Source organism: Salvia miltiorrhiza, unplaced genomic scaffold (assembly GCF_028751815.1).
Source record: "Salvia miltiorrhiza cultivar Shanhuang (shh) unplaced genomic scaffold, IMPLAD_Smil_shh original_scaffold_455, whole genome shotgun sequence".
Taxonomy (NCBI): Eukaryota; Viridiplantae; Streptophyta; class Magnoliopsida; order Lamiales; family Lamiaceae; genus Salvia; species Salvia miltiorrhiza.
In genome coordinates, this window is record NW_026651553.1 from 839,832 (window position 1) to 911,920 (window position 72,089).

Sequence of the window (72,089 nt, forward strand, 5' to 3'; positions counted from 1 at the left end):
AGGGTTCCCAGCTTTAGTTTTTCAGTTTCCAACTTTATTTTCTCAGTTTCATAGCTTTAGATTATTATTGCTTTCCAGTTTTTACAGCTTGGATTGGATTTCCACAAGATTGAAGATTCAAGCCGCTACAATTATTTTATTCAGAGTTTTATTTAATTCAGTTCTTTCAATTGCGTTCAATTTAATTATGTTTATGTTTGATTTTATTATGTCTGACTAGTCTTTTAATCTGAACCTAGGGTTTGTATATAGCTAATTAATTATGTGTTTTTGATTTATTGATATCAATTTGCCTTCCAACTTATGATTCATGATTCCTGGTGCTTAATCTCTTGTGAATTATCTGATCAATGATTTACATGTCTAGCTGTTCAGTTTGAGTCTTGAATGCGATAATTGTTCAGCCGATTCAGGAATGCATGATATAGTGTTAGCCTTGAGTCTTGAATGCGATAGGTGAAGCTATAGGAAGCTATTCTTTATGTGCTATTGGGAGTTAATTTATTCCTTGGAGTCTTGAATGTGAAAAGGGATTAATTAATCTACGTTCATAGGTGGTCGTTAGAGACGCTTGTGAATAATATAGTGATCTTTCATCAGGGTTGGATTAAAATTGGTAATTGAATCAATAGGTTGAATACATGTAGTTGATTAGTGAAAGTACATCCCTAGGGTCAGAGTTTTTCATATTTTTGAGTTAAGTAATTGTTATTTATATGCTCTTTAGTTTTAATTTGGTTAAATTTAGTTCGTAATTCACCTTCATAATTGTTTACTTGCATACTGTGAGAGTCTGTTTAGGTAATAGTTATAGCAATTTCGTTTTACAGTCCCTGTGGATACGATATCCGATTGCTGTTTATACTACGATTACACCGTGTTAGTTGCGGTATTTTTGTTGCTAATAAAATAGTGATCAGAGCCATCCTCAGATAAATCCGTAGGAAGAGCGTTCGATGAGGAGAAGAGCACCAGATTTGTGGAAGTAGCGCCACGTCGCCGTTTTCGATCGTCAGACCCCTCAATACCAGTAGTTGCATTGCTGTCAATCTGCATTAATTCCCTCACATGCACATTATTATTAATTTCCTTCAGGATCTGCCTTTGAGGAGTAATCTTAGTAGGATCCCGAATAATAAGGGAAGAATTATGAGATAACGTCAGTTCCCTATCTTCATGCAACTTTCCTTTCTCGGTTGAGGCAGAAACTTCTTGCGAAACCCTAGCCGCCTCCACCTCATTACTAGGGTTTCCTCTAGAATCTTCCGTCCGCAGCCACTTATCGCCGGCAAGGTTCATACCCCGACGATCTGCCGCCTTCAGAAACACAACCCACTCCCTTTTCATACTCTTCGATTCTGGATTAAACATAAGTTCACAAAAGAACTCAGAGTGGCCAATCCTGCCACACAAGAAGCAAAAAACATTAAGACGTTCGTACTTAAAGTTAACAGTACACGAACTTCCATCTTTTTGCTTAATCTTCTTAAAACGTTTAAGGGGCTCCGAGACGTGAATAGCAACACGAACACGCATGTATTGCCTCCAAACGCCAGTAGAGTTGGTGCTATCATATTCCAAAAACTTGCCGATAAAATTACCCAACACCCGACCGACTCCCTCGGTAAGATAGCCCGCTGGTAGATCATGGATCTGGATCCAAAACGGGAGCGTATCTAGAGGGACGCTGAGAGGAAATTCCCCACACTTCAATCTATGAGTGATAAGTGGGAAATTCCCGAAGGCCCAAGGTCCTCCTTCAATAACACGCAGCAAATCCACCTCATGGAAAAACTGAAATATATAGCGCCCTTGACCTATGTCTTTCATGAAAACTCCTTTGCCCGGCCTCCATACGCTAGCAAGACGACTCCGCATTAGATTGAAATTGATAGGTTGATCCGTTATGAAGCGACCAACAAAACAGAGATCCACTGCTACAGAAGCGTCTCCAGAAATGGCTTCGTCGAGAGAGATTTCATCCTCCTCCGTTGCAATATTTAGACCAGCCATTTGTTCTTCCATAGCCACACACTCAAAAAGGAAAAAGAAGTCTAGGGTTCTCAACAAGGAGAAAAAGCAAGGGTTCTCAACAAGGAGAAAAAAATGATTAAATGATTCTTCTGAAGACAATAATGTTTGCAAAAATAGTGATGGCAATATTTTATTAGGTGAATTAAATGAAAGCATTTAAATGAGAAAACATTAAACAAAAGTGCCGATTCAATAAATAAATGAACTGGAAATAAATAAATAAATAAGTAAATAAACTGGAAAATAAATAAACTGAAAATTCAAAAATAAATAAATAACTAAACTTGAAATTCAGAAAATAAATAAATAAAATGGAAATAAATAAATAAATAAATAAACTGGAAATAAATTAACTGAAAATTCAGAAAAAAAATAAATAAATAAACTGGAAAATAAATAAACTGGAAATTCGAAAATAAATAAATAAATAAATAAACTGAAAATTCAAAAATAAATAAACTTGAAATTCAGAAAATAAATAAATAAATAAACTGAAAATTCAGAAAATAAATAAATAAATAAACTGGAAAATAAATAAACTGGAAATAAATAAATAAATAAATACATAAATAAGTAAATAAACTGGAAAATAAATAAACTGAAAATTCAAAAATAAATAAATAAATAAACTTGAAATTCAGAAAATAAATAAATAAATAAACTGAAAATTCAGAAAATAAATATATAAATAAAATGGAAAATAAATAAACTGGAAATAAATAAATAAATAAATAAACTGAAAATTCAGAAAATAAATAAATTTATAAACTGGAAATAAATTAACTGAAAATTCAGAAAAAATAAATAAACTGATAAATAAATAAACTGGAAATTAAAAATAAATAAATAAACTGAAAATTCAGAAAATAAATAAATAAATAAACTGGAAAATAAATAAACTGGAAATAAATAAATAAATAAATAAGTAAATAAACTGGAAAATAAATAAACTGAAAATTCAAAAATAAATAAATAAATAAACTTGAAATTCAGAAAATAAATAAATAAATAAACTGAAAATTCAGAAAATAAATATATAAATAAAATGGAAAATAAATAAACTGGAAATAAATAAATAAACTGAAAATTCAGAAAATAAATAAATAAACTGGAAATAAATTAACTGAAAATTCAGAAAATAAATAAATAAATAAACTGATAAATAAATAAACTGGAAATAAATAAATAAATAAATAAGTAAATAAACTGGAAATAAATAAACTGGAAAATAAATAAACTGAAAATTCAAAAATAAATAAATAAATAAACTTGAAATTCAGAAAATAAATAAATAAATAAACTGAAAATTCAGAAAATGAATATATAAATAAAATGGAAAATAAATAAACTGGAAATAAATAAATAAATAAATAAATAAACTGAAAATTCAGAAAATAAATAAATAAACTGGAAATAAATAAACTAAAAATTCAAAAATAAATAAATAAATAAACTTGAAATTCAGAAAATAAATAAATATATAAACTGAAAATTAAGAAAATAAATAAATAAACTGAAAATTAAGAAAATAAATAAATAAATGGGATTGATTAGGCGTGGGGGAGTTGGTTTCGTAGTTTTAATTAGTGAGTTAATTGTGTGGGTTAATTGCATAGATTAAATAAAAGTGTGGATTTATTAATGACATAAGTTGTAAATAAATTGAAAAGTAAAGGGTATGAATGTACAAAAAGGTAAACAGGGCACTTTTTCGTGGACAAAAAAAAAGGGGTAAGTAGGGCACTTTTTCGTGGACAGAGGGAGTACAGTATTGAAAAAGTAAAAAAAAAATAGGTAGAATAGAATTACCCTGGCATGGATCATGTAGATGCCGGACGCAGTGTGCGCAGAAAGCAGCTCCAAATTGTTCTTCTCCACCATAAAGCAGACGGCGGCCAAGACCCCCGGCTTTCTTATGCTGCACACGCTCATGTGAGCATCTCTCCCGCACACGTTCAGGATTACGTTTCCAAAACTCCATGTCTTGAAAATCTCCCCTTCTCCCAATGCTCTTCGTCTCTCCACTTGATCTACACTCTGCTGCAGTTTGCTTATGTACTTCACTGCTTCATCAACTATCCTCCACTTCTCCGCCTGCTCTATTTTTTAACATTAATTTCATATTTTTCACGGATTTAAACTATGTAGGTGTCGCGTTTGCTTTCTTTTGTGATAGAGAGTATGTACCCATAATATAATGACCCAAGCAATTAAAAAGTAAGTTGTGTTAACACAAGAATCCAAGGGGGGGCCTTGCTTTTGATGGGAAATCCTTATCTCTCGCAAGATTCTTCTGATTTACGTCTTCAAGAATTTGTGTGTGTGTGTGTGGCGCCAAAAGAAAAAAGCTACTTTTCAAGAAACAAACTCTGTCTGCATGCCCTTTTAAATTTATAAATAAATAATTAATGGGTAAATTAAAACAGATGAAGAGAGACACGGATGAATTCTCTTCTAGTTCCAACAAGTACACAAGCAACGCAAAACCACAAAGATCTTTGTAAATTAATTAATGTTGATCCCTTTCTTTCAAAAAAAAAAAAAAAATACTTATTGTTTAATTTAGAAAATTAATTTTACCTTTGGAGGGATGTGAGGGAGCAAGGCATGAAGATTGGAGAACATGTCTCTCATCTTCTTCCTCCTCTCCCTCTCCGTCAAAATATGCAGCTCCGACTCTCCTCTTGCGGCGGCGCTCCTCTTCTTGCCCTTCTCTGGCGGTGGCGGCGCTTCCTTATCCTTGGCCGCCAAGTTGCTGATGTCCGCCGACTTTGCTAATTTTGGAAATTCCCATGATTGGTCATCGTCCCACAACAAACCCTCACCCCCAAGCTCTTCACCCATCGCTAACATCGCCAACTAAAAATATGTGTGTATGCAATTTATAGAGATTGAGAGATGGTATTGCCACAATAACAAAAATATTTCTAGTGTATATATATAATTGTTTCACACGTATAAATGGATTGCTATATGTGGGTGTATATGTGACAGGTAGCATAGGGCATCTGAATCGTGTTAGAATGATCCATGTATATTTGATTTTAATTAAAACTAGTATTGTACCTGTGCGATGCACAGTATAAATAATATAGAATTTTATATATACACGAAGTTAAGTTAATTATCAATACAAATAATAATATCAAAAGATAAAGTTTAATAAATTGTATCATAATTATTAGTACATTATAAGTTGATTAATCAATAATGATTTAATTAGTTAAGAGTATTGTAACTCAGTGATGTTCCTTCATTTGTAAGAGTAAGTAATTAGTTAATTATGAATCTAAATTAGTATGGATAATAATAAATAAGGTAGTATAAATTAATAAATAAGCTGCTTATATTACTTGAATAACGATATTCAGTTACATGAAAATCTTATGTTCCAGATTCATTCTTCATTCTTCATTGAACCTCTCTCTCTATATATATATATATGTGTGTGTGTGTGTGTAATACCATTTTCCATTAAAAAAAAAACTAATATATGTTGATATTATTAGGAGAATGCCCATTTTATTTGAAATAATGTTATTAATTGCCAAGAAAAATAATAAAATCCATATATATTTCATACACATATTATATCATAATATCATAATTTAACCCACAAAAAAATATCAATGAATTTTGCTTCTGAAAAAACAATAACAAAATAACTTGAAATATCCTATTCAAACATATAATCAAAAAATATATTATTAAAGTTTGACTGAAAAATTTACTTAATTATTTGGATCCGTAAATAACTTTTGAATAAATTATTTATTTAACTCAAGATTTTTTTATAAAAAAAATGTAATATGTCTTTCTAAATTAATAAACAGTTAAGTCTCTAAATTTTAAGAATCATATAATACTATTCATGCAGTTTCCTTATTTAATTATGATTTTTTTAGTTTTACTTTTATGAATTAGATGATATTTATTTTTAATTGTACAGATAAAATTTATGTATTTTGTTATTTATTAATTTACTATTATTATAAGTAAGTGAATACGAATCATTAGACTTGCATTATTATTTTCCCAAAAAAATAGGTACATGCATCTTCAATAATAAAATTGAAGTTGCACATTTTATTGTCATTCATAATCGATGGTTAAAAAAAAGTACTCTTTCTATATTCTTTATTATTAGTTTATTTAAAGTATGTAACTTATATATATTATTATTATGTTTATCATATTTTGACCCTAGCTATAATAATAAGAAATATGCAAATGTTGAAAATTTTGAACCCTTCAATTAAATATGAACATTTTGACACTTAATTGGATTTAATATACTTAAATTAAAAGTCCAAACTATTATTAAAGCAACATCCCATATTTAAAAAAAAATAATTAGATTTAACAAAATAGCCAACACTTAATTTAATAATTTTGATATTTATAAAATAAAAGTAATAACGCACATTTAATATTACAATTTTGAACTCTTAAAAGTACAAATTATAAAAGTCCATACTTAATTAGTCCAAAATCAAAAACCCAAATAGTAAAAAAATCATTAAATTTAACAATCAAAAACAAAAATGAATATAACTACTATAAAATGGAAAATAGTGCAATTGCAACCCTAATCCCTATTTGGTATCTTCTTCTAGTGCCGCTCTTCTTCATCATTTCTTTTCTGCGTTTTTTTTTTTGTTCTATCTTCTTCTTTTTTTCTTAATCAACATCGACAAATTACAGTAAAAAAAATAAAAATCAACATCGACAAATATTTTTGTGCCGCATTCACCATCTGTCTCGCGTTGCGCTCTTGTTTGTAGCCTCATTCTCTGTTTCCCGTCGGTCGAAGTTGCTCGTCTCCTCCGGTTGTCGGCGGCTTTCTCGTTTCACCTCGGAAATCTCCGCAACAGCAGCCTGCATCCCACCCCGACTTAGTGCACTGCTGCACGGCCCATCATTTCCTGTACCTCTTTCGGACTCGGCTTTTCCTTCCGATGATTCTGTAGCAGCCGTTGAGCCTCTCTGCCCATCGGCTAATAGCAAGTAAATCGAGTACAGATTTGAAATGTGGGAGTGAAGAGTTTATATTTATAGTGTGTGAAACTTGGAGGCTAAGCATCAAGTTAAGTTCTATTAACCATTAAAAAATTTGTTTACCCAGTATGTAGTTTAATGTCTACGATTAATTTTTTGTTTCCCAATAGATTGTTGGATGTCAAACTTGTGCTCCAAGGCTGAATTGATTTTTAAAATTCAGATTTTACTTTTTAGATTATACATTGGATACATCATGATATTGTAAATTTTCAGTAATACATAATCAATTACACATTGGTTAAATGGTAGGAGCTTTTTTGGCGGGAAATTGGGCCAACATGGATATGCTTGGCTTTTATATATATATAGATATAGATTGTTGGCACGTGTATTTTATAAATAATGAATCACTTATTGCTTGTTAACTTTAGTGTGTAATTACAAAATTTGTAATATAATGATTCTATTTATTTGGGAACATTCAATCGGTAAATAACATATAAATACTATGATGATCACCACCTTAAAAAAAATTTTGAAAATGATTTATATATATAGCTCAAGTTCAACAGAGAATTATCTTTTTCAAGAGAATGAACAAATCTATACATTTTACGAACATATCAACATAACTAATGATCAAACGTATTTAATAAAAATACAGAAAAATTCACCACCATCAGGATTCGAACTCAGGGCAAAATATTGTTCATGTGGTACATTGATTTGTTCATCAAAATTATATATAGATGTGTTCATTTTTATTTCAGGAATTCTCTATTCTCTAAATATTTAGTATTCTCTGTTGAACCTTTTTCTTTGTATATATATATACACGAAGGGGTGGGGGATGGAAGAAACCAAACTACAATCATAGGCTAAATGCCGTTATTGGCTTTAAAACAAAAATGCATGGTAGCTACAACACATTTCGGAATTTTTATCTCACTATTGGGTCCTACTTTGCCTTTTTTCCTCTATTATTTAAAATTAATAGCATGAAGTTCCAATATTCATATCGAATAAAACATGAGATATAACAATATATAGATAATATATACAAGTAATTATCTATAATTTTGTTGAACTGTATGGAATATTCATCTCCGGTTTATATACAATCACGCTTGCATATAAATGTCACGTAGCTTATTCTACGTACATATATTAATTGGAGTGCATGACCAAGATAAGTAGATTAAATTATTAATGATTAAGTCTCATTAAAAAATGCCAGTAAGGTCTATAGCTCAAATGGCAAAAATGAGGCACCCAAAGACTCTCCTTTATGATTTTAATTCAAAGTGTTGGTAGAGAGTGTTGGGTTGAACTTATGAGTTATTTTACCAAATACTTTGAAGGAGCTTATAAGTTTTAAACAACTTTTATAAGATGCAAAAATAAGCTTCAAAAGCTTATAAGCTAAGCTAGCTTCCCAAAAAATAAGTTGCCCAAACTTATTTTTTCATAATCTTATATGCAACAATAATTTTACAAATATTATTCAACTATGATTTATTATTTTCATCATATATACTCTTTTAAATTTATTGCTCCTTAATTCTCTTTCAAATATCTAATTAGTTGTTGGAGCTATTTTAATAAGCTTAAGAAACGTCTTCTTAGCTTTAATTAAGCAAGCAGACGACAGTTTCATGTTTAGTAGCTAACTTCATATAAAATGTGATCTCTAGTGTTTGATGCGGGAGAAACGCTTATGTTGCTGTTTAATCACAAGATTTAGAAGGTAGAAGTAGGGATAATTCAAATGTTAGAACATGTTTCTTGTATATATGCCATAAAATGCGTTACATGCAACGTGTCTACTCATACAAGTGTACTACTGCGTTACATGCAGCGTGTACTGAACCAATCATTTCACACAAGCTAATAAAATATATTTTATTAATAATAATATAATTAGTATTGTAAATTGATGACATAATTTTATAGACAGATCACAAGTTTAAGTGTTTTAAAAAAAGTCAATCGTAGTAAAATAATATTAATAAATAAATATTCATCTAGTTAATAAATTTACAGGAAATGAAAGCGCAAAGACCTTTTTCTATTTTATTTTTATTCATTTTAATTTTTGGATCTTTACAGATAGTTCTGATGAATTATATACCATAACTTTGAATTTATTAACCTATTTTTAAAAATGAAAATAAATAATTATAAACCCTAGTTACTAATTACAAATTTAAATTAAAGCATATAAAATTGAAATTGAAAATGAGATACAAAATGGGACATCAAATGTGGTACATCAATGAATCTCAGTCCATAAATAAGCAGGTATATCCAGAATACTATTCTAAATAGATTTTTTTTTTTTGGAAATACTATTCTAAATAGTTACAAGAGGAAATGTCTCTTTTTTGGGTAATAAATTGATAATAATAATAATCTTTAGTGAATTATAGAAGTTTACTTGTTTTCTTATAATTAAGCGATTAGAAGTTTACTTTTCTTTTTCAGATATAGAAGTTTGGATTGTGTAACACAGAGTTGCTACTTTATAAATTCACGCAAGTTCTGTACGATATTTGAACTTTGAATTTCTTTGGAGTACTAAATATTGGACGATACGTACTATCATTAGGTAAAAACTAAAAAGATGAATATGGAATCCTTCCAAAAAAAAGATGAATATGGAGTAATTTATAATTAAATGAATTGAACTAGTACCCAAGTATGTATTATTAAATTAATTTATTTAAATTGTTATACAAATGGGACGAGATATACACGGCTAAAAATTATCACTAAAAATGTTATATTTCGAATACTTATAATATGTGTCACATGCATGTGTAAGACTATTTCATATGTATTTCGAAATAAGACTATATTCTATGAAATAAATAAAAAAATCGATCTATCATCAATATTCAAGGCAAGCTTTGTTATATATTTTGAGAACTTGGGTTGGGTTTAGTGTTATTTGTGGTACGCATAAATTATTTATAGCAGATTTTAACTTCTATATATAGATACTATTTGACAAAGAACAATTTCTATAGAAATAAATATTTCGAACTATATATATGATGTATCAATGATACCTGAATATAATGTATTGATTATGTATAATTGTAATTTTTATATATTTAAGCTAATCTTGTTTACGTTTATGTATTATAGTATAAAATCGGCTATTTTTCGACCTTGGGACTAGAATGCGTAAAAGATGATTGGAAATATTGCGCAGAGAGAAGCGTACGTATACTCATAATAAAAATATTATCAATAGATTCTCAAAATAAAAAAGAAAATAATGATATTTCTGGAGAGAATATAATTTTGTGAGATTGAACTTAGGAATTAAGCCACATCGTTATTTCTGCTGCTGCCTGCTTGAAATTTTCTTCAATTGCGAATGCCTGCTGGAACTGGTCTGACCCTCCATATGCCGGCTGTATATATATGCCATTATTAAAATTTTCAAAGAGAAAAAATAATTCAATTGTGTGCTATATATCTAATCTCCCTACAAAGAGATACTGAAGAAAAATAAGAAATGAATTAACATAGTTAATTTAAGAACATAAGCATGCATATATAATATCCAGGATATGAAAAAAATTAAGCACATACGATATTATTTCATTGTTATAGTAAAAATAGCATGAATTAATTAATTAAACATGAGGGGCGAACAAATTAAGGCAATGATGCAATTAATTGAATAGAAATTACCCGGGCATGGATGATGTAGATGCATGATGAGACCTGAGCAGAAACCACCTCCAAGTTGTTCCTCTCCATCGTAAAGCAGAGGGCGGCGAGCAGGCCGGGCTTTCTTATGCTGCACACGCTGATGTGAGCATCTGCCCCACACACGTTGAGGACTACGTTTCCAGAATTCCATGTCTTCAAATCCTGGTTTTGTGTCATTAAGGATTGCTTTCGTTTCTCCAGTTCCAAAACACTCTGCTCCACTCTCTTTATGTACTTCACAGCTTCATCAACTATTGTCGACTTGTCCGCCTGTTTCAATTTTCTCTCATTAATGAATCCAACAATCTTTGCCATGTTGATTCAAAACCCCATATCTTGCAATCAGCACTTGCTTAATTCGATCATCCGAAGATTCACCATTACTCGATTTAATTAGATATTGAAATGAACTACATGAGAAGAAAGATTTGATTAATTTGAAACTGAAAATGCGCCCATCTCATCATGTTTAATTTAGGCTACACCTATAGTATTTAATTACAATTTTTTTTCGTCTTTTTTTGGCGTGTAAAGAAGATTGTTGTGTAGCATATAGTAGTATAATTATCACCTTTGGAGGGATGTGAGGGAGCAAGGCATGAAGATTGGAGAACATATCTCTCATCTTCTTCCTCCTCTCCCTCTCCGTCAAAATATGCAGCTCCGACTCTCCTCCTGCGGCGGCGCTCCTCTTCTTGCCCTTCTCTGGCGGTGTTGGCGGCGATCCATTATCCTTGACCGCCACCTGCCCGTCAGAGTCCGCCGACTTTATGCCGCAATCTTCTTCGACAGTTGCTAATTTTGGAAATTCCCATGATTGGTCGTCATCCCACAACCCCTCCCGCTCAACCTCTTCACCCATTGCTACCATCGCCAACTAATAATATGTATGCAATTTATAGAGATTGAGAGATGGCTTGGGGTTGAATCATTCACAAAAAAAAAAAGAAAAAAAAAAGAAGAATATGCGAAGATTATTGGGAGCCTGATGTATCTAACAAATTGCACTCGTCCTGATATAGCATGCTCGGTCAACAAGTTGAGCAGCTTTACAGCTAATCCTAGTAATGAACATTGGAAAGCTCTTGAAAGGGTTTTGAGATATTTGAAATATACTCAAAACAATGCGATTCATTATACTAGGGAGCCCTCTGTACTTGAAGGGTACTGTGATGCAAATTGGATATCTGATGCCAAAGACTCGTTTTCAACGAGCGGTTATGTATTCACTGTGGGGGGTGGTGCTGTGTCTTGGAAATCCAAGAAGCAAACATGTATTGCTAGATCGACCATGGAATCAGAATTCATAGCTTTGGATAAAGCTGGTGAAGAAGCCGAGTGGCTTAAAAATTTCCTCGAGGATATTCCATGTTGGTCGAAACCTGTGTCGTCCCTAATAATTCATTGTGATAGTCAAGCTGCTATCGGACGAGCACAAAACCATTTGTATAACGGTAAGTCGAGACATATTCGTCGACGTCATAATACCGTGAGACATCTGATCACTAGTGGAGTTATCACAATTGATTATATAAGATCAATTGATAACATAGCGGATCCTTTGACAAAAAGTATCCATCGAGATCAGATGTATAAACTGTTAGGGGGAATGGGTTTGAAGTCCACAAATTAAGGATAATCATAGTGGCAACCCAACCATGATGACTGGAGGATCCCAAGAACTTGGTTCAATGGGACAACTAAGCTATGAAAATCCGTGTGTTGAACACTCGAATTGCCTATTCCTTGTAGAACAGTGAGTGTTCGGAAACCTGCACGTGGTGAGGTTAAGTCTTTGACTTTTAATGACTCTAGAACTCCTCGAAGAGGACAAGTATAGCAGGATACTTGAGTTAAGAGTTACCTATGTAAGTGTGAAGTGGGGCCGCTTCGATTGAAACACTTATGAATCCAAAGAGGTGTTCCAAGGCCTGTAATGGACACAAACGTGAGAACGAATAAGGATTGAAGCAATATTGTGTCAATATTGTTGACTCAGTATACACCGAGGAGGACTAGTTCAAGGAACACAATCCACTAGGCCGCCGGTATACTCGATAATATTGACTATGGCAGGTTCAAAGCCACAAGCTACCTTTCCAAATGCAATGTTGTATCTTAAGAGGACTGAGCTAAGTGTTTGCATACTTTCGCATACTGATTTCTCACTCATGTGGGGGATTGTTGGAAATATGGTTTTAAGCCATATCTGAAAATTATTATTTAATTAAATATTTATTATTTAATTAAAATAATTATTGGATGTTAATCTACATCTCGAGTAGATCAACGTGATATACTTGAAGTCTCAAAACCGATTTCCGATGAGTGAGATATTGTATGTCAAAGTTTGGATGTTGAAGAGGGAAAATAAATGCTATCCCACATTGGAAAACATAGAGATGTTTTTCATGTATAAGAATAGCAAAGCACATGGAGTTGATAAATTGACTTGTGGGCTTGCTAGTGGGCTTGATCTAAGTACTAGCCTCGCGCACACACACACGCGCGCCGCCGCCGACGATCGATCGGACGGACGACGACGTCGCCGCCGGACGGTCGGGTACGGGCCGCGGCCAAGGACTTGGATCTTGGCAATTGGTGCTTTGGGGTGGTGTTTGGGGCCCAAACTATTTTTTGGACCAACTCCACTGGGCTTTTTATTTATTGGCCCAACAGAATTTATTATTGGCCCAACTGTTTGTTTAATTCCCACACCACAGCACCAGCCCACATCAGCAGCAGCAGAAGAAGCAGTAGCAGAAGCACGCCAGCTACGACTTCTGCATGGCAACTTCAATTTTGCAGCTGAGTTTCTTCAATGACTGCGCCCACCGGCCATCATCTTCAACATTTACGGCTTCCAGCCGTCGGAGTAGAATTCAAGGTCTTGAATTCATACTTACCACATGCCTATAAATAGGCCTCTGGAGAGCTTGCAGAAAAAGAAAAAGGAAATACTGCATTATACCATTTCTACACACACACTCTCTGCACAACACTTGTGCTCAGTTCTTAATCCTATTCAGTTCGCCGGAGCTCGCCGGATTGTGGTGCTACATCCAACGAGACGAAGTCGTTTTACCTTTGGGGAAGATACGCCAAACCGAAGAGCACTACCGGGGCGATAATCTTCTTGCGGGAAGAGATTCATCTCGACTCGACTTAGTTTATATGTATAATTTATTTATACAGTATATTTCAGTTGTATACAATTATTTGAGTTGTAATTTCTCAAATTATTTTCCTTGTAATATTTTCAATTATTTTGAGTTGTAATATCTCAAAATATTTATTTTGTAATATCTCGATCGTGTACCCGGTTCTAACAGTATAATTATCACCTTTGGAGGGATGTGAGGGAGCAAGGCATGAAGATTGGAGAACATATCTCTCATCTTCTTCCTCCTCTCCCTCTCCGTCAAAATATGCAGCTCCGACTCTCCTCCTGCGGCAGCGCTCCTCTTCTTGCCCTTCTCTGGCGGTGTTGGCGGCGATCCATTATCCTTGACCGCCACCTGCCCGTCAGAGTCCGCCGACTTTATGCCGCAATCTTCTTCGACAGTTGCTAATTTTGGAAATTCCCATGATTGGTCGTCATCCCACAACCCCTCCCGCTCAACCTCTTCACCCATTGCTACCATCGCCAACTAATAATATGTATGCAATTTATAGAGATTGAGAGATGGCTTGGGGTTGAATCATTCACAAAAAAAAAAAAGAAAAAAAAAAAGAGGAAAAACTAGTGTTTATCTAGATGGATGTATGGTGCATCCACCGTTACTAAATCCAATTACTTAGGTCCTCAATTCATAATTAAAGTGTCAACTTTTATTATTTTTGTGTTTTTGTGAATTTAATTTCAAAAGAAAATACACTGATAATTAAAAGTTAACGAATTTGTTAATTAAAATGTTGACCAGTAAAAATCAGTCATATCTAGCTTTCAACTGTTGGCCGAGCACTTGACGATGCTAGCACTGAAATCCATACTCTACTTGGATAAAACTCAATTGAATAAAGCTTCTGATATGCTAGGGCTAAAACGCATGCATATCTGAGTCAGTTCTGAAAGAATGACTAATCCATAGAATATGTGGTGAGATGTGTCGCAATAAGTAATAGAAGTATGTGTGCAGATGTGCCCTTCAAAAAAAAGTATGTGTGCAGATGTTGTATCATAGAATGTACTAAAACAGTACTGAATAATATGCCAAGAATGATTACCCAATTCGGTGTTAAAACACCCACGTCTGGGGAGCTAACCCAAGGAAAATGTTCCACTATCTGATCGATGTTAAGTTACAGAAGGGCAATAAGACTCGATCTTACTTAGCCTCTATGAATTCCCAAAACCTCACCAATGGTGGAATGTTGAAAGCCTTTATTTCACTATCATTAAATATAAATTCGCATTTTTTGGGAACAATAGACAAGTACGCAAAGATTAAAATATGTAAGATTGGGTGTTCATAAGCTTTCACGTATTTTTCTCTATCATACATACCACTTGAATATCATGGTCAATGGATCCTGCTTCTTGGAGAAATAAACAGAAGCAATTGCATGAGTATATTTTAATCTTTTGCTACTCGTCGATTAGATTAATGTTTTAAAAAACGCGAATTTATATTTAATGATAGTGAAATAAAGGCTTTCAACATTCCACCATTCCACCATTGGTGAGATTTTGAGAAGTCATAGAGGCTAAGTAAGATCGAGTCTTATTGCCTATGTGACAAAATTTTAAAGTTTCAAATTCTGTAGGAGAGAGAGCTGGGAGTCATTGTATTTTGGTACATATGAAAAGGTTGAAAAATTGTCTTAGCTTCAGTCACAGAAGAAAGAGCCGTAGAAGAGAGGGAGTCATAATTCACTTTTGACTAAAATTTAATGATTTAATGCATTGAATTTATAAAATAAAACACGGATAGATTTTCATGAAAAAAATAATAATTAATAGGATTACAAATGTAAATTTAATTATTCCCTTTATATACGTCAAAAACGATAGAGGACAATTAGAAAAGAACCGAGGGAGTAATGAGTATAAATTTTGAATCAGGGACGGAGCCAAGAATTAAGTTGGGGGAAGAACTTGTACAGGGTTCGGGGGCCGCCCCCGAGAATTTTTTTTAGGCATTCCGTATATTTAAGGCATTTTTTACTAAAATACGAACACGAACAACATTTTCATAGATTATATAGTTTCAATATATTACAAATTAATTTCAATACATTATATTTTTTTTTTGAACATTTCATATATTTTAGACATTTTTTATTAGAAGATAAGCATAATCTATATAATAAATAATTTTTTTTGGCATTTCATATATTCGATTAAAAGACAAGCATAATAATAATAATAATAATAATAATGAACAATATTTTAATAGCTTATATAGTTTTAAATAACATGATTATCCTTAAGTTAAGTATATATGAGTGAATATAACAAGCAAATCAACTTTTGTATAACAAAGTTATTTTATGAACATATATATATAAATTATTATTACTATTATATATATATATAGGGATATATATAAACTCAAAATTTGGGAGGGGGCTTCTCTCAAAAAAAAAGTATAATTTATTGATTCAATTATGATTAAATTAAACTCGTAATTGATTTATCTTGACACGGTAGTCGATCGGGTAGATGAAATTTATTTATTAGTCAATAAAAGTGGAGGTCCAAGAGGCTTAATTAAGCAAGCACGCGTCAGTTTGATGTCTACATATTATAGTAGTAGCTAACTTGATGTAAAATGTGATCTCTTTGAAGAAATGCTTATCTTGCTGTTTTATCACAACATTTAGAACGTAGAGATAGGGCTAATTCAATGTTTTTCGCCCTCTAAGAACATGTTTTTTGTATACCATAAAAATGTGAATACGTTACATGCAGCGTGTACCGTTTCACACCAGACTTCATCTTAATCAAAATTACTCCTACTATTTAAATCTATATATATATATATATATATATATATATATATATATATAATCAGAATTATAATTATATTATTATAATTTAACGACACAAGACAGACCAAAAGTTATGTAAAATAAACTTTCCTGTCGTAGAAAAAATGATACTAATAACTATTCATGTCATTAATTTACAGGAAACGAAAGTCCGAGAACATCTTGTTTTTAATAGATGACTAGTACGTCCATCCGTGCGATGCACGACGAAATCGAAATTAAATGATAGTATTATATATATATATATATATATATATATATATATATATATATATATATATATATATATTAAACATAATAAAAATAAAAATGAATACAAAATATGATTTAAAAATAAATACTATCAATTACTGAATAAAATTTTAAATTTAAAAATATAATTTTCAACATGTATGTAGTGAAATGATACTTATAGCTATTAAATAATTTAAAATTATTTGATAATGAAAATTAATATACACATTATTATTATAGAGTATTACACATAATAAATAAATAAATAAAATATTTTCATACATATACATAAGTAAAAAAGTAGTAAATTTTAACAAAGAAACAGATAATAAAATATTTTAAAATGTTAATAGCCGATCCATTTTCAATTTATTTTTAATGACTTTTATACTATATTTAAAATCTAGTTAAGAACTTAAATTTAAGATACATAAAAGTGGTGCAAAGTGAATGATATAATTTATAAGCAATGGAGTATATAACTGCTCAGACGTGAGTAGAAATAGAATACTTGTTATTTTGTTTATTTGACTATGTATTTTAATGTAATGGATGGATATAGATTGATGGACACGTGGTGAATTTTAAACTAATGCATATATTATGTGTGGGGGGGAGGGGGTTAGTGGGCGAATATCCATTTTTTTAAAATTTGAATAATAAGGTGGGTTAGTGGGTGAATGTAAGTTAAATGAATTATCTTGATATTGTCGTTAAATATCAATATATATTCTCAATAAACTGCCGTTAAATGTAGGGAATATTCTGTTAAATAAATGATGGTTAATAAATGCTGTCAAACTGATTCTTTATATAATATATAGAATAGATTCAGAGGCATTTGTAAAAATGCTCTTTTCTTATAAACACTTGTAAAAATGCCCTTTTTCATAAGTGAAAAAGGGCATTTTTACAAGTGTTTATAAGAAAAGGGCATTTTTGCCTATTAACACATAGATTCGCTCGTCACCAAATAAGTGGGTATCTGGAATTCTATTCTATAGATAATTAGCCCTTCTTTTTATTCCACAATTTCACTTAATTTTGCATTAGATCCATTAATGGCAAAGACAAATTTTACATAAATCAGAATAGTTGAGAGTGCCATATGATTGAATAGTTATGTATCGGTGATATCCATCACATACAATCCAGACAATAGGAAACCCCACTGCTGCTAACTTAAACAAGGTCCTGTAATAACAGAAATCTGAAAATTCCAAGTACATAACAATCTCCAGTAATGTCTGTCAGTAGATGGTATTATTTAGTTCATAGGCTCAAATTTTCCTTCTTTTTTTTGGTTATGGAAGAATACAAAATTGTTCATAGATAACCAACTTTAAACCTACAAGAGTATCATGGTACACACAGGCATTGTCTTCTCACAACTCACTCCCTGTGGATCTCTCCTTTCTCGAGTCCACCAAGATGTTGAGGTGAGGGCGCGAACCAGTGTCGACCACATCTGTAAAAAGGAAAAGGAAAAGGAAAAGGAAAAAAGACCCTGCAATGGGATAAGGGTGAAAGAGAGGGACGTTATTTTGGAAACGCCGTTTTGCCTTCAAGTTTCCAAGGCTGTTGTTTTACAGATGGGGCAAAGGTTCTTCAGCGTAAGCCACTGTTTAATGCAGCTGGTGTGAAACTCGTGCCCACACTTCAATATACCGATGTCTTCTCCACTAATGTAATCCTCCTGGTTAGGGGTTAATACGGGGAAAAATGAATGCCAGACGTACCAAACTTCAAATCACACGAAACCAGTACGTGTAGTGAAAAAAGGTACGGGATGTGCTTAAAGGTTCTAACCTGGCATATACAGCACGGCTCCATGTTTGGCAGCGAGCTTCCTGTTGCTTCATACTTGCACTGTTTCATGGAGCCACTGATTTGTTCTTCACTGAGTCCAGTGCTCACATTCCCGATTCGCTCCTCCAAAGCCAGTAATTCCTGTTGCACAAATTGAGTTTGATATATATATATATAAGTTAATCCACCCCATACTTTGATGGATTGAACAATTTTGAGCTGTTTGATCATGTAATCTTTCAAATACTCAATCCTATGTATTGTCAATATAATCCACCACAGTAAGTAAATGTCCCCTCGGAGGATAGGTGATTGGAATGCATTACCTCATAGGACATGTTATCGACATCAAGCCTCATATCTCTGTGTCTGTCGTGCAACTCAGCAAATCCATTTACGAAAGGATCAATAAGCATATAATCCTGAAATGAAATTTTTGAAGAGATCTCAGTACCATGGCAATTTTTTGGAATCAATTGCAAGCATGACCACCCACACTTTTGAGTGCAAAAGATGCTTCTGAGTGCTCGTAGATATGAAGGGCAATGGCTTCGGGCCAACCATCGACCAGGAGCCAAAAGGCCACGTTTAACTCAGCCAACCAACCATGGGTTCTAAGATCATGAACAGGTCTTAGAGGGCGAAAGGTCTTGAGCATTGGTATCTCAGACCCCAGCCAGACTCACAATATAGGTACATATTGATGCGACATGCAGGGATATACGCATGGAAAATGCATATATCATAAAATTACTCGGATTGTAAAGAGTTGGTGCAATGCAATAATCACAATGTTTGAAGTCAAAGTAGACAGAAGTTTAAACTTTGAAGTAAAGAAAAAGTATGTATGAAATCGTAATAATTCAAAAACTAGATCATGATGCTTAAATTTTATCTATTTATTTATTCTTTTTTTCGGAAAAAGGGTTCTCTGTAAGTAACAATATTTATTTCATATATGAAGTATAAAAAAGTGTAACCTACAAAAAATTATTCATGGAATGGGCAAGTTGGTTTTGGCAAACGACTCCCAGTATCTCTCAACCAAATATCAGATATATAACAGAAGTAGCATGTCAACCAGTTGCCGTCAACAGAACCTTATGACATATTGGCTTCAAGAAATGTTTAATAGCATCAAATGGATGCTAAATGATGAATGCTGAAATGTTCAACTATGACAACCGCCGAGTTTGTAAAAAGACCAACCACTCATTTTGAGAAAAATAAAAGAAGGCTGAACTAGATATGTACGGCAAGAAGATTGACGTGCAGTGCAATTTAAAAAGTTGCAAGTTTCATGTGAGCAATCTATTTACAAAATATTATTTGCGCCTAAGATACAAAGATAACAACACTAATAATGCAGAAAATTAAGCAAATGCAAAAGGTAAGCTAATGTCCTAGCATATTCTTAGGGCTGCATATATATTGAGAACTATGAAAATAGTTAATCTATATGTCGACAAAGATCCAAACAAACCTCAGCTTGTAAGTGGACACCCCTCCGCATGGCATTCAAGACTTGACGTATCTGTTCATCATTAGGGAAGCTACAGTCATATTCTTCATCAATCAGAGCTATAGTTTTCTAGTAGCAAGGAGATAATCTATAAGGTGGTTAAAACTTGAGATCTATAGAATGGTTAACACCGAGACTACGGAATACACAATACACTTAAAATAAATCATTTTTATTTATCAGTTAGTTCATCCATCGATTTTGGAGTGTTGCAACTTGCAAGAGTGCTTTGACGGATTACAAACATCCATGGAGATGATGTGAAGTTATTTTATACTACATTTGCAAGAAAAATGCAAAATGAAGGGAATTTTTTAATGGAAGTAACGTACCAGTCTATGTCTGCCCTCAACAGCAGCCAAAGAACGCCTACCATTAATATCATCACCTGGTATATCCATCAACAGTGCTGCTGACCTTTGATCTAAATGATGTCGACTACTATTAGCTGCCTCATCCGATGAAGAAGAGGCAGAAGGCAAAAGTGAAAAATGACTTCTGCTTGTCCCAGATTCAGACTCAACTCGATGGATAGGAATCCAAGGGAAAGATTCTGATAACCTTTGATGATTTTGTGATGACGGGCTTTGATGAGGCAACCATGAACCAGAATAGGACCTGCCTCCCGAACTGGGGCCAATACGTGAACCAGTAGGATTATTCCTAGAAGATGCAGAAGTTCCAGGAGCGAAACTCCAATCAATTTGATCTGGCAGGACATTTCTTGTCTCAGGTGCAGAAACGGTCATGGGGTACTCGAGGTTATTTCTACGAGAACTTCTAACATTAATTTCCTCAGGTGCTCCGTGATCTCTTTCTCCAGAGACTATAAAAGAACTTGATGAACTACCTCCTCGTGAACTCAAAGATCCATTCCAAGGGTATGAATGTGTTCCTCTTGCCTCATTTACAGGCATTAAATGAGGTTGGGTCAGGGAATTGTTTTGGTTCATAGGCAGTGTGATCGATGACCTCAATTCTGCAGAATCGGTGTTTGCCATAGGTCTTGAAAGATGGGAAGTGTAAACACCAGAGCTCCTCATGGATGAACTTCTAGGTATATCAAACGGGTTTGGCCCATGCCGTCCATGATTCAATCTTACTGCAAAATGTCTAGCCGAGCTTTCTGCCACTCCTGGAACACTTGAAGAGGGAAAAGGGCTAGGGGCCACTCTACTCATACCAACCCCAATACTTGGATTTACTTGTTCTACGAGATTAGTTGAAGACAAGTTCACTGGGCCAGAAGATATACTTAAATTTCCTGATGTATTGTAACTACCATGAGCTGGATGCTGCATTATGCTCTTGTCCATTGGCTGATTTGCGCTCGAACTTCCACCAGGGTAAAATTGCCCGGAAGTTCCTTCAAGAGCCTTTCTCTTGCAAGATGAACCCCAAGAACCAAAAGATGGACCTGCTAAATCATAATTTTCTGAAGACGTACTAGAGCGACCAGAAAAGATTCCTATGTTACTTGAAGAAGCATAAAAAGTTGGATTCTGGTCCATTGCCGATTGACCAGATTTATAGATATTATGAGGTAGAACTGCTCCAGAACCTCTGTGACAATCATGATTCCACGATTGCCCATCATTCAAATTTAAATTCATGGAAGCATCGTTTGAGCTTTGCATGGTCAGGGGTCTGCCAGTAACCGAATTGCTACTACTGGTGGCATTGGATGGTGGAAAGGACCAATCTTCCGATCTTGCATCAAGCCCAGAACAAGCATTAAAAGATGATGACCACCCGAGTTTTGTTTTTGAATCAGCACCACAAGCTCCATCTTGCATATTGTTTGCACTAGAGCTGGATTCGCCACGGTCCCAACCACTAAAACTCTGAGCAGCGCCATCAGTGGCATTAATGCAGCTAACATTCCCATCAGTAGTTCCAAGAATGTAATTAGACAGTCGGTTTTCAACTGGGTTCAGCATGTTATTCCAGGAAGTCGAGTGATCCATAGAGGTATTTTCAGGAAGTGAGCCTTGGTTCAAATCAAATGGTTCAGGAAAGGAATTGAGGGCACTTCTTCCCCGTTGCATATCTGTAATTATATGTCAGAGAAGCTATATTAACTACAGAAGTCTTGTGGGCGAACAGCTGCAAAGAGTTTCACTAGATCTGCAGAGGAGAAAAGGCCAATGAAAGAAATCACTTTAAGCTTAATATAAAGCTAAATGTGTAAGATACTAAAAGGAGTTGCACGAGCATAAACAATTAGAGCTATGATAATGAACTCACCCACACTGACAACTGACAAGGAATCATCTGAAATTCTGAATCGACATAAAAGCAACAACATATACTGGCACTGTAAAACAAGTTTTCTCTGAAATTTTTAGGAAAGTTAAGGTTACCTTAGAATTTAAATGACCAAAGAATGTAATTTTTCCAGTTATTGGTCCTCCACGCAAGTCAACAATGATACATACTAGTGCAACAGTTCCTAATCCAAATGTACTAAAAAAATGGAGTGATTTACCGCATCATTAACTCAAAAAATACACCCGGAATAAAAATTCCACGGTACAAGACTCGAGAACCAATCACTACATTAGAAAAGGTATACAGCTAATCTGATATAGCTTTCATACATGTAAAACTAGAATAAAACCAATCATCGGCCTCTTATAGATCAACAATTTTCAAACCATAACGAACTTCAAATCACACGAGAAACTCCAACCCAAAAGGTAAGACTATTTATAAGAATATGATATGATACCACGAAAATAAGAAAAAACTATTCAATATATCTGCACATTCTTAATACTTTGATAGGTAATGGAAGCAACAGATACTGATCAGCCAATGAATTTCCATATACCATTTGTATTCCCACACTGAATTAAACAAAGATTCAGAAAAACTGGACAGTTTTACCCAAAACAACAAAACATTGAGAAAAAGATTATAACTTTGTGAATATCACCACAAGTTACCACTATTGACCAATGAATTCATCCTATCCGACCCATTACAATAAACTAATGAATTGATTTCATCGAAGTTCATCTATTGAAGTCTGCAGCATCCAAAATAGATATAACTATTCTATAAAAAAAATACCGAATCCTATTCACCTTAAAAACAGATCCCTCCGTGAAGGTTCACGATCCTAATCTCGTCTAGTTCCGAACAAAAAATTCAATCTTGAACAAAAAAAATTCAATCACGAATAACAAATAAAATAAAATTTGAGAAAATAAATGAACAAACTCACTTCGTAAAATATTAAAACAACTGAGAAAAATTACTGCTAACTAGATGGGTTCGATAATAGAACCTCAGAAGAAAGAGAGATGATCCACCGATACGGCGATCAAGTAGATGGGGGTCTTCTTTTTGTGTGGGTTGAATTAATGCTGAAAAAAGCAGTAGGTAGAGAGTAAAGGGCAGTTTTTCAAGAAATCCGATGAACTTTACATTTGTTACAAGACAAAAAGAAGAGGAAAAAAAAATGCAAAGATTTAACCTTTTTTGCTGCTTGTATTAAAGATGGTTTCACATGTAAAGGAAATTGAACATCGGCCCACGAGAAGACAAAATAGGCTCGCTCAGGCTATTGCTGCATTGTTTTTATGGTTGAAAGAGAATGTGGATTGTTTAGAGAGAGAGAGAGAGATGCGGGTGTGTGCGTTTAGTGAGAGTGGGAAGGGCGACGATGTAAATGTTAGAGTTTCTGCAGATAATAATGTTGGATTTGAAGGGGTGTTTTCGGTAATTCATAGATTTCACCAGGGGGACAGTAATTGACTTTTGCGTCTACGAAGGTAATTTCAATCATACAGTAATTTCTGCTTTAATGGAATTTGATTGGTATTTTAATAAATAAACTAAATTTATGTTTGTGTAATGCACGACAATATTTTAGTTAAAATAGTATGTATAATTAAAGTAGAAAAAAAATTAAATATGACATAAATTTTAAAATTTTTGAAGCCAAATAATTCACTGAAACACAATTATAAGGTTAAATATAAATATATACTAATATAATAGTATTGAATTAAATTTAACTAAGACTTCCTACACGAATTTTTTTTTATAGTAAACACAATTATAAGGTTATATATTATATTTTTATATTTTTTTAATATTTATATTTTTAAATTTCAAATACCAAGTGTTAAATTTTTTTTATTCATTTTTAAATTCATAATTTTTGCCTTCTAATAACTTATTTATATAAAAGTATATAACATTTATGATTAATAATCATATTCTCTAAGGTGTTTGGTTTGGAGGATGAGATAGATAAAATTGATAGGATTGAAGGGATGATTAAATAATCTACCCAACTTTAGCGTGATAGACAATCACTCATTTGGATGATTAAATGCGGGCCGAGTTATCAATCACCAGTTTAATTATACAAATTAAACACTTAATTAAGATGGATTATTTTATTAGTCATGCCTTGTTATTGAAGCCAAATAAATTATAAGTGGATCAATAATATTTTGAGTTTGTTGTTTGAAATTCTATTTTCAATATCAGTGCTATTTCTCAAGTCAACACGCTAATATAAATCATATACATACAAAGTTATGGATAAATAATATTTTTATTTATCTTTTTTTAGGAGAAGAGGAAAATTTCATTAATCATGAACACCAGAGTTCACAAAAGAAGGGAGAACCCTCGAAGAAGACAAAGGACTGAAATTCTGTAAAGCAAAGCGAGCTAAGCCATCCGCAATCGAATTTCCTTCGCGTTCAGTCCAGCTGAAAGCAATATGGCGAAAGGAGACCACCTCTCTGTAAATCTTCTCCACCGTAACACCAAGGTAAGAGAGATCAGTTTCTCGTTTAACTAACAACCAGTATAGCTCTTGGCAATCTGTCTCAAAAATGATATCCTGGACCTCTATCTCGCGACATAAAACAATCCCCTCCAACGTAGCCATCGCCTCCCCTTCCACAGCAGTGAAGACTCCCGGTTGAAAACCAAATCTGCACCCAAGAACCGACCCCTGTGCATCCTTCAAAACCATCCCTAAACCCAGACCACGATCTGCATTAAGGGCTGCATCGCTGCAGAGCTTGACCTGATCGTTCCTGCACTCCTTCCGTAGGGATTTTTGGCTGGTTGGATTCGCGCAGATGAGCGGGGATTTTTATTTATCTTTCATTATAGAGTTTCCATCTTCTTTTTCAAAAAAAAAAAAATCAAATTCAAAAATGTTCATTTACATAAGACTTGATCAATTTGTTATTTTGAATTTTATTAAATATATGATTATTGAAACACATTTTTTATAGTTTACGTATATAACATTCGAAATTGTTATGTTATATATATATATATATATATATATATATATACACACACATATATATGTATGTATGTATGTATATAGATATATTTGTTTTATTTTATATTACTAAATCAATTATACCTAATTAACTTCAATCAAGATCCAATTATTATATATACATATATTTTTCATATACTATATCTATTTTCATCATTTTTGTATGTTTTAAAATTTATTTCAATGACATATTTAATTTCATAAAAAATCGTGCATATATTTCATGAATACAAAATAATGAAATTATAGAAAAGAGACAAAGATTTAAACAATGAGCAGACATATAGTCCTTTAATTTTATTTTATTTATAAATTACTCCTACAATCAATTTAATTTAAATCAAATTGAAATTAATTTTAAATTAAACATTAACTTTTTAATATTATATAAATGTATTGCCCCTAACAAAAGTTATGGGAAATACATATGTGGATATATACAGTGTACCTTGTAACATGACAAAATTAATAAATTGCATATAACTATATATGAGATTGAATTATCGTCATCGCAGCGTGGCACCTATCGGTGGAAATGTAATTATTTTTCGCCTGTGTGTTGGTAACTTTTTCAAATTTAAATTTCTTTTTTATTAGAAAAGTGAAAGGTTTACAGGATTATAGGCATACGTGTATGTATAATAGTGTGAATTTTGAAAATAGTTATTTTGGAATAGTAAAAATATAAATTAGTTATTAAGATTTTAAAAAAAATTATATTATCATTTTACTCTTCATATAAATTTTTAAAAAATTATTCACGAGGTCACAATCAAGTCAAATTCACAACTATCAATAGAGTTTTATTGTGAATTCTAGCTTTTAAACTCGAATGCACAACTGATACTAACGATTCAGCTGTGAATTCATCAAGCTAGTTATGAATTCATAGATCTGATTGTGACTTTAAAAACATTAAGTTGTGAATTCAAAAACATTAATCAATTTATTTTATTTTATCGAGAATTCGGTTCATGAAATGCCATATCTTATCACCCTTGAGCTTTGCGATGTCTATCTAAGCTTCATGAAATTGAGAAACATTGATCAATTGCGTAGCTTCAAATTTAACAAATTGTGATCTATCCAACGCACTAAGATGCACAACAATTCAACAAGCTCTAAAAATCAATGCGTGAAATGTGAACAAACAGACACAAATGATGGGATTTTAAAACGGGAATGAGGTTTTGTGCACTTTGAGCAACTCTTATGTGCTGAGTTAAGTCGATATTCGCGCAAATGATGGTGGAATTGACTTCATCTCCACACAGGATTGGGCTCTCCGTCATCCAAAACTTGATTGAAAGGTTTTGTGTGTGAGAGAGAGAGATTATTCTTTTTGAAGATGTGTAGCGTGTTTGTGAGGATGAATTTGTGATTAATATTTATATTTTAATGCTCGGGGCAAATTAGTATTTTTGCATAAAAATTGGTCACTTTTTAAATTTTTTATTTAATAAACTAATTTTTAAATTTACTATAGAAAAGTTGTCAATTTCATATATTAACTCTACATAATTTAGTATGATAGTATTTAATACAGATTTTCCTATACTTATCGATGGTAAGTTTTTTGTATTCATTCGACCAAAGACAAGTAGACAACTAAGAAAGTAATGGTTAATTATTTTAGTACATTATTTATGATTTATAAGTAGGGTTGTTTAAATAGATATTGGGTGTTGAATAATTCAATAATCGAACTGAACCATATGAATTTTCTAAGGTAATACTCTTTGTATCGACATTTATAATTTATTACTTATTACTTATTAGTATATATTAGATTTTTTTATTTTGAACGCTATTATTTATTGTTTGGTTGATAGAAGTTTAGTTTTTAAATCCGTTTATTCACGGGGTCCATTTATTCCGTGTCAAATAAAGTCGTGATATTGTAAAGTAAACGAAATTAAAAGAATTCTTAAAGTTTGTCAAAAAAAAAAAGAAAGAGATAATTTCTTAAAATAATAGCATCAATAGAATCCCAAACAAAGTCAATTTTGAAAGTTGTTAAACGACTTTTTTAAGTCCTTTATTTTTTTTATTTTTATTTTTTGAGGGAAAAGCCAAATTTCATTGAACTTAAATCGAGCGCAGCAATATTCCTGAGCCAACTCAAGATTCACTGATTCAGTACACAGACTTAGAACAAGACTTCACAAACTGAGCTAAATAATGGACGATCATATTGGCCTCTCTAAAAAATGGCAAATATGAATCAGAAAATTACTTATAGCAAAACTGAGAATATCTCTAATGTCATCACTCATTTTAAGTCCTAGAGGTTATTATTCTAGCCCTAAGTCATGTTCATGAATTCCGTTTATTCATTAGAATATAGAGTAGAGTATTTATAGTTTCTCAAAATAAGATTATATTTATAGATATATTTATCCAAACTTTTCGCAAAACATTTCTATGTACTTCAGAATTATTTTAAATCTAGCTATCTCCATAAATAATAGTAGTAATTTTTATACTTAACATTATTTCAAAGAAACTTCACACACACATTCAATTTTTTTTATTTTTATTTTTTGAGATGGAATCCATAAACTTTTGTTAAAGTAAATCTGAATGGATAATGTATAGAAGCCAAGTCGGAAACTCAACTTTTCAAAACATAACATCATCAAAAGTAAGAACAAAAGAAACAAATTTGTGAGCTGCCCGATTCGCCTCACGACGAGCATGATAGACATCAAACACGACACACACTCAATTACTTTTTCCCTCCACAAAAATAGCCCATTTTTGTTATTTTGGGACGTCCATAAAAATTAATCTCTTTCTACTTTTGGTAAGTTTCTATCACATGGTTGGCCCTAAACTTCACTCACAATATAATTAATTATTATTATTAACACTACTTTTATGTGTAATTCAAAAAAAAAAAATGTGTGGGATCTTTCTCCATTCACAATAAATTTAACTATTTTCATTAAAATTCGTGTTTTTTTCTTTTAGGACTATTTTTTGTGGATAGAGAGAGTATTTTTTTTTAAGAATTACAAGAGGTATATATATAATCAAAATAAGCTATGCGCACACAGACGGAACCTTTACGGCACACAAAAGTCGGAAAATAACCGCATGCATACGGGATCACTCATTCAAAGGTGGGAATAAGCTACCCGCACACAGACGGGACCTCTACACAACATAAAATCGGAAAATAATTGCATGCATTAGAGAATATCACTATCCACACAAAAATAGAAAACTACATTGCACGCAGGCGACCTATCAAAAAAAGTCTTTAACTACCTTAATTTTAGCATTTGAGCTATATGCCTACACACGCTCAATTATTAATTCTACTAAGTCTTTCAATGGTTTGGTACGGTGTCTTATTTCATGTGCGAATTATCTGTCTAATTTATATAAGAGTTGAAACTTATTACTATATTTTAGTTAGACTATTATAATTGTAATTAGGTACCTAATATTCTGGACGTTTTTCTTGTACCTTTTGCTGAAATGATGTAGTTTTCGTGATAAAAAAAATTAAGAATCCTCTTGTTTTTACTCCATCAGTTTCGTGAAGCTTCATTATTTTCTTTTCGACACAAATTTTAAACAGTTATTATTCCCTCCGTCCACTAATTATTGGTCTAGGAGGCAAAATACAGATTTTAAGAAAAAAAGTATTTTTATTAGTTGAGTGAAAAAGGGGACCCACAATTTATTAAAGTCAATGTAATTATGCCACAATTTATTAAAGGGACCCACAATTTTAATTAAAAAATGAATATAAACTTAGGCAAAATAGATAGGACATAATTGATGGACGGACCAAAAAGGTAAGTATGCCAACAATTAGTGGACGGAGTTAAAAATAGCAAGTGAAAAGTGAATAAAAGAAAAAAAAAATATATCATATAAAAAAAGTGATTAATTTTAAGGGATAAATTGAAAATGAATACGGGGAGTATATTTATTAAAAACAATAGAAATCATGAGTAAAAGTTGTTATAATTGCTCTAATTAACCCAAAGAAAAATATCTAAGCATTTTCAACACGTGCGTGCGTGTTCGTGAGGATTGAGGTAGCAGCAGTAAATCGGAAGCTTCTTCTTCCGTAGGTTTGTCGGAATGCGCGACGCCAAGAAACAAACTCCGATGAATTCCCCATCTCTGGCCGCCTTGATTTCCTCGCTAATTTCCCAAATCCTTATCATAATCTTCCTCTTCTTCCCTCCCTCAAACTCCCTCCCCATCACAACAACAACTAATCCCACCTCACCTCTTCAACAATCCCTCCTTCCCTTCCTCCACCACTTCCTCGCCGCCGCCGACATTGCCGCCGCCCTCTCATTCTCCAGAAAACGCAAGCGCTCACTCTCCGACACAGACAACGGCGCCGCCGTCCCCCGGAACCCCGATTCCTTCAAGCGGTTCTTCAACATGAAAACCAACACCTTCGAGTGGCTCTGCGGCCTCCTAGAGCCGCTCCTCGACTGCCGCGACCCTGTCGGCTCGCCGCTCGATCTGCCCGCCGAGACCCGCCTCGGAATCGGCCTGTTCCGCCTCGCCACAGGCTCTGATTACCCCGAGATCTCCGCCCGCTTCGGAGTCTCCGAGGCTGTCTCCAAATTCTGCGTCAAGCAGCTCTGCCGCGTGCTCTGCACCAACTACCGGTTCTGGGTCGGGTTTCCGGGCCACGCCGAGTTGGAATCGGTCTCGACTCAGTTCGAAACCCTCACCGGCCTCCCCAATTGCTGCGGAGTCGTGAGCTGCGCTAGGTTTGAATTCGACATCGAAAAAGATAAAATCCCCAATTATCGGAAACAGAGCATTGCCGCTCAAATCGTGGTGGACTCGTCGTCGAGAATTCTAAGCATTGTGGCCGGTTTTCGCGGCGGTAAGAGTGACCTGAACATCCTAAAATCGTCCAATTTGTGTAAAGACATCGAAAAGGGCAAAATCTTGAACTCGCAGAGGCTTGTTAGAGTGAATGATGTGGATGTGCCTCAATATCTAGTGGGGAGCGGGGAATATGATCTGCTTCCGTGGCTGCTGGTACCGTTTGTCGATCCTAAGCCGGGATCTGTTGAGGAGAATCTCAACAACGCGCATTCTTTGATGCGAGATTCCTCATTTAAGGCGATGGCGAGTTTGAGGAATTGGGGTGTTTTGGATAGGCCTATCGAGGCAGAGTATAAGGCTGCAGTGGCTTGTATTGGAGCTTGTTCTATACTGCACAATATGTTGATCACAAGGGAGGATTACTCTGCATTTTGCCACGATTTGGATGATGATGGTGCTTTTCTTCGTGATCAAAATGTTGCTAGTTCGGAGGGAAACTTGATTGAAGAGAGTGCGTTTGTTCTTAGAAACGCATTGGCTACAAGAGCCAGAAGCTTAGATTGTTCGAATGATTTGAGTAGGGTGGTATCGTGAAGACATTTTTGGATTTTGCGTTTGGCAGAAACGGCGAAGTGGCCGGGGAAGAAGAGCTGTTTTCTCCAATTCTTGAAGATTGTAAAGTGAGCATTACTTTTTCTTGGTTCCATTGGTTTATTGGTTTATAGTAGGAAGATGTGTGCTCTATAAATGGTTTAGTGAATTTGGTAATATTATTGGATCATTGGACTCTGCTGAGTGCTGAAATGGGATTTTGGTTGATTCTCCTTGATTTTAGTGATCATAATAGTTTTGACTAGTTTAGAAAATAAGTGTCACAATTTCATCTTTGAACAATGCTATGTGTAGGTGTTAAATAGGGAAATCAGAAATCCGAGGAACCATTGAGCAAATCTATGTGTATGTACTGTGTGTTTTCTTGCAAAACAAATGGATTAGAATTTCTTCTGCTTGTATCTCTGGACAACGAATTATATGTTGCGTTATCTATCTCTATGTGTTCTCGGTTTAAAGGGCTGCACTGTTTCCCCTGCACAATTTAGGTGTTCCTGTGTCCACGAATGGGGAAAATATTGAACGTGGTGATTTAAAAGAGAGAAATCGAAACAAAAGATTTGGAGTTACAAGTACGGTAGGTATAGCTGAAATCTTGGACAGCGTTTGCCGTGTTACTAGAGGCTTTCCTGATAAGAAGTTTTTATTGTTCACCTCTTTACTATGTTATCAGAAAAACCATTCAACTGAAGTTGTAGTGGGAATGTAGAGATAGGAACAATAACTAGTGCTGGAAAGTTGTTCAACATCAGATGCTGCTAAAATCACTTTCCAGTTACTAATTAGCCTCATAATTTGCTTGGTGCCTTGTTTATGTATGTGCTTCAAGATCAAGCAACTTGATTAACGGGCACATGAGAAGCGACGACTCTCACTGATGATCTGACTTCTCATGGTATGTATTCCCATTTGAGTTTGTACAAAACTCCATCTCGGACATGTTCCTGCCTACAGATTCTGACATCCTTGCTACTCGGATGGTATGCCACTTTTTAAATCTCGCTGCTCGTTTTCTTGGAAACAGACCTTATGTTATTCATACTCTCTCCCTAATCTTGAGATATTTTACAGGCTGATCATTCTTTTGTCGGATGCGTTGCTTTCTCAGGTATTTCCCATATGTTTTGGTGGAATGATTCTTGAAATTTATATGACATGAAACTGGTTATGCTAGACAATCTCTGAGGTTTTTGTCTTGTTATTTCCTTCTAAAAATGTATATATATTTATGAGGACCTTTTTCATTTTATGGTCGTTTAGTTATATAGGTATTAGAGGGTTCAAATCAATTGACGCCCTATGCATTTTAGTCGAAGTTTTCGATTTTATTTGAAGGTTCCTACTCGGACTACTTCAAGAAATCGGTATAGTATGTATGTTTTGCTTTCCTGGAACATGCCTAAGTATTTTGTGAGATGGTTAATTAGAATTATTTTGTATAATTGGAAATTAAATTGTAGGTTTAACATCATATACCTTTGGATGAATAAGGTGTATTAGAAATTGAAAGGGTCCAATTCAATACCTTTGGACTCTGATTGTTGGCATGTTGAACTGGCCAAACTTCAATACTTTGACCAACATATTTTATCTCTATTCTTTAGATACATGATGAACATGATGAAGTTATATATATATAGTTGATAGTTATTTTATGTGATAATACCAAAATATTTAGATACTCTTTTTATATAGGTGGAATCGATTTCATACATTGAATTTAAATAATTGACTTGAATTAGAACACACGAATAATAGTTTTCTTTTGGAATTGCAGCTAATATTACCAACCTCTGGTCTGTTTATTTTACATTTATTTGTACAATAGGTTTCCCTAAACATTTCGGAGAGGACGTCTTGATAAAAGGAGAATGAGATGAAAATGTCATATTTTATCTTTTAAAAGTCTGCTATTTTATACTCCCTTCGTCCCATTGGCCATTAGTAATGTCCCAATTATTATATTGAAACGCTCCATTAGTAATGTTTCATATTTTTTTATTAGAACCTAAATACACCAACTTTGGGGGTAGTTTGGTTTTGCACATGAACTTTAAAAGGTGTAAAAAAATACATGAACTTTAATGTTGTAGCAATTTTATCACAAATTCAAATATTAGATATTCGAACTCCATAAAAGTCTTACGATTTACGGGTTTAGAGATATCTTATATGATATCTTTTAGAGATGTCTCATACGATGTCACAAATTGAATGTTTGCTCAAATTAAAGCTGACGTGGCAAGTCGAAATATCGATGTGTATTCATCGGACTTTTAAAAAAATGATACTATAGGACATCTCTAAAAGATATCGTATAAGACATCTCTAAACCTATAAATCGTAAGATTTTTATAGAGTTTGAATATCTAATATTTGAATTTGTGATAAAATTGCTACAACATTAAAGTTCATGTATTTTTTTACACCTTTCAAAGTTCATGTGCAAAACCAAACTACCCCAAAGTTGGCGTATTTAAGCGCCAATGACCCACTATTTAATTATTTATTAACAATGGGCCTAGTCCACTGCACCCCCTAATATGTCTAACCCTACTTCCATCTCTATCTCTCTCTCACTCTCTCTTCGTAAATGATTCTAACCTCAAATTAGTAAAACATAGCATACATTGGTTTTCCTCTTCATCTTCGTCTCTATCTGCAGAGGTGAAGCTTGAGCTCAAAACATTGGGGATGCTTGCTAGAGAGAGTGTGTCGAATTGTAGAGACGAAGGGCTTGCTCTGTTTAGCTAAGCTCGCCAAGGTAGAATGAGGCGAGTTGCAGAGGAATTGCTTGATGTGGTTAATGGAAATACTCGTTGCGGTCGAGTCTAGTGCAGACCTCAATTTTATTATTGTGGATTTTTTTAGTTAAAATTATATATTTTTTTAATTATATTAATAAATATGATAATTTTTTTTAGAGAATAAATATGATAATTGAGTCGATATCAATTACAACATTGTACGAGTGTAAATAATAGTGTATAATAATTTTGAACATTTAATTTATAATGAAAAGGGCACTAGGATGTGAAAAATGTATTCTATTCTTTAATTACCTTTAATAGCAATTAACAAACGAGTTATGTTATCTCTAAACAATGCTAGGTGCCATGCAAAATAGTGATATTTTAACAAATGTTAGTTTATGTATATGTACAATTGACGATATGCACGTACCGGCAATAATTCAAACATGAAATTGGTGGAATAGTGGGAACAGCATCTCGATCCCATTTTCAACGAATAAAACCAAAAAAATGTACATAGAAAACTTTAAGTATATATTTTGCATTTAGCCAAAGTGGACCGATTTTTGCAGTGATAAATGGACACCGAGTGTACTGGACACTCGGTTAAAATCGGAGTTTTTGCATTTAGCCAAAGTGGACCGATTTTTGAGTGAATTAGTTATTTACTAATTTATCCTTTATTAAGTAATACTACTATTTTATTATTTTGTCTTTTATGTTTTATAATTTCCGGAAGTTTTGTTGTTCGATTTCTTTAATTATAGTTTTTTTGTTTCCTTACTTTTTGGTTTTTTATTTTTGAAAATTATATAAATCTTATAATTCGAAGTTTATATGTTTTTTTATTCGAAATTCTTTTGATTATTTGTTTCAAAATATTATTATTGATTTGTTACCAATAATTTGGGGTTTCTTTTTAAAATAATCCTATATTTGTTTCCAGCTATTTTTTTTTTCAAAATTAATATTATTTATTTTTATTGATGATTAAATTATTTTTTATTTATTTGTTTCCACTAATTTTATGATTCTCCTAAAAATAATCCTAATTTTGTTTCCACGTATTATTTTTTTTGTTTCGAAATTTTTTTTTCAAAAATTTTTATTTTTATATTAGAAAATTATGTTAGTTTTTTCTGAAGATTTATTTTTTATCTTTTTCGAAAATTATGTTATTTTTATTTGTTTTCACTAATTTGGATATTCTTCTAAAAATAATCCTAGATTTATTTCCACTAATTCAGAGATTCTCCTAAAATAATCCTAGATTTGTTTCCACTAATTTAGAGATTTTCATTCTCCAAAAAATAATCCTAAATTTGATTCCACTAATTTATAGATTCTCCTAAAATAATCCTAGATTTATTTTCACATTTATTTTATTTTTTTATTATTTTTTATTTTCCGAATTTTATGTTAATTTTATTTGTTTCTACTAATTTAGAGATTTCCTTCAAAATAATCTTAGATTTGTTTACATTTATATATATATTTTCCAAAAATTAAAAAAAAAAACATTTCGAAGATGATTTTTTTAAGGGTAAAGTACCAAATATCCCCCCAACGTTGGCGTCCCTATCGCGTACAGCCCCCCATAGTCAGGGTAAGCGTTGTTTACTACCCTAACGTGGCAAAATCGTAGCAATTAACCTCCCGCCACTTAACGGACATTAACATCGTTAGATTAAATAATTTTTTTATTTTTAAACATAAATGATTTTTTAATTTTAAAATTCAGAAATTGAACTACCACCGCCGACGACCACCACTCTTTGATCCGGCGAGCCATCGCCGCTGTCCCCGGTCACCCCCATTCCCTTCGCCTCTGCTCCCTCCGATCATAATCCCCAAAATCATACCCTAAATCAGAAAAAATTTGTAAATTTGGAACCCCCGGTTCATACCCCCAAATAAAAAATAATCCCCAAAATCAAAGTCTTCATAGGCATGAAACAGACGGTGGCGGTGATGGTGAAGTGAGGTGAAGGTGATGGGCGGCGGCCATGGAGGATTCAAGAACCAAGGCGGAGGATTCTCGCCTAAAATCGAACGCCTCTGCTCCTTCTCTTCAGAGATCCGTCGCGCCAGCAAACCCTAGCCGCCCCTAGCCCCCAGATCCGCCGCCCTGCAAACTAGATCCGTTGCGCCTGCATACCCTAGCTCCCAGATCCGCCGAAGAAGAGGGGGGGATGGGTGGCGACTGTTCAGCCGGAGAATTGAGAGGGAAAGAGCGAGGGGTCCGATAGGGGCGGTCGCGGCGCGGCGTCAGCACCGGCGACGCCGTCGACCAGAGAAGGCAGAGAGACAGAGAGAGTGACGCCTGTATGTGAGGGAGGCGGAGAGGCCGAGAGAGATAGTAGAAAATAAATGTAGGGTTTTTTGCTAGTGTTAATGTCTGTTAAGTGGCGGGGGGTTAATTGCTACGATTTTGCCACATTAGGGTAGTAAACAGCGCTTACCCTGACTATGGGGGGCTGTATGCGATAGGGACGCCAACGTTGGGGGGGTATTTGGTACTTTACCTTTTTTTTAATAGAAAACCGAAATACAAGAAAAAGGTGATTGGGGAAATAATCCTAGATTTATTTTCATTTGTATATATTTTTTCCAATATTAAAAAAAAATATTTCGAAGATGATTTGAAAAAAAAAACTAAAATACAAGAAAAATGTGATTGGGGGATTTGAACCAAAGACATCAATAATATATGAGTAATACTTTGTCACCTTGTCCAGTTTCACCACTTCCAATACACTCAACAATTTTTTATCCATTTTTTTCACCAAAGACCTCAATAATATATTCACCAACTTTTTTCTTAAAACTCGTGTCACTCCCTCCAAGGAAGTTCTTTCATGGATGAAGGGAGTATTAATTTCAAAAAAAATAGTTGAAAACAAATATAGGATTATTTTAAAAAGAAACCTCAAATTATTGGTAACAAATCAAAAATAATATTTTGAAACAAATAATCAAAAAAAATTCGAATAAAAAAGCATATAAACTTCGAATTATAAGATTTATATAATTTTCGAAAATAAAAAACTAAAAAGTAAAGGAAACAAAAAAACTAATAACGCAAAAACTTGCGTGAGGTTGACCTCATCGTATGAGGCGGGTTCACCCGACCCGCGCTCCGACCCGTTCGCCCAGACCCGCACTCCATCACCCTTAAACTCTAATCTTCCTCCTTTTTTCTCTCTCTCAAGTATCGGTCACTCTCTCTTTCTCAATCTCACCGCCGACAGCAGACACACACACGCAGGGCTCATCTCTCTCTATATCTCCCATATCTGCCGCCGCCGCCTAAGACCGACGAAGGTCCGGCACGAGCCACCGCCGTCCGCCTCTACGCGGGCGTCGCTCCGCCTGATGCCGCCGTTGCTGTGTGTCTTTGAAACCATCAATTACGCCGCGGCAGAGGTCCACGACCGGGCCCTAGATCTCGCCGGCAGCTGCCTCGCTCCGACGGTGGGGAGGGCTCCTTGCTGCAGATCGGCGGCTCCATTTTGGAAGAGGAAATCTGCAACGTTCATTAAGAATTTATCTGTCCGCGAACTAGCTAGCCATAGAGTTGGATTTAGGAAATCAATTGAGCTGCCGGATTGAGCTCTTAGGAAAGAATGCTTGAACTTTCGCCATCTGATTTTTTTTTTTTTTTTTTCACTTTTTTGAGTTAATTTGGGGATTTTCACTTGATCTGAAATCTGAATATGAAAATTGAGGTTTCTGCATAATTTAATTTGATGTTTTCTTAAGTCAAAAAAAAAAATTCGATGTTTTCTTGCAAGCTAAGATAGTGGAGATGCATAAATTGCTTTGAAGAAATGAGAAATTACATTAATAATGTAAATATATTTAATTATTTAATTAAGTAAATAATATCTTAAGAAAAAGTAACCATTCATATACTAAAAAAAATATTTTTGGAACATTACACTTATTCACAATGGTGAAGCATGAGTTCATCAACATCCTAAAATCTAATTAAATAAATTAAATAATTAAGTATTGAGAGTGGTGAAAAAGTGAAAAGTAAGAATAAATAAAGTATTATTAGTGGTGGGGTAATTGTCCAAAAATGGAAAGAAAGAAAGAAGAACTTATTTGGGGGGACGTTCCAAAAAGGAAAAAGAGAAACTTATTTCAGGGACGGATGTAGTACTTTATATTAAACGAAGATAAATATTTATATTAACATAAGTATATGTTTGTGCCAATAAATGTATATTTTGTATTTATTTAGGGTTTAGTATTTACTATTTAGGGTTTAGTATTCAGTGTTTATGTAATTACAAAATATAGAATGACAGGAAATACTTATAGAAACATAAGTATACATTTGTACAAAGAAATGTATATACTAGCCTAAATAAAAATAAATATTTCTGTTAGGGTTTAGTATTCATTATATACGGTTTAGTATTCAAGGTTTAAGGTTTAGTATTTACTATTTAGGGTTTAATATTCAGTGTTCAGGTAATTACAAAATATAGAATGACAGGAAATACTTATATTAACATAAGTATACATTTGTACAAAGAAATGTATATGTTAGACTACATAAAAGTAAATATTTCCATTAGGGTTTAGCATTCAAGGATTAGGGTTTAATATTCATTATTTAGGGTTTAGTATTCAAGGTTTATGGTTTAGTATTCAGTATTCAGGTAATTACAAAATATAGAATGACATGAAATACTTATAGAAACATAAGTATACATTTGTACAAAGAAATGTATATGTTAGACTACATAAAAGTAAATATTTTCATTAGGGTTTAGTATTCATTATTTAAGGTTTAGTATTCAAGGTGTAGGGTTTAGTATTCACTATATAGGGTTTAGTATTCAGTGTTCAGGTAATTATAAAATATAGAATGACCGAAAATACTTATATTAACATAAATATATATATATATTTGTGATAAATGCTAACAAATGTATATTTTATACTTATTAATGATTGACTCTTGATGATTGTTCTTGATTCTTGAAGATGAACATGAATGCTATACAAACTGTCGTTTAGAGAGCCTTTTGTTATTTAGTTATTTAGTCGAGTAAATATTGTCTTAATATAAAGTAATTATTGATACGATGAAGAGTAATGTTTTAAAAATATTACATTTTTTCATATTAATGTTTATTTTTATTCATGAGAACATTTACTTTTAGTAATTTGCTTAAGTAATTATTTTTGTAAATAAAAATAATTATTAATATGAAAAAAAGTGATGTTATTACCACTCATAAAACTTTTTTTTTTAATAATTTGGTCAAGTAATTATTATCATAATAAAAGGTAATTATTATTACAATGAAAAATAATGTTTCTAAATTATTACATTTGTTCACGACAACTGTTACTTTTATTTTTGAGAATTTATACTTTTCATTATTTGATCAAATAATTTTTATTGCAAGAAAAAATAATTATTGATATGTATAAAAGTAATGTTATTTTTACTCGTTAGAACTTATAATTTTGTATATTTGATCTAGTAATTCATAATAAAAAGTAACTATTGATGTGATGAAAAATATGTTTCAAAAATGTAAATTTTTAAAATTATTACATTTGTTGTGATTATTATTGTAATTAAAAATTTAAAAGTAATTATTGTTGTAATAAAAAGTGATTATTATTATAAAGAAATGTAATGTTTACATTTGTGGGAACAAATGTATACAATTGTGGGAACAAATATATACCTTATAACTAATTAAAAGTAAACATTCCTATTGGGATTCATGATTTTAAAAGTAAATATTCCTATTATGATTCATGATTTAATATTTAGGGTTTAATGTTCATGGTTTAGGTTTAGTTTTCAGGGTTTAGAGTTTAAATAATATAATACTTTATATTGAATGAAAGGTAAATTATATTAACATAAATATACATTGTAGTAACAAATGTATATATTTTATACTTATTAAAAGTAAATATTCCTATTAGAGTTTAGGATTTAGTGCTTAGAGTTTAGTGTTCAGGGTTTAAGGTTTAAAAAATATAATATTTTATATTAAATGAAGATAAATACTTATATTAACATATATCTACATTTGTTAGCACAAATGTATATTTTATACTTATATTTAAATTTAAATAAGTATACATTTGTGCGAACAAATGTATATCTTATGCTTATTAAAAGTAAATATTTCTATTAAAGTTTAGTGTACATGGTTTAGGGTTTAGAAAATATAATATTTTATATTAAATGAAGGTTACTTACATTAATTAACATAAGTCTATATTTGTGCTAACAAATGTATATTTTATACTTATATTAATATAAGTATACATTTGTGCGAACAAATGTATATCTTATGCTTATTAAAAGTAAATATTTCCATTAGGGTTATTAAAAGTTTGTGCTAAGTGCTAATAAATGTATATTTTATACTTATTAAAAGTAACTATTATCTTAATAAAAAGTAATTATTCATATGAAGAAATGTAACATTTCAAAATTATTACTTTTTTCACAAAAAATGTTATTTACACTTATGAAAATTTGTAATTTTAATGACTTGGTCAAGTAATTATAGTTGTTAGAAAAAATAACCATTGATATGAATAAATGTAATTTTTTTTAAAATAAAATAAATGAAAAAGAAAAAATATAGTATAAAAATTTTTGAAAATAAAAAATTAAACGAAAAAATAAAAGAAAATAAATAAAACACTTTAGTAAAGTAATTATTATTGTAATAAAAAGTAACCATTGATATGACAAAAATGAAAAAAAAATACAGTATAAACGTAATTATAGAAGAAGAAAAAAAGAGGAAACAAAATGCAATAAGAAACACAAAAAATGTAATGAAAATAGAAAAACGGAAACAATGCAAAAAATATGCAAAAAAAAAACACAAATAGAAAAAAAAGAAAAAATAACGCAAAAAGAGAGAAAAAAAAAACAGAAGAAAAGGAAAAAAACAAAAAAATGTTATAGACAAGATTCGAACTCTGGTGGTTGATAAATGAAAACTTTCTCCTACCACTGCACCAAACTCTATTTTGTAGTTTACAAAGAAACAGTTATTATATATTAACATGCAATTCCAGATCAGCCCATCCCACACCCTGACCCGCCAGACCCGCGCCCAAACCCACCCGACCCGCGCCCCGACCCGTCTCATGGGGTGAGGTTGACCTCACCCAGGGGCGGACGCAGATGGGTGCAAGGGGGTACAGCTGTACCCCCAAAAAAAAAAATTTTTTTTTAGTATATATACATAGTATAATATATTTAGATACAAAGGTTGGAGTGTTCCCTAAGCAACTTACAAGTTACACGCCTACAGACATCAAACACCAAACACCAAATTAACATATTTTAACTCCCTTTCTCTAATCCCAATACCCCCAAAAAAATCCTAGCTCCGCCAAATTAACAAATTAACATAGTATAATCAATCCTTTACCTCAATTCTTAATTAAATAAAAAAATTGAACGTACACATTTTGTATTTGGAATGCAGAGTTATTACTAATTATATTTGTATTTTAGTAAAAAAAAATGTCTAAAATGTATTGAAGGCCTAAAAAAAATTTCTCGGGGGCTACCGCCCCCGAACCCCCGTAAAAGTTCAACCCCCTTAAAAAAATCCTAGCTCCGTCAATGTTTATAAGATTATTTTTTGCACCCCCAGTTTTAAAATCCTGGATCCGCCACTGACCTCACCCAAGACCAACTCAACTAATAAATAAAGAAACCGAACAACAAAACTTTCGGAAATTATAAAACATAAAAGACAAAACAATAAAATAGTAGTACTATTACTTAATAAGGGATAAATTAGTAAATAACCAATTCACCGAAAAAACGGTTCACTTTGGCTAATTGCAAAAACTCCAGTTTTAACCGAGTGTACAGGACACTTGGTGTCCATTTACCATTTCCGTATATAAAAATACAAGATATTATTTTCTCTAAGTTGTCCATGGGGTTGGTGAAGACGGGTGAATGATGACCACCACCGATTTCATCAACCTTATTTTCTATGGATATGGACTTCAAAAAGTTATACTACTATCGATTAAACCTTATTCAAGTGGTTGAATCGTTTCTCAGCCGCCAATTAAACTTTATTTAAATTTACTTTTTAATAATATTAATATTTTAATTGAACGCAGATTATATTTTGCAAAAGTCCGCACAGCAGAGGAGACCCTCCTCATAATTCAATTGCCGATAAAAATTTGTTTAGATATTTAGGTTTCTAGCAAATTGTAAAACAAAATAAACTAGCGTTCAATTCTTATTAAGCAATGATTTTCGATAATTTATAGCTCAAATGCTTGTTTATTTATTTATTCGTCCTAGCATTTGCACCCCGTGTAAGATACAATAAGTACTTTTATATTTTTATATTTATATAAAATTGATATAAACTCAATTATTATATTTATTTATACATATAATAAAAAATACTAATTTTAATTGAGTATATTTGAGCTGAATATTGAAAAAATAAAGAAAAATGAGTATTATGAAAAGGCAAACAAATAAGTTAAACAAATAAAAATAAAAATTTGATTTATTCCAAAGATGCGAGAGGAGAGAGATGTGTTTAAAATTTTAATCTTTAAAAAAATAATCACATAATTTGAATTAAATTGATTTGAATTTAGAAATTATATTTGAATTATAAATTTGGCTTTTTATGATTTGAAATTAGAAATTAGAAGTATATTATAAAATTCCAAACCTTGTTTAAACTTTGAATTATAAAAATCGCATCGCTGGACTCATTTCAGTTTCATTTTATGTTCTGCAATATCTACGAGATCGAGAATATATTGGTTATGTAGCTTTATAAAATATAGCACTGTATTTGTATGATTTGTTAACATAAAAAGTAAGAACACTTAAAATGTTCAACCATCCTAAAGTACATCATAAAGAATGATTATCACATTTATACATTCCGTTTTTTACCAAAAGTAAAACACTTGTTTTTTTTGGATTGTGATTCAGTATACTGTACTTGATATCCTATTTTATGTTCCATTTTAAATTTTATATTTGTATATATTTTTGTTCAGTTTCAATTTTATATGTTATAGTTTAATTTTGTGATATTAACTAGGGCTTATTTCATCTAATTAGGATATATGATTTTTTATTATTTAATTATATTTTTAAGGGATAATTGCGTGAAAATACACAAACTTTGCCAAATATCCATATTTGACGCGAAGTTAGGATTTTACATTTTAATACACCAACTTTCGTTGTTGTCCAAATTTGACACGACTTAATTCTTAAAAATTCAAAAAACAACTCATTCTTGTAAATAATTATACAAAGACCCACTTATGTTATTATTTGGGACATTTAAACCAAAACAAGATATTTCCTTACGATGTTTTCTTTTAATCTTTGATCCGCGCCTAAAATGGTTTAAAAGAAAACATCATAAGGAAATATATTGTTTTGGTTTAAATGTCCCACATTATAACATAAGTGGGTCTTTGTATAATTATTTATAAAAAGAGCTTGTTTTTTGAATTTTTAAGAATTAAGTCGTGTCAAATTTGGACAACAACGAAAGTTGGTGTATTAAAATGTAAAATCCTAACTTCGCGTCAAATATGGATTTTTGGCAAAATTTGTGTATTTAGGTGCAATTTCCCCTATTTTTAATAGCTAATACTAGGTTAATAAATTCACCCCGTTGATTGGGCAGTTGAGGGGAGCGAAGTCTCAACGGAGTGAATTTCTTATTGTTGACCACCTTTTGAGTATTCTTCCGATGATCCCAGTAATCTCCTCCCCCTAAGAGAGAGAAGCGGTGTGAACAGTGGAAGAGGCCTCCCGCCTTTACCAGATGGTGGGGGATGGGGAATCCCCAAATCCTTTTCCAGCGGGATTTTCCACAAGTTGTCACTGATTTTACAACGATTTTTGTAATTAATTTTCCTTTGTGTATGATGTTAGGTGTTTACAAATGGAAATCCAAGTATGGGATGTATACGGTTGAAAGGTAGATTAGATTTTCGGCGAGAGTTTTTGAGAAAGAAAGAGTGAAGTATTTATTCTTTATCCATGTAAAATATTTGGACAAGAAGCATTGACAAAATGAATGTGACTTTTACCTTAGATAATAAGGAAAATCCGTAAAAGAAACATCTATGTTATCACAATGCAACAGTGCTTGTCGCAAAGCATCTTTGTAGGCTTCACGTCTTGATGATATTGAAATGGGAGGATCAGAATCCTTGCCCTGATCTCTAACTGCCCTGTGCTCATCAAGAATCTTAGATATCAAATTTTGGAGCTACTGAAATTGGAAAACGATGCCCCAAAGCATTGCTTTGTGGAAGAGTCTTCCCATCCTCGGCAGCAACATTGAAGTTCTTAATGGTTGCACCAGGAGGTAAAACACTATCTTTCTCAGCAACCGATACCGTAGCACCATTATTAAGATCAGAAGCGTCTTTGTTTCTAGTGTCTGACATTACACAAGTAGAAGGTAAAGATGGTATCTCAGAAACATGTTGGGCATCCTCAGCATCCTGAGATGAAGAAGGGAGGAGAGATAATTCTTCGGGGTGATTTGTTACTGATTCCAGTGTTGATGCAACGGCAACAGCAGAAGGGTCTCCTCATCTTGCCTCTATATGCAAACCTTTTATGGGTCCATCATGAGCTTCTAACATGCTAACTGATGCAGGGTCATCCACCATAGGTGCACTTTCATTAAAATTTGATGGAGCATACTTTTCAAAGCAACCACACCAAATCACTACCGACGCCTTTCCTTGTATTGTTTTGTAAAAAAAAAAAAAAAAAAAAATGCCACCGACAATGGAAGAAAATCTTCCATAATCCTCTAATCAACCATCCCCGAACACGGAACACCACATGCACCGGAAGCAGGCTATTAGAAAACTGTCGTCGGCGCGACGCCATGGTGGATCGAGTCGAGCACTCGAGCTCCTCCAAATTTGGTGACCCCACCCAACAACTTCTATTGGGTCCCACAAACCCACTCTTTACATTGCTCACCAACCGCAGCCCGGCCCGGCCCGACTCACCCACCACGCGACACGAATCACGAACTAACTATAAATCAACCTCCATTTCCCCATCTTCAAATTCAGCAACGCCCCTTACCAATCCACCACCACAACAACAACAACCAGAGAGAGAGAGAGAGAGATGGCGCAAACTGCTGTGGCGACAGAAAACCAGGCCGGCAGGCATCAGGAGGTTGGGCACAAGAGCCTCTTGCAAAGTGATGACCTCTACCAGGTATGCATACATACATACATCATTAAATGCATATTCTTTCTAATTTATTGATATTCAAACCACAAAATTGTTCTTTCCATACTCTGTCTCAACCTTAATTGTATTTTACTTTACCTTATTATAAACCATGTATGAAACACCACCTGATCTATTTCTCGGTTTTTTGCAGTACATTCTTGAAACCAGTGTCTATCCCAGAGAGCCAGAGCCCATGAAAGAACTCAGGGAAATAACCGCCAATCATCCATGGTAATATATGCTTGCTTCAACAAACTTATAATCAAAGGTCTTGACATATAACTAATTAAACTCTTGGGATTGAAATTATAGGAATATAATGACGACATCTGCGGATGAGGGGCAGTTCTTAAACATGCTTCTGAAGCTCATCAATGCCAAGAACACCATGGAGATTGGAGTTTACACCGGCTACTCTCTCTTGGCTACGGCCCTTGCTCTTCCCGACGACGGCAAGGTAATAATGATTCCATATAGCAACACCATTTTTATTTTAATAATTAAATAGCTTACCAAAAAAAATTAAATTTTTGGTGCAGATATTGGCGATGGACATCAACAAGGAGAATTACGAGTTGGGTCTGCCAGTAATTGAGAAAGCTGGAGTCGCCCACAAAATTGAGTTCAAAGAAGGCCCTGCTTTGCCTGTTCTTGATCAAATGGTTGCAGAGGTAACAAACTCTTACTCGTCAATTTTTTAATTTAATAGCCTTACGCATTTCCAAACTACAAATATTAGAATGTGGACTCTTACAATAACGACGATATGTGTGACCAACTTAACCAAAACCAACTTACAATTAAACTAATAAAGAATAATTTTTGTAAAAGAAAAAACAAATAGGAGGCAGATAAAGTTGATGACCTAATTCCGAAAATTGCATTACAGGGGAAGCACCATGGTTCATTTGACTTCATATTTGTGGATGCTGACAAGGACAACTACCTGAATTACCATAAGAGGCTGATTGACTTAGTCAAGGTCGGGGGTGTGATCGGCTACGACAACACGCTGTGGAACGGGTCCGTGGTGGCCCCACCGGATGCGCCGCTAAGGAAGTACGTTAGGTACTACAGAGACTTCGTGCTGGAGCTCAACAAGGCTCTCGCTGCTGATCCAAGGATCGAGATTTGCCAGCTGCCTGTGGGCGATGGGATTACCCTGTGCCGCCGTATCAGCTGATCGCCACCTTCGCCAAATATATGCGCTTGATGCTGAAGAGATCAAAATTGCTGCCTGCATTCGTTGCGTTCTACTCTCTTTTTTCAATTCCAATTCAATGTGGATGGGTTGTGAACAAATCTAATACTGATTATGTGTAATATTGATTTTTTTTTTAAATGCATGATGATGCTTATGTGTATTAATTATTTCGTTGTTGCGTGTTAAATACACTTATAAAATGATAATCATATCAAAACATCTGTTCCATTTTATTCAGAATCGCATTATGCCCGATTCACATCAATTTGAATCATCCAAGTTCCTAATAAATCAATTTTGGCATCTTCGATTGGTCCAGTTGAAGGAGTGTGCAAACTTATAACAAAGTAGTAATAAAATTGAGTCTAATCAATTTCGAATTAATCAAAAGCAAAAGAATAGACAATATACTAAGATTTCTCGTATACAGTAGAACACATCGAAATGTTAATATCTTGCTCAATGTTAATAGATTCTTCATTATTTTTTATATCATATATTGAGTAATAAAATTATGAAAAACATAAATATTTTGAACAAACAAGACGCAAGTAGATAAATGAAACAGACATCATGGTTATGACTTAATTATGAGAGATAGAGACGGCGGGGTATAACATATGAATTGTGAATTACGTGAGAAGAAACGAATGATACAAACAAATTAAGAGATTAGGTGCACACGGATGCTCACATAAGTCACCTCAATAAAGGATAATCTTCAAACTTATTTTTAATTTACTCAAAATAGCAAACTAAAGAGAGCTTCATTTTATCCCAAAGTTAGCCCAATTAATAGTGCTTAAATGTGTCCTTCAAAAAAAATAGTGCTTAATAAATGTGTGAAATATCTTAGACTACCACACATTTTTCAAAGCAATAATGCTATTTGGACAAAATTTGTCCGGACAAAATATAATTAAATACTTTATAAAATAAATTTATTTATGAAATTTGATTCAAAATAAAATAGGATTTAACTAGTTTTATTGTTTTTCTTATATTGTAATTTTTTTGTAATTTTTTAATAACCTTTTTAATTATTATTATTTTTAAAGTACACAAACTACAAATAAAATAATAAAAAATAATAATAATTGTTAAAAAATTACGAAAAAACTACAATATGAAAAAAACAATAAAACTAGTTAAATCTTTTTAAAACTTGAATCAAAATTTATAAATAAATTAATTTTTAAAAAATTTTAACTTGATTTTTGTTTGGACAAATTTTGTCCAAATAGCACTACTCTTTTCAAAGTTAATATGGAAAATCACATATATAATCTATCTATTATTAAATAGAATACATATTCAAGACATCTCCTTCATTCTCTATCCTACGTCCTATGTGGCACTCCCACATGTTAGTATTTTGATCATTCTCAATTCTATATTATATGGTATTTTTACATCTTTTCTTCATCCATCACACATTGAAATTATCCTAAACTCCATCAATTCATAGTCTATATAAAAAGCTCAATCTTCATGGAGACATTATGCCATCTATTTTTTCCACATTAATTTTATATTTAATCATTGTAAAATATAGATAAAGAAATACTTATAATATGTATTTCAAATAAATAGTTTTCCACATATTTTTATAACTGCAATAGATTTTCACATTAAATTTATAATAAACTTCATAATTCAAAATCTAAAAAGTCGAAATTAAATTTTAATATTTGCAAACCTAAATAAAAGTATAGATGTTTCTGAAATAAATAAGTTCGTAAATTGAACTTGGCTAAAGTAAATAAAATGATCGTTAGATATATTTTAAATAAATAAGTAATTTAATTTAATTTGGTCATATAAAATAAAGAAAATGATAGTAAGATATATATTAAAGGGATTATAGCCAAAAAATACATGAACTTTGACAAAAGTTGTAATTTTCACCCCAACTTTCAATTCAGCCAAAATATACATGAACTTATATTTTTGTTGCAATTTTCACCCCAGTTTGACTTCCGGCGAAATTAGAGCTTAGGTGGCAGTCGGAAAATCCTACGTGGCGCATACGTCCGATATCTTAAACGACGTAGTTTTGAATTAAATGAACAATGGCCAAAAAATACATGAACTTTGATAATAGTTGCAATTTTCACTTGAACTTATATTTTAATTGCAATTTTCACATGAAGTTATAATTGCGATTTTCACCTAAAACTTTTAGGGCAAAGGTGCAGATACCCCCCTGGACTACACCCCCCTATAGCTTTTACCCCCCCATACTCGGTCAAAGCGCGTTGACCTCCCCATAGTTAGGGGTGAGCATTCGGTTATATGGTTTGGTTTTAGCAAAAACCAAACCAAACCATATTTTAGTTCGGTTTAAAAAAAAACCGAACCGAACCGAATTAACCGAACAAACCGAACCGAATTAACCGAAATTTTTATAATTAAAACCGAACCGAACCGAAAAACCGAATTAATCCGAAGAAAACCGAAATTTTCGAAAAAAAAACCGAAAAAACCGAAATTTTCGGAAAAAAAAAAAAACCGAAAATTCCAAAAAAAAATCTATAAAATTTAAAAAATATTAGAAGTTAGATATTATAAAATTATAATTAAAATATTATATATATATATATACATATATTTATATATATTATAAATATAATTCGGTTTTTCGGTTTTGTTCGGTTTTAAAAAATCCGAACCGAACCGAAAAACCGAAAAATCAAAATTTTATGGAAACAAAAACCGAACCGAACCAAAAAACCGAAAAAACCGAACCATATTTTAAAATTTCGGTTTGGATCGGTTCGGCTATTCGGTTTCGGATTTTTTGCTCACCCCTACCCATTGTCTCGGAAAAAGGGTGCAAAAAACACCCCGCCCCCAAACGGCTGTTTAACGCCGTTTTTCCCTTTTTTTTTGTTTTTTTTATTCCCTGTGGGCCCCACCCCAACCCCAACCAACCTTCAACGGTCATCTTCTTAGAATTAGGGTTTAAATACGAAGAACCCTAATTTACGAATTCATTTGACACAAATTGAGAGAAATCGACGAGAATTCGTGCAATTAGCTTAGGGTTTGTTGATGATATTTGGATTCGAGCTATTAACATGAGTTGGAACTCAGGATTCGGGTCTTCCTCGTCGTAAAGTCGACGGCAGATGGTGAACGACGATGAGGTTAGGTATTGCCGTTGCAAATGTGAAGGGAAGAAGTTGAAAGCTACGAGAATGACCTCATGGACGGACGACAACCCGGGGAGAAGGTTTTATGGGTATCGAAATTGGAAGGTACATCACTTGTTCATGATTCGTTTGGTTTTTGTTTAAAAAATTGGAATTAATACTTATTTGTTGAATTTGCAGACCCAAAATTGTGGTTTTTTTGAATGGTACGATGACCCATTGTGTGAAAGAGCACGGGAAGTTATAAACGAGTTGAAGAAGGAAAACATGAATCTTTCAAAGATGCATGAAAGTTCGAAGTCCCCCATTGATTTTGAAGTTGAAATTGACCATCTTTGGTCAGCAATTGCAAGTTGGAAAGAAGAATCAAGAGGTCTTAGAAGGAGAAGTCGTCTTCTTTTCATGTTTTTGATCATTTCTTGGTTTGTAATAATCAAACTTGTTATATAGTATGAATGTAGGCATTAGATACTTGTTATTTTAAATAAATTATTCAATTTAATTTGATCATATAAAATAAAGAAAATGATACCAAGATATATATAAAATAATTTGAAATAAATCTTCATTCCCCATTAATCTCATAATTATATATCTAAATAAAATATTTAATCTTCATTCATATATTAAATTATCATCGTTCCCACATTGATATTTTATAATTCTCATTGATCTTTATTGAACTTCGCCGTGAAAAAAAAAAACATAAATAAAAGGATACCTTTGAGATGCATTTAAAACAAATAGATTCTTCTATTTAATTTACTCGTGAAAAATAATTTCACATAAATTATCCTTCCTGAATTGATCTTACACATTCTCATATATATTGAATTTATATTAAATCTCACAATTCAAAGTTTAAATAAAATTATTATTAAAGTTTACCATTTATAAATTTAAATAAAAAGATACTTAACTTCGAAAAATAATAAAAATATATTTGAAATAAATAGGTTCTTATTGTTTGAAATTTTATCAAGATTATTGACCAATTATTTCTTTATATATATTATAAATTTAAATAAATTCGAGAAATTAGTTGGTATTATTATATGTTTAGGACGAGAATATGTATTAAAATCATCACATATATATACTCCTATGTGCCATTGTCATATTTTTGCATTTTTATTCATCCTAATTTTCCAAACATTTACATATCTATTCATTCTTATTTATCTAAGTATTGTTTTTTTTTATATGAGAATTCACCAAAATGAAAACCTATATAAAAGGATGCTCTTACTCTCCAAACCAAATACCCACATTTAATTGGTGGAGTGATTGAGATTAATACAATTTGAATTGCTTTGTCAATTTAAGTTGATCAAATTTATTTATTTAAATAAAATTATATTTAATTTTATTTTTAAAAATAAATACTTGCATTAAATAAATTATTTCTTCATTTTAATTTAATCATAAAATAAGATATTTTGCACATTAAAAAAAATTGGATTAAACATTGATTTTTTTAATGAAAATTTACTAGTGGAAATACTAAATAAATTGATATGATATAATTTGAATCTAACATCAATTTTCTAAAGTCTTAGACGAGATGATTCTCATAACTTAGTTATGGTCTTTTAAACTTCAAGCTAGGTGATGGTCACGAGTCAGTTTTATTTTCCAAACTCAAAATGGAATAATGTTTGAAACTTCGTTGTGGTATTTTAAGCTTCAAATGTGATGATGCACAAAAGTTTGTTACTATGTTTTTTCAAACTCCATATAAGATGATGTTTGAAAGTTAGTTATGATCTTACAGGCGGCTTCACATTATATAATCTCACAAGTCAGCCATGGTCTTTCAAGCTCATAATGAAAATGATGAATAAAAGTGAGTTATGATATTTAAAGTATCGGGGCCTAGACGAGATAATGCTCAAAAGTTTGACGTTCAAAAATCATAGGAGTATATCATTTTTCGAGTTATTAATGATTAAGTGGTCTTACAGAGTTGAGGTGAGATGATACTTAGATGACATATGAGATTTTATATGTCAATATAGAAAAATTGTACTCCCTTCGTCCCAATAGTAACGTCCCAAAAAAATGAGTACGCAAATTAAGAATATGTAGATAAAGTACGAGAGAGATAAAGTAAATGAAGTGAGGGATAGATAGAGTAATGAAAAAATAAGATAGATATAAAGTAAATGAGGAGAGAGAGATAGTAAATAAAGTAAAATGTTTTCTTTTTTGGATTAGGACATTATAAATGAGACGCCCAAAAAGGAAATTTGGGACGGAGGGAGTACAAAATTTATACTACTACAAAATAGTATTTTCTTATTCTAGCAAAAAGTTAACATTTAATTGATGAATATAATTGATATTAATATACTCTATTTGTCCCACATCAAATGACCCAAATTCTATTTTGGGTTGTCCCATTTCAAATGAACCAAACCAAATTTAGAAATAAAATTGGACATTTAACACTACTTTTTTTATTGTCCCATCACCACTTCACATCTTTATCATACATTTTTAATCTCCGTGTTCAATTATTTTGGATAATTTAAAGCGGGACAGAAGGAGTAATATGAACTCTATAGCATCAAGTTAAATTAATTAAAAAATAATTATATTATATAAAAATAATATAAATAATTTGAATCATAATTTAAAATTCCGTCGAATTTCGACGGATTATACACTAGTAGTATGTAAAAATAAGACGAGGGCGTGGGAAACGTATTGAAAAGATTTGGATCAAGAATGTGAACAATTAAGATAGTTGATTTTTATTTATGGTTTCAAAAAGAAAAACATACACTCTCCGTCCACGAAAGAACTTCCTATCTTTCCTTTTTGGGATGTCCACAAAAAAACTTCCTACCTATTTTTGGACTATACCCCATCACTTATAAGAGCACCTCCAATGGTGGTGTCTTAGAGGGGTGTCTTAGGAGTGGGCCCCACCTAAGACACACCCCTCTCCAATGCATTTTGTCTTAGGTGGGTGCTTAAATCCCCATTTCCACAAAATTCATATTTCTACACTTTTATTTTTAAAATTCAAATTTTATTAAAATTAAAATTCTACATTACAATAATTTAAAGACATAATTTAAATACAATAATAATAAAAAAATTACAATAATTTTCTAGGGCTCAATCGGACCAAAACGAGACCAAATGTGCTCCTTCAAGTCCAATTTTTTTTTTAAAAAATCCCCAATTCTTCACTTCAATTTTAAAATTTCAATTTTTTATTAAAAATAAAATTCAAACATTACAATAAAAAAATATTACATGATTTAAATAATAAAAAAAATACATAAAGAAAATATAGGATTTTAAAAATTGAAATATTCAATATAAAATTAGGATTTTAAAAGAAAAAAAAAACAAAAATTAAAATTAAATCCCTACCCCACCCAGCCGACATCCTTCTTCCCCAACCCACCCTCTTTTTTTTTCTCATCTTTCCCCCATAGTTGCTGCTTCGTTTCCTTTCTTCATTTTTTTTATTAAATCGGCGCGTGCACGATTTCGCCAAAATCCGCCAACGACCCGCGTCTTACCTTCGACGCCGCCTCGCATCACGCCGCGTTTCCAGTGCGGCACACCCCTCTTCGCCCCGCGTCGACCCAGCGCTCGACAAAAGCGCTGGGGATGCTCTAATCCTCTTACTTTTCATTTTTCACAACTCTCAATATTAATTATAACACCTTTTCACCACTCCCAATACACTCAACTACCTTTTATCCACTCTCAATACACTCAATAATATTTTTTCTTAAAACTCGTGTCACTCTCTCCTAGGAAGTTCTTTCATGAACGGAGGGAGTATTTAATTTAATATATCAAATTGTGAAATAATATTTTCACTATTTATGTAAAATACTAAATGAAAAATATAAAATAGATAATAAAATATACTCCCTCCGTCCATGAAAGAACTTCCTAGGAGGGAGTGGCACGAATTTTAAGAAAAAATATTGTTGAGTGTATTGAGAGTGAATAAAAAGTAGTTGACTGTATTGAGAGTGGTGAAAAGGTGTTATAATTAATATTGGGAGTTGTGAAAAGTGAAAAGTAAGAGGATTATAAGTGGTGGGGTTACTGGGGTATAGTCCAAAAATAGATAGGAAGTTCTTTTGTGGACATCCCAAAAAGGAAAGATAGAGAGTTCTTTCGTGGATGAAGGGAGTATTTGATATTTAAAACATTTTAGATGGTAAACATATTTAGTTATATGATTAAATTGTTAGCATATTTATTTATATAGTTAAATAAGTGTATATTGTTATATTTAAAACATTATTCTAATGATATTAATTATCAATTTACAAAATTTTGTATTTTTGTAATTTACCTATCTTTTGAAATAATACACTTAAATTTGTGTATTTCACGATCATATATAATAGACTTAGTTTTATATAATTTGTGTACTTGACGTTGTCATCGTTATATATAAGATATAAATTTATGATTTTTTGTTAGAATGTTGTATTATTTTTTTAGCTTGCACAAATATTATGCTTTTAGGAAAAAAAATTATTCCATACTTTCGTGTAATTAAATGAACTTGATTTCTCTTAAGGTAGAATGTTATGTTGTGTAGGGACCATGCACAAATATAATCGTGTAATTGTATATCTTTCACGTTTAACTTTTTACGTAATAAACATGTTTTTTATTCCATGGGTTACTGATTATTGATTATTTTATAGGTTGGATTGATTTTAACTTGCACATTAGTTATTCCATAGGTTGAATGATCATGTTCGTATATCAATGATTACTAATTATTAATATTTGAAACTTGAAATTTTTTTATTATCGATAGTATTGTTTATATGAAACTCTATGGAATTGATTTGTATAAGATATTTTATTATTTTATATATATATATTTTATTTTATTTAATATTATATTTCTTCTTATATTTATATTATATTTCATGTATTTGTGAATTCCGTACCCGTGCGTATGCATACGCACGGGTAAAATACTAGTTGGCTTTTAAAGCTACGCCAAAACGAAAAGGAGAGAATTCTGAAATGGCGACATTAATTGGTGACAAATAGAATGTCGTTTTAAAGATGGCTGGCTGCACAACATAGTCGAATAAAATTACAAATAAACCGCAAAAAGCCAATATGTTACTATTTATTCTGACCTGGGCCCACATCAACGAATGGACAAAATAGTTTAATACTACTATAATGAACTAGTGTATTACCCGTCGAAATTCGACGGGTACATATTTTCTTATAATTTATATATTTTATGTTATTCTTATGATAATTATATAAAATAATTTTTTATGTAAATTATTTATATAATTAATTAAATTAAATTAGTAATACATTTTAAATTATATTAATCTCAACAACTTTTAGCAATTAAATTATTAATTTTGTTGAGATCATAAAAATACCCATTAGTTTTCATATGAAATTTTATAAAAAGTTGACGCGTAAGAAAAAAAAAAGAGTAGAAATACATATAAATTTGACATAGGTATGATGGAGGATTGATTTGTTGCATTTGTTGTTACAAGATTTATTAATTTTGTTCATTTTTTATTTATTTATTTTGCCTTTTGACCATAATTTTATATGGAGTTTGAAAAATCATAATTGAATTGTGAGTATCATATAATTCCGAACTTCTAAAAGCATAACTAATTATGAAAATAATCTCGCCTGATATTTAAAAGACCATAACTGATTTATCGAACATCGTATCATTTGTAGTTTTAAGACCAACCAAGTTGTGGGCATCATCTCGTCGCAAACTTGACAGATCACCTCTAACTTCTGAGCATCATCTTGTCTGAAACTTGAAAGAGAATCATCTCGTCTAAAACTTGAAAGAGCATCATCTCGTCTGGAGTTTTGAGCATCATCTCATCTAGAGTTTGAGAGAGCATCATCAAATATGAAATTATATTCAACCATGACTCCAATTGTCAACTATCTAACAAACATAACTCTAACAATTTAGATATTTTATTTATATATATAATTTTATTAGTTCAAACTCTAGAGAGAAAGGAAAGAGAAGAGTTCTTAAAGCAGTAAAAGAGAGAGCGTGTGCTTTATTTCATCATCGTAGGTATTTATAGGCATTACAGTCGGGGTACAGTAGTAAATTCGGCTGGTCATCTATTCCGCATGCTCGCCATTAAACTAATTAAAGCTATTATTAGATTATAACTTGTCAGGTCGTTGTCCCCTAATTACAGAGCTAGATTCTGTCCTCATCATCCCGCTCTGTCTAGTAGCTATGGATTTCCTTCCTTGGGGCAGACTTCTACTCTTTGGCTCCGCTCTGCTAAGTAGCTTCGCCTTCTGGCGAATTGTCTCTAGCGTGTGGCTCCGCGCTCTGGCTCCAATAGCTTAGCTATGACTCTAGATCTGGCGATTTGGCTCTGGCTCTGACTCTAATGACTTAGCTCTGACTCTGGATCTGGCGACTTTGCTCTGGCTCTGACTTTAATGACTTAGCTCTGGCAGCTCTGCTCTGGCATCTCTACTCTGGCAACTTGGCTCTGGCCCTCTGCTCTGGTTAGCTCTGGCTCTGGCAGCTTTGCTCTGGCAACTTTGCTCTGGTTAGCTCTGGCTCTGACATCTCTGCTCTGGGTAGCTCTGGCTCTGGCATCTCTGCTCTGGCAACTTGGCTCTGGCCTTCTACTTTGGAAGCTCTGCTCTGGTTAGCTTTGGCTCTGGCAGCTATGCTCTGGAAGCTCTGCTCTGGCAGTTCTGCTCTGGAAGCTTTGCTCTGGCAACTCTGCTCTGGACTTTCCCTCTGCCTATTTCTCACAGCTTCTTTGCTCACTGCTGCTCATCTTTGGTATTCCAAGCAAAGCCACGTGTCCTGATCTTAGGACCATGCATATTTCACCCCTCATCAGAGTTGATAAATCATATTGCTTCCATGCAACAATCACAACACGCTTGATAGCAGATGCCAACATTCTTCAAACAAAATACCATTAGTGAGAAATTAGTACCAGCAAATGAGAGAAGTCGAGCTCCTTGTGTGTGACTGAGAATTCAATATAAAATCCTACTTATATTCTTAGGCATTTTATCAAACAATTGGTGAGCAATACCATATCATAGATCTTTAAATAAAAGGAAAATAAAAACACAATAGAGAGAAGAACAATTACTTTGATGGATAGCTTTGATACGGCAACGACCATGACGATGAAAATTTCTCTCAAATTAAGCTTGTATCTGACTTGATTGTAGTAAAAAATAAACCTTTCAAACCATGTTTTAGAGTGGTTTCCTGACTTGATTGTAGTGAAACGTCTGTGAGATTGAGAGAATTTTTAGGGGAATAGATTGGTAAGGATGAAGCAGAAACACTGAATCTCTCTCAATTAACTTATCTGCACACTCTAAATCTCTACCATCTGAAACAAAAATCACGGAGCGGGATTAGGAATACAGCAGTGGGAAGTATTACCATGACTGAGGGCAGAAAACGCGGCTGGGTGAATTGGGAGTGATTGAGAGAGCCGAATTTTGTGTTAGATCCACGTAGGCTAAGGAATTGAAAAGCTGGGATTTGAAGCATGCCACGTAGGCTAAGGCCTAATCGTATTATTATTATTATTATTATTATTATTATTATTATTATTATTATTATTATTATTATTATTATTATTATTATTATTATTATTATTATTATTATTATTATTATTATTATTATTATTATTATTGTAGTAATGGACGAACAGAAACAAATAAAGTTTGCAGAAATGAAAAATATATTTTTCTTCCCTATATAAATAAAATGTATGGACTTATTTTATAAAAAATAAAAATAAAATTTTAATTATTTTGATAGACATAAAATAAGATTTTGTTTTAAAGTAATCAGTTTATAGAATTTGTGCCTTATTATGCAAACATGTAAATCAATGGCCAGACCCGTTTATAATTTACATATACGTGCATGTCTCAATTCGAACTTAATTTAAAATTAATTTTATTGAAAATTAAGAATATAAATATTATATATATATATATATATATATATATATATAGAGTAAAATTTTGAAGTAGCCAAAATGAAGCATAAAACACAATTTATGGCCACACATTGAAAAAACACAAATTTTGGCCATTTTTATTGATTTGGACATTTTTGCCCTTAATGAGGAGGACTGGGTAGGATCAGGCACGCGGGTCGCGTGCCGGGTCGGGTTAGGCACTTATGGCACTATTAGTGCCATAAGTGCCAAGATGGCACTTATGGAACTAATAGTGCCATAAGTGTCATCGGAAATCCAAAATAAAACCAAGTAAAATAGTCATTTTGGCACTTATGGCACTATTAGTGCCATAAGTGCCAACGAAAATTCAAAATAAAACTAAGTAAAATGGTAATTTGGGCACTTATGGCACTAATAGTGCCATAAGTGCCATACGTGCAGCACAAATACAGAAACAACAACATCATTTAAACCCTAAATGGAACATCTAAACCCTAAATAGAACATCTAAACCCTAGGGGGAAGTGTGCACTTATGGCACTTATGGCACTAATAGTGCCATAAGTGCCATACGTGCAGCACAGCACAGATCAGATCAGATCTGTCGATGACTGAAATCGAAGGAGGCGGAGATCAGATCTGCCGATGGAGGAGGCGGCGCAACGATCAGATCAGATCCACCGCCGCCGCCTCATCAGATCAGATCTGCCGCCGCCGCCTCATCATCTGCCACCTGACCAATCCCTCTTCCACGCGTTTCAGAGGATCGTATCTCCTCCACCGCCGTCGCCTCATCCTTTACTCCGACGAATTCTGCCGCCGACTTCTGCTCGGCGCCGCTGCGATCAGATCAGCTCCGCCGCTGCGATCAGATCAGCTGCGATCAGATCTGCTTGGCACCGCCGCTGCGATCAGATCTGCTCCGATGACTTCTGCTCGGCGCCGCTGCCGCGTAGCCGCTGGAGAAAGAGAGAAGGAGATGAGAAGGAGAGAGGAGATAGCGCAGCCGCTGGAGAGAGAGAGAGGGAGATGAGAAAGAGAGAGGAAAGAGAGAGAAGGGTAGAATAGTCATGACATACAAAAAATGGCTAAAATTTATGTTTTTTCAAATGGTGGACAAAATTTGATGTTGTATGTTGAATAGGGTCATTCGGCCCTATTGTTTCATATATATATATATATATATAGGGAAGGGATCAAAAAAGAATGCTAAATGTAGAGAGAATGAAGAAACAATCTCACCCATTCAAATTATGTAATCTGACGGCTGATCTTTTCCCCATATATTTGAATTAGTTATCAGCAAAAAGGTTACAATTGTCATAACATATTCTTAGGTATCCAAATATATCTTGATATATTATGGCAAGATTTGATTATTTCCTTAATTTTAGCTAGGTATTAATGTTTGAGATAACTCTTTATGTAGTGATTAAATTTTCTTCAGATTTCGTATCTTCCTCAACCCAGCCTCACGCCATTATCGTCAGCAATTGAAGAAAAACATTTTCTTCAGCATTTTCGTATTTTCCTTATTCGCACAACTTGAAAGTTTATTCAGTTTAATATGTGAAATTATTCAGATTAGTTAAATGTTAATTCAACAGAGTCTGTATTTCATATTTTACGTTATTTATGGTTTTTTTCACAATTATTTTATATACTCGAATTCATGAATTCATCCAAATTTTTTATTTGTTCAAATTATTTTAATGTGTATTCAAAAATTAATATTATGTGAATAAATAATAGAATCTTCACCTAATTTATATTTTTATTAGTCCAGTAATTAATTATTCATAATTTAACTCTTAATTGCTTAAATAAAATTAGTAATTCATGTAGCATTTTATTTTTTTCATTATTTCAAAACATGTACATATTAATTTGGTTCTTTGTGTGATAATAAATAATTATATTGTATTTGAATATTGTTCAAAACGTACCCAAATAAGAATTATATTTTTGCGAATAGGGATACTAATTTGCAGAAAAACGTAACTGTTACTCATAAATTGTGAGTAAAGAAAATATTTTGTTGAATAAAGTAACGTTATTCATGAATATATCGTATTCGAATATTGTTCATGACGTACTGAATAAAAATCATAGTTTGCTGAATAATTTATATGATACTCATAAAGTGTGAATAAGGAAACTAAAAGTAGCATTTTTCATGAATAAATTGTATCTGAATATTGTTCAAAATTTACCGAATAAACATCATATTTATGTGAATAAGGAATCAATCGCCTACAAATGTGTAAATATGGACGAAAACATCACATAAGCTAACTGCATAATTCACTAAAATTATAGTGAATAATATTGAAAATTCATCAAATACCACTTTGTTATAAACCGAATAAGTAAAACAAGAAACCGAATAAATTAACTAATACTCAATGAATACAGTATAGTGAATATGTCACATAAATATTTTGAATAATCGTATAATTCAATGAATAAGTCACATGAATATCTCTAAAAAAAAGTCACATAAATATTTTGAATAATAGTATAAAGAATATGTTCTTATTTAACTGAATAATCATTATTCTATGTTGAACAAGCTACACTAATGTATTGAAAAATCACTACTATTTTATTATACATTATAACCGAACAAACTTCACCAATTTAATGAACAAATGTTGTTAATGTTTTGAATAAACCTTGTATCTAACACGACAACACATGATTATAAACTTTAATCTGTTCTACTCTATGAGTTTGTATGAATAGCTATATCATGTCCAACTTTTGCCTTTTTGCATGCCTGCACAACGTCTTCAGAGTGCTTACTCATTGGTGAGATATTTTCAATCATATAGTCGCGATCTTCTTTGTGGGATCAGCAACAAATACAATTGTATTATCGTCCACTTTCCAGAAATCCTTGATCGCTAGTCCTAACAAAAAGAGAAAACTACAAAAAAAATTAAAAAGAAGAAGTTATCTACGTCTGCAGCTGTACCAGGCGTATCAGGATAATTTTGCGCAAGAACTCTCAACTCATATCTCGTATCCTTTTCAAGGGCGGCTATCTCCTGCGACTGGTTCCCCATTAAATTTTCAACAAAAAAATTCGAAACATCAAAACAAGAGGGCACAATTATACCACAAACTGACTATGATTGTATACAATAAACTAAAAGAACGAATATTCAACAAATTTTGCCTTTGTATAAAAAATTTAAACAACTAAAACACTAAATCTTACAAAATACATACCTTTCGATTGTTGCGCGAAGCGTGTTCTTTAAACCTTTATTCGATGAAATTTTCCTCTCTACGAAAATTAGAACATACCTCCGTCGTTTGCCTGAATATTCGAACATACCTCCGTCGATTGCCTGAAAATTTTGCCCAAAAGACGAAGATCTTCAACTTTCTTCTTCAATCTGCAGAAGGTTTTCTGGAATATAGATTGTGTCTATTTGAAAAGCCCTAATCTACACCATAAGAATCGGCGAGAAGTTGAAGAGTGAAAGTCGGAACTTCCACATTTACCTTCGTGGTGAATTTCCCTAAAAACCCTTTGTGCAGTCAATTTTCGAAGCATTTAATTTCACGCGTTTTTGTTTGCTTAATATTTCAATTATTCGAATTTATTTGGAGCCGTCGGATCTTGTAGATCTAATGGTACATATTAATTCTCTATTCTCTACTAAACACCAATTCTCCATAGATCCCTCCCCTATATATATATATATATATATATATACAATATAATATATTGCAACATATACATATAATATGTACGCTATTGAGAAATATAAAATTAATAACAAAATATATATCTAATCACTAACATTCAATTAAAATAATTTATCGTATATAGATTATATTTCTTTTATCGGACATGTAAATCTAATTTTTATCTAGACAAAATAAATAATAAAATTTATTAATTTAGATTATATGTAATGTTAATATTATTATATATATATATATTTATTATTAATTATATTTATTATGATTAATGAATCTTTATATAGAATGTAATAGTTAATTAATTAATAAATGATGAAGATTATATATGGTAAATTTTGAAATGGTGAGGTTTTAGATATGCCACATAGGTTAAGGCTTAATCCTATTATATAATAGATGTGAAATTTATATATCTTTAGGTAATTTCACGTTAGAGTTTTTTTAGTATTTTTTATCTTTTTTTGCGCACTTTCACATTAGTTAAGAAAACGATATTGCGCTGTTAATGTCACATGTCAAGAAATTTAGATTTGAATCAATCAGCATGAGTTTTATAAATTTTATTTATTACAAACTAATATATTATGCGAATTTTAAAAATATTGTGTATTATTTTTAAGATAGTATTTCATTTTGCTTTTTGTATGCAGGACTGTTTTTTCAGTCACTCCTTTTCATATAGGAGTATCATTTTTGTAATAATAAGATACTTGTATTATTTAATCTACCAAACTAAATAAAAGTACTGTGGGGAGTTTGAATATATACTTTACAAGTCTATGACACATAAAAGTTGACTATTATGAATGGGAGGAGGAAAGTAAAAGTAATTAATATAGTTAGAGCATTGAATTTTCCCATTATACCCTATCTATGTCTCATTATATAAACAAGCATATGTGATTTTAAAAGAATATTGAACATACATTTAAATGCCGCTAATAATACACCATATTTATGATATGAAAGATACAAAAACCTAACCTATTTATTATATGAAAAAACACAGTTTTCAATTCCCATTATACCCTATCTATGTCTCATTATATAAACAAGCATATGTGATTTTAAAAGAATATTGAACATACATTTAAATGCCGCTAATAATACACCATATTTATGATATGAAAGATACAAAAACCTAACCTATTTATTATATGAAAAAACACAGTTTGTGGCAAAGCATTGAATTTTCCCATTATACCCTATCTATGTCTCATTATAAACAAGCATATGTGATTTTAAAAGAATATTGAACATACATTTAAATGCCGCTAATAGTACACCATATTTATGATATGAAAGATACAAAAACCTAACCTATTTATTATATGAAAAAACCCAGTTTGTGGCAAAATGGTAATTAAAGAATCAATCAAATAGTATTTATAAAATTCAATAAATCTCATATCCCATATATTTTCTCTCTCCTCTCTCCTCTCTTTCATGATACGCATTCTTCAATTTTCTACTCTCTCTCTCTCTCACTCTCTCACTCTCTTTCTCTCATATTCTCTTTTCATATTTTGATGATTTAAAAAAAATTAAATTTTATTTATAAAAAATATTCAATATATATCTTAAATTAAAGATGAATGCAAGATCTTTGATTTGGTATCAAATAATTATTCAACTCTTTTATTAGTATTCTAATAAATTCTAATAATATAATTTATTTTCCTACTTATCAATTGAAGCTTTTCTAATAAGATGACATAGGTAATGAGCTAACTTAGAAAAAATTAATTTTATGCATGATTAGCTTATGTTTTAAAACTATATATTGTGATGTGAAAACTCTTTTCTGATTGTTTCTTCGTTTTTTTTTTAAATTTGAATGGTGTGTTTATTCTATAATTTTAAGGAAGAAATTAAAGTTTTCCATCAAATAGATGGAAAATTAAAAATGACACTTTTCAAAATTATAAAATAAAATTAAGAAATAATAATTTACATTTACTTATATTCTAACTATATTTAATATTTATTTTTTATTTATTTGATACATCATTTAATTTATTTATTTTTGATAAATTAACGTGATTAAATAAAGAAATTTAAAGGCCGCGCCACAGGGGCTCGAACCCAAGACTTTCGTTTTTAGACATTTCCCCTAATCGCTTAACCGATACACACGCTACATCGTTTAATTTTGATGCAAAACTATGTTCATCGTGCATCGCACGGACAAATGTACTAGTTTGACGAGATGGAGCAGTGCATTTCTCTGTGTTTCTATTTGATGTTAGACACTATTTCTGTGAAGCTTAAACCAATAGAAGATGGGCACGTGGAAATGAAGGATAAGTGGATAACCTAGAATAGTACTGATAAGTGTCATCTATATAATATATAAAAGAGGAGTTTTATCTCTCCATTTTTTCCCTCCATTTTTCTCTCTCTCTTCTCTCATCATTTTTTATTATATTTTTTCTTTTATAATTTTAATTCTTTTATAAACATTGTCAAATTTAATTTATAACAAAATATTCAATGTGCATCGTAAGCTTAAGTTCGTCAGAAGATCTTTAATGGTATAAAAATTATCAAAAATGAATTTAAAATGAATAGGTTACTAAAATTTTAAAATATTTTATTTCCTTTTTATTTGTTAAAATTTTACAACTTTCTATTTATGTTTGTGTATGAAAATATTTATTTATTTATTTATTTATTTATTTATTATTATTATTATTATTATTATTATTATTATTATTATTATTATTATTATTATTATTATTATTATTATTATTATTATTATTATTATTATTATTATTATTATTATGTGAAATACTCTATAATAATAACATGTAATTAATTTTCAATATCAAATAATTTAAAATAATTTAATAACTATTACTTCCTCCGTCCGCCAAGATTATGTAAAATTGCTTGGGCACGGGATTTAATAAAATTGGTAATGATTTTGATGTAGTGGAGAAAGGGTCCCACCACTTTATGAGATGTGTGGTTGAGATTGAATTTTGAGTGGTTTTTTTGTAAATAAAGAGTGTTAGTAAGGATAAAATATTAAAGAAGATGGTGGGACCATTGCCATAAAAGGAAAGTGACATAATCTTGGCGGACGCCAAATATAGTAATTTTTACATAATCTTGGCGGACGGAGGGAGTATTATTATTATTATTATTATTATTACACTTTATACATAATTGAAAATTACTCTCCGTCCACGAAATAAACTCTCAGTTGGGGTTCGGCACGGAGACTAAGAAAGCTGAAAAAGGTGGTGTAAAAGACTAAAAGGGTAGTTTTTATGTATTGTTATTACTTTTACTAATCTTTAACTAGCAAGTTGATAATAATAATAATAATAATAATAATAATAATAATAATAATAATAATAATAATAATAATAATAATAATAATAATAATAATAATAATAATAATAATAATAATAATAATAATAGTAATAAGGGTTAAGTACCAATTTCCCCCCTATCGATGGCGTCCCTATCGCGTATTGATTTATGCCTAATTGTTCTAATTTTAGGGGTTTGCATGTGCTTATTTTAAGTTAAATCTTCTGGAAATTGGTGCGTTTTATGGTCTATTTTATGCTTTGCAGAAGATTTAGGTTTTCGAGATGAAGAGTGCAAATCTTGGATAATTTGGGCTAAGAATCGTGTGTTTGTGCACACTCTAGCATGGAAGAGAGGCAAAGCCCCCGTGCCAGAACCGAGAAGGCCGCGTCAGAGCTAAAACCCCGCGCGGAAGTCAGGCCAGAGAAGTCAGGCCAGAGGAATCGAAATGCCAGAGGAGTCACCAGCCAGAGGAGTCACCAGCCAGAGGAGTCATTAGTCAGAGAAGTCGCTAGCCAGAGGAGTCAAAAGTCAGAGGAATCGAGAAGCCAGAGCAGAAGAATCACCTATTCCTCTGCCGAGAAGCGCCAGCATCAGAGAAGTAAAGTCCAGCGCTCGATAGCAGAGAACTCACCGTTCCTCTGGCGAATGCCAGAGAGGAAGCGATTCCGCTGGAGACCCATTCCTCTGGCGAATGCCAGAGCGGAAGCCATTCCACTGGCGAGAGCCCCGAATTCGGCCGGAGTAGGAGTGTTCCCAGAGCGCGCATTGCAGCTGGAAGTTGCCTTATTTTGCACGATTCTATTGCCTTTAGAATTCTTCTTTGCATGGCAACTTCCATGGTGATCCATAGGGAATTGAAGTCTATAAATAGGGCCATACTTTTCATTGTAATAATCAATCTTTTACCCTAGTTTTAGACGTCACCTTGCGATTTGTTGGTATCAAAAGCTTAGGAATTTCATTGCTTTCTTAGTTCAAGGTTTTTAGTATTCTAAGTTAGATTTTAATTTCGTTTTTAGTTTAGTTCTTGGATTGTGATCGAGTGACACGATTATACGTTCAAGACAGTCACGGTATTTAGTATTTAAATTCAATTTACTTTCGTTTAATCATGTTTACATTTTTCGTTTATGCTTTCTTTTCAATTATGCAATTTAAATTATGCACTTTAGTTTCACGCCTATATTAGAAGTCTCTAAATTTACAAGTCTTTAATTTCTTAAGTTAGGTTTAATTCGAGTTGTTTAAATTATTGCCTAGGTTAAGTTTAAGTTCAATTTACGTTTAAGTTTAAGTTACGTTTGTAAATCAAAACCTTTACTGCTTTCTTTTATTTCTTTTTCTTACGATACTACTAAAAGCCCTTAAAGACTTTCCTTGAGAGATGACACTGGGTCAACTTACCATCGCTAGGATGTCCTTGTTCTATTGCAAGTCAACTTAGAGGTGTTTCTAGTTGAGTCAAATTTTGGCGCCGTTGCCGGGGAAAGTTTTAGGCGTTTTAGTTGTGTCGTTTTTACTTGCTTTATTTAATTTCTGTTTTTAAGTTTCTTCCACTCGGTGCGTTTAATCCGTTTGTTCAGTGTTGTGCATGCAGGGACGCCGTAGTCTTAAAGGCAAATTGGTGTCTCCTTTGCATAGTACGAGCGAAGGGATTTTCAGGAAGAATAGCTGCAAGGGAGTGATCGGGAACGACAGAGCAGATGGTTCAAACTCCAGTTCTGACGGAGAAACACGTGACAAAACTGAAGATTTCTTCTCTGACTCTGAACCTGAAGTTCCAGCGCAGACTGTAGAAGAGGAAGAAACCAGCTCTGCCAAGTCCTACTCTGATTCTGAACTACCCGAGCAGAGCGCAGGAGAGGAGAAACTAGATTCGCCAGCCAGCTCTGACTCGGAGCCTTCAGAGAAGTCAACGAGAGAGGACGCCAGCTCTGCCGATACAGAGCACACGACAGCCACGGCAAAACACACTAAAGAGGAGGAGGCCAGCTCCGCCAATTTTTGCACCAAGCAGAATTTAAACAAGGAAAAGAAGGAGATGGCCAAGAACACGGAATATATGGGAGACTTCACCAGGCCGGTAATTGGAGATACCAACACGTTGGCAATCGTGCTCCCCGCTGCTGTGAGAAACTACAATCTCAAACCTAATGATTCGAATCTGCTGCCGGTGTTCCACGGGATGCCAAGCGAGGATGCGCTGCAATTCATCCGGGATTTTTGCACACAAGTGCAAACAATCCCTCTACTTACTCTTACGGAGGATCAACTCAAGCTCAAGTGCTTCCCTTATGCACTTAAAGACCGGGCGAGGACGTGGATGCTATCTCTGCCGCCCAACTCTATCACTGCGTGGGGAGATGCTTGTGAAAAGTTCATGCTGAAATACTACCCAAGTCACAAGACACAGGAGCTGAGAACAAAAATAATGGAGTTCACCCAAGGAGCGGACGAGCCTTTACACGAAGCTTGGGAGAGATATGAAGAACTCCTCCGCCAATGTCCTCAACATCAATTCACTAATGTGATGTTGATGCAGTTTTTCTACGATGGGTTAGTAGAAACTGCTCAATTTATGGTGGATAGCACAGCAGGAGGAAACATAGCTCGGAAGACAGCGGCAGACCTGAAAGAGATCTTCAAGACATTGGCCAAAAGCTCCCAACAGAAATCTGTCCGTGGAAGAAGAGCTGATGCCAGCGCGGTGACAAATCAGTTTGAGCTGCAGAAGCAAGTAGCCGATCTTGTGAGACAAGTGGAGCATCTCAAGATGGGCAAGATGGAAAATTCTCCAGTTCAGAGTTCAACCTCGCCGAATCCAGCCATGCAGTACGTAGAGCCGTGTGGTATTTGTGGAGATGTCAGCCATGGAGCCCATGAGTGTCATCGAATGGGAGAATTTACTCTGGAAGGACAAGCTGAGGTCTATGCGGCACAAGGATTTCAGAGCTATAATCAAATGCAGAGCAGACCTGGATTCGTGCAACACTACAATCAAGGGCAAGGCTATAATCAAGGACAGAGCTATAACCAAGGGCAGAGCAGACCGCAGAAGTATAATCAAGGGCAGAACGTCACTAATGGATGGAGAGGTCAGCAGCCCTGCCCACCGCAACAAAATTTTCCCTAACAATATCCACCGAGGTATCAACAGCAAGGGAATTTTCAGCCTTCGCAGCAACATGCTCAGCCCCAGAAGTCATCACTTGAAGATACGTTGCAAGCTTTTATGGAGATTAGCAAGCAGAATATGGAGATGACTAAACAGAATATGGAGTCTCAAGCATCCACCATAAAAAGACTTGAGACCACCGTAGGGCAACTGTCGGGCACCTTGAACCAATTGCAGCAGCAACAGCAGCCCGGAAAATTCCATGGTCAACCCTTGCAAACTCATCAGGCTCAAGCTATCACTGTTCTCCGTAGTGGTAAATTGGTAGACAATCAAGTGGAGGTACCAGAGCCGACTCGCAGGCCAGAGCTGATCCGACCGCCAGTTCTAACAAAGCCGTTCACTCTGTCACGATCACCAGCTCTGACGAGTTTAGCCATGCCAAAGTCAGAGCTTCCGAAATCACCTCTGGCGAAGCCAGTCCTGCCGATTCCAGAGATGCCGAAGTCACCTCTGGCGAAGCCAGCTCTGTCGAGTCCAGAGATGCCGAAGTTACCTCTGGAGAAGTCAGTTCTGCAGAATTCCACCGCACAAGGTTCAGTTCTGCCAAGTTCCACTCTGACGAGCCCTTATGAAGAAAAAGGACCAGAGCAGAAGAAAAATGAAGGAGAGAAGGAAGATCAGCCAAAAGACGGAGTGATGGAGGAAGGAAAAGAGGCCAAACTACACAAATCCACTACACCTTATCGGCCACCAATTCCTTTTCCGGGCAGATTGCGGAATGAAAAGATGGATAAACAGTTCGCCGACTTCTACAACATGCTTGCCAAGGTGAACGTGAATCTGCCCCTCCTGGATGTGATCAGAAAAGTCCCAGTGTATGTGAAGTTTTTCAAGGAGTTAGTCTCCAACAAGCGGAAGTTCGAGGACAATGAGAAGGTTCTGGTCTCAGAAATTGCGAACTCGATCATACAGCAGCCTCTGCCACCAAAGCAACGCGACCCAGGTAGCTTCGTGATTAAAATTGCTTTAGGAAATGGTAAGGAAGCTACGGGAATGTTAGATTTGGGTGCTGGAATTAACCTTATGCCTTACTCTATTTTCAAACAATTAGAGTTAGGTGATTTGAAACCCACCCGCATGTGTCTACAACTCGCCGATAGGTCCGTTAGATACCCCCGTGGGATCATAGAGGATGTTTTAGTGAATGTTGGGGGCTTGATTATTCCCGTATATTTTGTGGTTCTCGACATTGGGGAGGTGCATGAAAATGGTGTAGAGCACACACTACTGTTAGGAAGACCGTTTATGGCAACCACTAACACCTTAATTGATGTTAAGGATGGAAATATTAAAATGACTGTGTTAGGGGAGTCAGTGTCTTTCTCTGTGCATGATAGTCGTGCTATGCCTTCTGCAAATTTTATCAACGAATGCTCCTTTATAGATCCTATTGATGGCTTGGTTGAGAAGGTATTTTTACAGGAGCAGGAGTGTGTGGAAGTCTGTGCTGGATCGACAGACATGGAAGAGCTAGCTCGGGAAGCTAAAGAGTTCAGCTCTCCACTGCCCAGCGCTGCCCCCTTCAGCTCTGCAACCTTCAGCTCTCCACTGCCCAGCGCTGCACCCTTCAGCTCAGCTCTGCCGAGCTCAGTGCTGCACTGCCATACGGAGCTGCCTATTGATGAACAGATGAGAACCACGAGGCCAGCGCTGGAACTGAAGGAACTCCCAGCCAATCTCAAATACATGTTCTTAGAAGAGAAAAAGGAAAATCCGAGGTTCAGATCGATAGCGTTGTCCCTGAATAAAGAAGGCGTGTTGCCAAAGGACGTGTTTGACTCTGGCGCAGCCCATTCTAAGGAGAATTTCAGAGGAGACAGACATCGCATGAAATCCTACTATGGGCGGAGTACTCCGATGGTGGTGGAGTCTCACACTCTGCACGATCCTCACTAAAGATCAAACTGAAGTCGGGCTGGAGACTTTAACTCTAGCGCTTGGTGGGAGGCAACCCACCGTTGGTTTGTTTTTACTTTCTGTTTTTCTTTGTTTTTAGTTGTGTGTTTCGTGTCTCTCCTAAGTTTTGGATGCTTTGCGGATACTATGATGCTTGGTGAGCATATATTATTTTCAGTGCTGCACTTCTCCGCGCTGTACTTCTCCGCGCTGTACTTCTTCGCGCTGTACTTTTCCGCACTCGCTGCAGTTCTAACTCTGCCACAGACCGCAAAGCCCCTTCTTAACCGCCTTTCACGATGCTTCAGTTTCTCAATGCCAATAATCAGGGACGTTTTCTTAACTCTTCTTATTTCTTTTGTGCCCTGAGGACATGGCATGCTTTAAGTGTGGGGGGGTGTTTTATTGTGCATATATTTTCAATTGGGCGAGATTAGTCTTTCTATGCTTAGTTTTTGGTCTCGAATCTTGCTAATTTTTATGAATTTGTGGAAGAGTAGATGGTTTTCGATGCGAATTTTGGGTTTGTGAATGAATGGTGGTTATTCTTGTTTTACTCTTGATATATGTTTCTTGATTGTGCAAAGAATTAAGAGTTTTGTTACAACACGATTGTAAGTTAGTAAAACGTGATTTGTCCGGTAGATGCTAGAATGAGTGTTGTCATTGTGATTGCCTACGATCGTATCTTATCTGTGAAATGTGAAAAATGTTGGACGAATTGCCAATTTTAAAATTGCCAGCTCTGAAACATCTGGCATGTTCTGAAACGTGACAGCTCTGAGTCTCTGCTCCTCTAGTTCAACTATGAGCATGGGAAACCACGTGAAAAGACTTTGGATTGCATCCAAATGATTTTATTTCATGAATTATGGCTCAACTGTCGAAAATCTTAAGCACACAAAGTGTGAAAAATGGTGATATTGATTATAAAGGCGATCACATTAGGGAATTCACTTCTAGCGGAGAATTGGGTCTGATCGAATTACTTACATTACTCTTTTGTTGTTTCTTAAACTTTGAGTTACTTACATGATCGAGAGATATGTGTTGATTGTAAAATTTTGAATTCTCTTTGAGAATGTTTGGATGGAAATTAGCATTGTTGAAATCAATATCTTCCTAGGATTCATATGGATTTTGCTTGAGGACAAGCAAAAGGCTAAGTGGGGGGGGGGTTGATTTATGCCTAATTGTTCTAATTTTAGGGGTTTGCATGTGCTTATTTTAAGTTAAATCTTCTGGAAATTGGTGCGTTTTATGGTCTATTTTATGCTTTGCAGAAGATTTAGGTTTTCGAGATGAAGAGTGCAAATCTTGGAGAATTTGGGCTAAGAATCGTGTGTTTGTGCACACTCTAGCATGGAAGAGAGGCAAAGCCCCCGTGCCAGAACCGAGAAGGCCGCGCCAGAGCTAAAACCCCGCGCGGAAGTCAGGCCAGAGGAATCGAAATGCCAGAGGAGTCACCAGCCAGAGGAGTCACCAGCCAGAGGAGTCATTAGTCAGAGAAGTCGCTAGCCAGAGGAGTCAAAAGTCAGAGGAATCGAGAAGCCAGAGCAGAAGAATCACCTATTCCTCTGCCGAGAAGCGCCAGCATCAGAGAAGTAAAGTCCAGCGCTCGATAGCAGAGAACTCACCGTTCCTCTGGCGAATGCCAGAGAGGAAGCGATTCCGCTGGAGACCCATTCCTCTGGCGAATGCCAGAGCGGAAGCCATTCCACTGGCGAGAGCCCCGAATTCGGCCGGAGTAGGAGTGTTCCCAGAGCGCGCATTGCAGCTGGAAGTTGCCTTATTTTGCACGATTCTATTGCCTTTAGAATTCTTCTTTGCATGGCAACTTCCATGGTGATCCATAGGGAATTGAAGTCTATAAATAGGGCCATACTTTTCATTGTAATAATCAATCTTTTACCCTAGTTTTAGACGCCACCTTGCGATTTGTTGGCATCAAAAGCTTAGGAATTTCATTGCTTTCTTAGTTCAAGGTTTTTAGTATTCTAAGTTAGATTTTAATTTCGTTTTTAGTTTAGTTCTTGGATTGTGATCGAGTGACACGATTATACGTTCAAGACAGTCACGGTATTTAGTATTTAAATTCAATTTACTTTCGTTTAATCATGTTTACATTTTTCGTTTATGCTTTCTTTTCAATTATGCAATTTAAATTATGCACTTTAGTTTCATGCCTAGATTAGAAGTCTCTAAATTTACAAGTCTTTAATTTCTTAAGTTTGGTTTAATTCGAGTTGTTTAAATTATTGCCTAGGTTAAGTTTAAGTTCAATTTACGTTTAAGTTTAAGTTACGTTTGTAAATCAAAACCTTTACTGCTTTCTTTTATTGCTTTTTCTTACGATACTACTAAAAGCCCTTAAAGACTTTCCTTGAGAGATGACACTGGGTCAACTTACCATCGCTAGGATGTCCTTGTTCTATTGCAAGTCAACTTAGAGGTGTTTCTAGTTGAGTCACGTATAGCACCCTATAGTCAGGGTAAGTGCTGCTTACTACCTCAACGTGG

The 72,089-nt window shown here is 33.3% G+C and overlaps 6 protein-coding genes across 15 annotated transcripts in view; 2 read left to right on the forward strand and 4 right to left on the reverse strand.

Annotated features, from left to right (window-relative positions):
- Nucleotides 1-4,965, reverse strand: part of LOC131004688 (transcription factor bHLH95-like) — a 15,736-nt gene extending 10,771 nt beyond the window's left edge. Inside the window, exons 1-2 of the mRNA XM_057931402.1 lie at nt 4,615-4,965; nt 3,844-4,128 (exon numbers count right to left, since the gene is read on the reverse strand). Of these exons, the coding sequence (XP_057787385.1) occupies nt 3,844-4,128; nt 4,615-4,887 (558 nt within the window). The 5' untranslated portion in view covers nt 4,888-4,965. The remainder of the gene's footprint in view (nt 1-3,843; nt 4,129-4,614) is intronic.
- Nucleotides 4,966-10,267: 5,302 nt separating this feature from the next.
- LOC131004689 (transcription factor bHLH95-like) lies at nt 10,268-11,695 on the reverse strand. Its single transcript, XM_057931403.1, has 3 exons — nt 11,333-11,695; nt 10,741-11,031; nt 10,268-10,457 (listed from the first exon to the last, which is right to left on the reverse strand). The coding sequence occupies exons 1-3, from the start codon at nt 11,630-11,632 to the stop codon at nt 10,359-10,361; spliced, it is 690 nt and encodes a 229-aa protein (XP_057787386.1). The 5' UTR covers nt 11,633-11,695; the 3' UTR covers nt 10,268-10,358.
- Nucleotides 11,696-18,164: 6,469 nt separating this feature from the next.
- On the reverse strand, nt 18,165-23,991 carry LOC131004690 (E3 ubiquitin-protein ligase MBR2-like). Of its 7 annotated transcripts, XM_057931406.1 has the most exons (8): nt 23,802-23,991; nt 23,613-23,691; nt 23,410-23,478; nt 20,653-22,447; nt 20,282-20,332; nt 19,125-19,220; nt 18,799-18,939; nt 18,165-18,685 (listed from the first exon to the last, which is right to left on the reverse strand). In XM_057931406.1, exons 4-8 carry the CDS (start codon nt 22,366-22,368, stop codon nt 18,554-18,556), a joined length of 2,136 nt encoding a protein of 711 aa, XP_057787389.1. In that variant the 5' UTR covers nt 22,369-22,447; nt 23,410-23,478; nt 23,613-23,691; nt 23,802-23,991; the 3' UTR covers nt 18,165-18,553. The 7 variants fall into 7 exon arrangements, with proteins under 7 accessions (XP_057787389.1, XP_057787387.1, XP_057787390.1 ...); XM_057931404.1 differs by lacking the exon at nt 23,410-23,478; XM_057931407.1 differs by lacking the exon at nt 23,410-23,478 and having other exon boundaries at nt 23,584-23,691.
- Nucleotides 23,992-24,929: 938 nt separating this feature from the next.
- LOC131004775 (uncharacterized) lies at nt 24,930-25,322 on the reverse strand. Its single transcript, XM_057931536.1, has one exon. It carries the CDS (start codon nt 25,320-25,322, stop codon nt 24,930-24,932), a length of 393 nt encoding a protein of 130 aa, XP_057787519.1.
- A 4,258-nt stretch (nt 25,323-29,580) lies between these two features.
- Nucleotides 29,581-34,004, forward strand: LOC131004692 (protein ALP1-like). Of its 4 annotated transcripts, none has more exons than XM_057931413.1 (5): nt 29,581-31,138; nt 31,559-31,647; nt 31,744-32,050; nt 32,142-32,178; nt 33,736-34,004. In XM_057931413.1, the coding sequence occupies exon 1, from the start codon at nt 29,745-29,747 to the stop codon at nt 31,050-31,052; it is 1,308 nt and encodes a 435-aa protein (XP_057787396.1). In that variant the 5' UTR covers nt 29,581-29,744; the 3' UTR covers nt 31,053-31,138; nt 31,559-31,647; nt 31,744-32,050; nt 32,142-32,178; nt 33,736-34,004. The 4 variants fall into 4 exon arrangements, with proteins under 4 accessions (XP_057787396.1, XP_057787397.1, XP_057787394.1 ...); XM_057931414.1 differs by having other exon boundaries at nt 31,900-32,050; XM_057931411.1 differs by having other exon boundaries at nt 31,559-32,050.
- Nucleotides 34,005-43,539: 9,535 nt separating this feature from the next.
- LOC131004693 (caffeoyl-CoA O-methyltransferase) lies at nt 43,540-46,537 on the forward strand. The gene is made up of 5 exons (XM_057931416.1): nt 43,540-45,098; nt 45,268-45,347; nt 45,429-45,573; nt 45,656-45,787; nt 46,006-46,537. Exons 1-5 carry the CDS (start codon nt 45,006-45,008, stop codon nt 46,297-46,299), a joined length of 744 nt encoding a protein of 247 aa, XP_057787399.1. The 5' UTR covers nt 43,540-45,005; the 3' UTR covers nt 46,300-46,537.
- Nucleotides 46,538-72,089: the final 25,552 nt, after the last annotated feature.

Coding starts and splice junctions, on each gene's coding strand:
- LOC131004689 (XM_057931403.1), bottom strand. CDS start 11,632: ATGGTAGCAATGGGTGAAGAGGTTGAGCGGGAGGGGTTGTGGGATGAC. Junction 11,032..11,332: donor TCCCTCACATCCCTCCAAAG/GTGATAATTATA, acceptor AAATTGAAACAG/GCGGACAAGTCGACAATAGT. Junction 10,458..10,740: donor TCTACATCATCCATGCCCGG/GTAATTTCTATT, acceptor ATATATATACAG/CCGGCATATGGAGGGTCAGA.
- LOC131004690 (XM_057931409.1), bottom strand. CDS start 22,368: ATGCAACGGGGAAGAAGTGCCCTCAATTCCTTTCCTGAACCATTTGAT. Junction 20,333..20,652: donor TTGAGGGCAGACATAGACTG/GTACGTTACTTC, acceptor AATGATGAACAG/ATACGTCAAGTCTTGAATGC. Junction 18,940..19,124: donor TCGATAACATGTCCTATGAG/GTAATGCATTCC, acceptor TTTGTGCAACAG/GAATTACTGGCTTTGGAGGA.
- LOC131004775 (XM_057931536.1), bottom strand. CDS start 25,322: ATGGTTTTGAAGGATGCACAGGGGTCGGTTCTTGGGTGCAGATTTGGT.
- LOC131004692 (XM_057931411.1), top strand. CDS start 29,745: ATGCGCGACGCCAAGAAACAAACTCCGATGAATTCCCCATCTCTGGCC.
- LOC131004693 (XM_057931416.1), top strand. CDS start 45,006: ATGGCGCAAACTGCTGTGGCGACAGAAAACCAGGCCGGCAGGCATCAG. Junction 45,099..45,267: donor AAAGTGATGACCTCTACCAG/GTATGCATACAT, acceptor GGTTTTTTGCAG/TACATTCTTGAAACCAGTGT. Junction 45,574..45,655: donor CTCTTCCCGACGACGGCAAG/GTAATAATGATT, acceptor TTTTTGGTGCAG/ATATTGGCGATGGACATCAA.